The sequence below is a fragment of the Eptesicus fuscus genome, chromosome 10 (genome assembly GCF_027574615.1).
Source record: "Eptesicus fuscus isolate TK198812 chromosome 10, DD_ASM_mEF_20220401, whole genome shotgun sequence".
Taxonomy (NCBI): domain Eukaryota; kingdom Metazoa; phylum Chordata; class Mammalia; order Chiroptera; family Vespertilionidae; genus Eptesicus; species Eptesicus fuscus.
Genome location: NC_072482.1, coordinates 69,611,201 through 69,683,289, shown reverse-complemented (window position 1 = coordinate 69,683,289; position 72,089 = coordinate 69,611,201). Strand labels below are relative to the sequence as shown.

General features: G+C 40.6%; 1 protein-coding gene across 1 annotated transcript; it reads right to left on the bottom strand.

The window, feature by feature from the left end:
- Positions 1-42,163: 42,163 nt before the first annotated feature.
- HIVEP2 (HIVEP zinc finger 2) lies at positions 42,164-65,288 on the bottom strand. The gene is made up of 6 exons (XM_008161806.3): positions 59,943-65,288; positions 58,593-58,747; positions 55,010-55,185; positions 51,570-51,671; positions 49,866-50,761; positions 42,164-44,654 (listed from the first exon to the last, which is right to left on the bottom strand). Exons 1-6 carry the CDS (start codon positions 65,058-65,060, stop codon positions 43,830-43,832), a joined length of 7,272 nt encoding a protein of 2,423 aa, XP_008160028.2. The 5' UTR covers positions 65,061-65,288; the 3' UTR covers positions 42,164-43,829.
- Positions 65,289-72,089: the final 6,801 nt, after the last annotated feature.

Here is a 72,089-nt window from a genome sequence, read left to right as displayed (position 1 = left end):
GCCAAGCCATGCCCACCAGCCAATCAGGGCAAGTATGCAAATTAACCCCAATCCAAGATGGCTACAGCCACAGAGAGCAAGGTTTCCCAGGTAACAGAGGAAGCCAAGCTTTCCATAGCGGTTGCAGGCCTAAGCCTCCACTCAAGCTACAAAGTTTCAATTATAGAAGGTAAACAAATTTAAACAAATGGTGGCAGAATGGAGCTTGAGAGAGCAGGCCAGGGTTGCCGCCGGCAACAGGGGAAGCAAAGCTTTCCGCACACCCTGGCTGGGCTCACCCGCTTAAGGCTACCAAGTTTCAATTGTAGAAGGTGAATTAACTGCCCCAGAAATGGCTGCCGCCCCAGAAATGGCTGCCGCCCCAGAAATGGCTGCCGTCCCAGGCTACAAAGTTTCAATTGTAGAAGGAAAATAAATTCCAGATACCAGGGCCTCCCCTTGGGTTGCCAGGAGGCGTGGCCAGCCTGCAAACCACCACAGGCCCCTCGCTCAGGCCACCCCACACCCCAAGGGAACCCCCACCCTTATCTGTGACACCCTTCAGGGCAAACCAGCTGGCCCCCACCCATGCACCAGGCCTCTATCCTATCTAATAAAAGAGTACTATACAGATTGATCATCACTGCAACACACAATATAGCTGCCCCCATGTGGTCAAAGATCCTGCCCCCATGTGGACACAATATGGCCACCACAAGATGGCCAGCAGGAGAGGGCAATTGGGAGGCACCCGGCCTGCAAGGGAGGGCAGTTGGGAGGGCAGTTGGGAGGGACCAGGCTTGCAGAGGAGGGAAGTTGGAGGTGATCAACCCTGCAGGAGAGGGCAGTTAGGGGTGACCAGGCTGGCAGAGGAGGGAAGTTGGGGGCAAACAGGCTGGCAGGGGAGCAGTTAAGCATCAACCAGGTTGGCAGCGGAGTGGTTATGGGGTGATCAGGCTGGCAGGCAGAAGCAGTTAGGGGCAATCAGGAAGGCAGACAGGCAAACAGTTGGGAGCCAGCAGTCCTGGATTGTGAGAGGGATGTCCGACTCCCCGTTTAGGCCCGATCCCACCAGGATTGGGCCTAAACGGGCAGTCGGACATCCCTCCAGGAGTCCCAGATTGGAGAGGGTACAGGCTGGGCTGAGGGACAACCCCCCCGCCGTGCACGAATTTCGTGCACTGGGCTTCTAGTGTTATTATAAACATCTGCCTTCTTGGGAACATGTGTGGACAATCCCGCCCCAATAATGAGAGAAGGCAGTAAAGGAGAGGAAGGCAGTGGAACCTTCCAGAGCTCCTTCCCAGGCATCAGCCATTGATGGGAAATCCTGGCTTTTTTTTTTTTATTTTTTTTAAATATATTTTCATTGATTTCAGAGAGGAAGGAAGGGGAAGATAGAAACACAAATGATGAGAGAGAATCATTGATTGGCTGCCTTCTGCATGCCCCCCGCTGGGATTGAGCCCACAACCTAGGCATGTGCCCTTGACCGGAATTGAAGCCAGGACCCTTCAGTCCACAGGCTGATGCTCTATCTACTGAGCCAAACAAGCCAGGGTGGAAATCCTGGCTCTAACTTCACAGGTGGAGAGCTGACTTCCAGTGGCCTTGAGTCAGACTATGTGTGCACAGCGAGCATTTGCAGATTTAATATGTGAGCCCCTGTACCTTACAGGTTACACCAGAAGCCACTTTCCAGTGGGCGCTGTGTAGTGAGAGTCTAGAGGTGCCTCCCTGATTCCCGCCCCCTGCTTCCAGGTGAAGACTACCTGATGCTCCCACCCCTGTGCTTCTCATGAATTGCGCATGTTCTTTCCGAGTGCTCATGGATGCTCCTGTGTCTCCTATGGCTGACACTGAGGGCCCCAGTGCTTGCCTGCCATGTTGCTGTTTTATCTTTCCTTCCACAGATGCTTCTTTATCTCCCCCCTCCCTTTACCCACCTCTCTTCCAGCTTCTCTGCTTCCTTTCTCTTGTTTCCCTCAGCATCTCATTTCACTTTTCTGCTCTGTAGAGAGCTATGTGTGGTTTCTTACCTTCCCCCAGTGGCATTTAAAGTGTTTCTTAGTGCAAAACATCCTATTCATTGCCATAGAAACAGGAAGCTCAGTGTGGAAGGAAAAAAAATAAAATAAAAGAAGTCTGGGAGTCTGAAGCTTTGCAATTCTGTTATTTTGCCCAAATCCATAAATGGCAACATGCTGGGAGATATGCAAAGGCCTGCTGCCTGAGGCAACAAGAGAAGGAAGGGCCACCCATTTCTAGGAAACGTTCACAGGTTTGAAACCCTGGTTGAAAGCAGGACAGAGCAGGCTTGTGCAGAAAGGATCTCTGCTCTCCCCTTGCCTGGGAGGGAGCTCCCCGTGGAGTCTGGGGAAGTTAGACAAAACTGCATTCTATTATCTGTTCTGCCTCTAAAAGCTGCAGCACGTGGAACACTTCCTTAACTCCTCTCAGTCTCCCTCGTTATTAAAATAAACATGTGAACATCCCCATGGCCTTTTGCTTGGGGTCATGTGGAGCTCCTGTAGCTGAGGCTTCATGGCATCCCCTGGTGGACTCCCCATTTCCTTCCCACACCACTGGACAGCCCTGCTGTTGGCCCATCTGTTCCCAACTCTAAGCCCCTCCCTGACGTGCAGCTAAGAGAACTTCACATGCACGGGATCCCTGACACAAAGCCCGTCTGTCTGCCACAGTGTTCCTTGAAATGCACTAAAATGTGTTTAGTTTTTACATCTTCATGCAAAACCTAGAGAGGACTCTTTTTCAAACCACTGATCTCAAAGATGTGTTTTCAACCTACCCTCAATGCTATTCTTTTTGTCTGGGGCCTTCATCCCTAGACTGAGAATGGATCAGCTAATAGTATGGATTAGAGCATCAAACTAATGATAGGAATTTTGGAGTTCTGACCTCCACTGAGACAGTGAGTTTCTCAGAGACAATCTTTATTCCATTTCCAGAAATACACCCTCCCTTCAAACAACTTCCTGTGTTCTAGCTGTGTTTTCTTGGGTTCTGTATTTGTCTACTTGAGACCTATTAATCACCAAGCCAAACTAACAGCCAGAGTTGTTTACATCTCCCCAGTGACCTAGCTGTTGCAAGGGCACAAAAATCATATTACAAACCCTCCAACCAATTCCAAGTCCATACCCCCTATCGCCTCCTTTAACTGACTCCCACACACTAACCCAATATTTCCCCTCCCCTAAGTTACCCAGAGCTAGGTACCAGGTAACTTAGAGATCACTCCTGATGATCTCTATACTCAGACCCTTCAAACATCATACAGGCTAGCCAATCCTAAGCCATTTTCTCCACCCTGCCCTATCTTGCCAGTCCCAAGGAAAGCACAATGAAGACTCTGGGCCATGTTTCTTATGGATTCTGCATGTCTCCTGAGCAAACCTGGGCTGCCCCTTGTGGGCAGTTTGGAATATAAATCATATGCTTACCCTAATTGCATGCCTACTCTCAGAAACTAAGTAATAAAAACGTTCTTTCAATAGCGTTAGCCTCTCTGTGTCACCACTCAGTCACCTTTATAACTTAAGACCCAGGCACAAATCAATCTTGCTCACATCTATCCTGTCAGCTGCAAGGATGTGCTGGTAGGAGATGTACTGCATACACGTCACAACTAGGGAAGTGCTGTCCCAGGGGCATGCTTTGCTGGTGCTAGTTCAGCATCATCTTCATCTATAAATAGGGTGACCATATGCCCATAGAGTCCAAGTTTACCCCTGTCGACCTGTGTCATTATTAATAGTGCCCTTGTTCGTTCCCAAAGCAGTTGCAGTTTGGAATATAAATCATATGGTTACCCTAATCTAAAGGACCAGCAATTAATCACCCATTAAATAGGTAAATGTCTTTGTACAGAGGACTAATTGGAGTTTAATCATTTAGTCCCACGTTCTCACTTGAGGAAAGGGTCAAAATAAATGTGACAGACTTTCTAAAAATACAAGTGTTTGTCTTCACAAAATATTCAAAAAGTTAAGGAGGAAAAAAACAGCTGCATGAAGTATGTATACAAAGCAGAGCAATGAATCATGATCACTCCATGGTTTCTTTCATGACTATTGAGGGTGATGGTTCTATTGTCCAAAACACCAAAAAGGTGGACAAGGGGAGGAGTCACTATGGGCCAACATTTGCTTGAACATCTCCATGTGTTTTAATGTTTTAGTCTGAGATGAAATATGATCTCTCAATCATTCCACAAATATATCTTGCCCCTACTATGGGCTGAACGCTGTATTGAGTGCTGGGGATACAATTAGAATCAGCTTCAGTTTCCACTTCAAGGGGTTCATTCTATAAAGAGAGACATTTACAAACCTGAGTATTTTAAAAGGTGGAACCACAGGCTACTACAGGTCCACCGAAGAGAAGTACTTATCCTGGTCCTGGGGTTATAAAGAACTTTACAATTGAAACTTAGAGTGGGTAGTGGGAGATAGGCGATTGAATTAAAGGACCCTGGTAGAAGTCAAACCAATGACAGTGGAGCCAATGTTAAGGTTCCAGAGTCTGAGTGTATTGGATAACCAGGTTGGGGGACAGTTTGATATCAAGCATCCAAATAAACAGAATATAAAGATGCTTGAAGCTCTGGCCCCAAGTCTCAGTATTTCTTGACATGTAGAAATGAGGAATCTTAAGGACTGCCAGTAAGAAAATTACTAAAGCCAAAATATGAGAGGATTGATGATGAGGACTCCTGATTTTCAAGCCATTCCTAAACAGCCTGTGTTCTTCTCTAGGTGCCAGGACTGGTGCTGATAGTTGTCCTTGGACCCTGTAGCTTCAGTTCTGTGAAGAACAGCTGTGTCACGGGGATAGCTTTCTCACCCTTCTCCCAGGGGAGTCTATCTGAGGCTGTTTATAATCAAGCCCTAAATTGTCTATGACACGCAGCTGCACTGTGTGATGGCATGGATGTCAATGAGAAAAATGCATGATTTAGGGATGCATCTGAGCTGTGTTTTGCTTCTCCACGCCCTCGTCAGATGTAGAGTTGGTTTGGTCCTCTACAGAGTTATAAATCAACAGCTGGCTCTAAGCATTTGCTGAAGCAAACCCAAGGCTGAAGGCGCAATCCCTGTGAATCAACCTGACTTATACAACGTGTCTGGCACATGGCCTTGCTCTCCCAGGCAAAGAGAATTCCTATAAAAAATGCATATTATCAGCCTTCGCAATATTTTAAACACATGGGATGTTAGACACAAAAGGGACATTAGAAATCTTTTTGCCCTCTGCTTTCATTTTAGAGACAAAATAGAGACAGAGGTTGTAAAGCTATTCAATGGAAGTCCTCAGCTAGGATTCTTTTTTATTCAAGAAGCAAACACAATTAGATTCAACACTGTGAAAACCAGGGTGGTGTTATATTGATAAGTTATGAGCAGCAGTTTCTGTTGTATGATTGTATACTTAGACAAGGCAAAAGAGCAAAATAGACTGTGTTCTGCACCCCAAAATATTCAATGCCTCAGTACAGCTCTGAGGATCCCAGGGCTTATCATAGGACACTCTAAATTAGTGCCCTGTACATGGGCTAAGTCACTCCATTCTCTTACCCATCACCAAATTTCCCCATTGTGTTTCCTGTTATTAGAGCTCTAGCAGGTGAGAATTGGTCTGATATTCATATATAACATCTTATTGATAGTAAATTTATAAAATATTTACCTATTAATTTACACTTAAAAATAGAGGCTAACATTTTTAAATATTTTGAGCCAGACATTGCACCATTTTAAATACATAATCTTATTTAATCATGACAACTCTACATGATAGATATCATATTATTCCCATTTCTCATGGGAGGAAAGTGAGGCGTGGAGTGGTTGCTCAATGCCATATTATTAATATGTGGCAGTAAAGCTATTTGAATTCAAAGCCTATGGACTTCACCAGGTGCCTGGAATGAAGTAGCTACTCTAGGAACTGTGACTGCAACAAACAACAAAAACAATACTTGTCCATCTCCTATAATGTGTTTCCACAAAGGCACAGATTATGATCTTTCTAATTCAATCCCCATTCAGTAGCCTTCATGTTGAGAGTTTAACTAAACTACTGCACTGGCATGCATTTTGCATGGCCAAGTGGCCCGCAGGTGTCTTGATCTGGGCTCCTTTGAGCAGGCCCTAGACCCGTGGTCGGCAAACTGTGGCTTGCAAGCCACACGTGGCTCTTTGGCCCCTTGAGTGTGGCTCTTCCACAAAATACCATGGCCTGGGCGAGTCTATTTTGAAGAAGTGGCGTTAGAAGAAGTTTAAGTTTAAAAAATTTGGCCCTCAAAAGAAATTTCAATCGTTGTACTGTTGATATTTGGCTCTGTTGACTGAGTTTGCCGACCACTGCCCTAGACAATAGCCTGCAGAGTCACAAGTAAAGGCAAGTCCCTGATATGATTCCCCCAACCACCCTGTGTTAATGAGTCACCCACACCTCCCAGGGCCTTCCTCTTGTGTGCCCCTGATGAGAATCCCAGAAGCTTATCAAAACTTCACTCTTTTTTATATGAATTTACCAATCTGGATTTAGCTTGGGAGCTCCAAAGCACTTCACCCACAGACCCTAATAAAGGCACATGCTGCAGGTCTTGACTTGTTCTCCTCTCTGATTGTACCCTGCGGCCCCTGGAGGCAAGCCATGAACCTCCTTCAGGACCTGTGGTTTAAACTTCTCCATTTCAATTCCCTTGTGGTCTTTCATGGACCCTGTGGCACTCTGGAGTTCTTAACAAATGTTCACTTAAAGTATTACACCTTAGCAGCAGCTTCCTCATATCTCCATGCATTAGTTTAGCCCCAGTCATTTCAGTAAACATATAAAAATGGCCAGTAAAAGAAAATGGCCAGTAAAGACCCCCTTTGATAGTGAAACTGTCTCCATTTTTTCCAAAATGAGGATTTGCAATTTCTGCTTCATTCCACCCTGAGTTTTCAGTAATATCATCTTCATCCTTGTCATTACTGTGCTGCTTCCTCCCTTGAGACTCTGTTCCAACTCTTCTGGCTCCTGGAAGTGTTCTCTGTTACAGGAAGTGGCTGGAGAGAGCAGGGCCGTGAACTTGCCCTAAACTACACCAGAAAACCCATCACCCTTGCAGCTTCCCCTTTGCTCACTCCCAGCTCTCTCTGCCTTTAGCTTCCTCATTAGCAGCATGTGAAGGTGTGCCAGGAAATGAGCACACAACAAATCCTGGGTATCACTCAACATTTTATTTTTTGTGCAGAAAATTGTCATCTCTGGGCCCAGAAGCTCACGGTTGGCCTCTCGGGCTCTGAGGAGAAGGGTCTGTTATGTCAGCCTCCCTGAGACAGACCCCAGCCACCCTGGCACCACCACACATGGCCACCCTGCCTCCATGTGTGTTTCTGTCTCTGGAGCTTCTACAGCTTCCCGCAATTCTTTAATCCAATTAGAGCTACATTGTCCTGCTTTCTGTTAACATCATGCTCAGATTGCCAGACATAAGATATTTATTTGTATTGTCTGTCTCCATAGAGACCATCTCTCGAGGCTATCTAACCTTCCTTACCTGCCAAGATTGCCTAAGGACTTTCTCAGGTAAGACTCCACTCTCCAGATCTTTTCCAGATATTTTCTCTCACTTTCTCCAGGATCCTGGGGGCAACTTAGTATCCTTAGGAATGTCTTGAGTGCGAGGGAGAACCCACTTCCTGTCAGGTAAGAGAAGGGCATGACACAGAAGATTGCGCTCTCTGCACACAGCATTCAATGAAGGAACTACTGTCATGTTCTTTCTCACAAGACAAGCTCTCCCCTAGTGGAAAACTGATCCACCTGGGAGCGAGCTGCAGACAAGACTTAGAAGTTCCCTATACAATTTTTGTTAAAGTTATAATTCATTGTTTCTTTTAAGGTAGGCAGGGGAATAGAGATGAGACATTGCTGGCTTTGAGGCTAGAGAAAGGGGCCACCAGCTAAGGGATACAGATAGCCCCCAGCAGCTGGCAAAGTCAAGAAAACAGTTTCTGTCCCAGAGCGTCGAGACAGAATCCAGCCCTGCAGATACTGATTTTACCCCCAGTGTTGGACTTCTGTCCTTTGGAACTATAACATAACAAATCTGTGTTGTTTTAGGCCACTAAGTTTGTGGTCATATGTCATAGCAGCCATAGAAAATTAATACAGTGGAAAAAAAACAAAACACAGAGAGTTTAAAGCCCTTGTCTTCTCAGAATCCCATTAAAATAGACTTTATCAAATGACTCCCTCTGAATGAGAAACTGTTATAATTATGAAAAAGACCAGGTCACTGTGTCTGCCAATTAGACAGGAGAAAATTTGAGAAATAAATAAAAAAAAATGTAAAAGGGCAACGTTATCCAGTCTACCTGGGAATATATATTGCTATCTATGGGGAAGGACATGGACTGGTATGCATTAATTCCTGAGACGATGTTCAGGGCCAACTGTTAACCTTTAGCATGAATGTTCTTTTTTACTACAAAGCAAGAGTACATTACAGTTCTGCATTTCATTTGCTGGAGTCAGAAAGACATAAAGGAGTACCGAAGAAGCTTTGAGGTCATTTGGAGTCAGGGCATCTTGGATAATCTCAACTCACTATTGAGCCTGAAATACTTGCCCACAGACCCCCGAGCACTCAAAACATGGCATTTGGCAACTGTGCAAGGTCTAATCACCAGACCCTTCAAGGAAAGAGAGCTTGGCTCAGTGCTAGTCTAGTATGAAATGAAGCTTCACCAAATTTGGTCAAACAATTCAAATTAAGTGTCAAAGTAACTGATGCTTTTTCTTATCATTAGCATTTCATTTCATATCCCTTTTCAAATATTAAAAAGTGAATTACCTTTCTTTCCCCCTGCTACACTTGAATATAGTCTTGAAAAATAGTTTCATATTCCCTTTTATTAATTACTTTTGTTTATAAAATTGTGAAAAATGAGTTAATAAAAATTCCTACCATTTACTAAGCAACTTCTATGTGCCAGGCACCTCTATTCACTTTCTCATTGAATCCCTTAATTAAGGATTATTATTTATGTTTATTAGAGGATAAAACCAAGGTTCAGAAAGTTCAAATAATTTGCCCAAACTCACAAAAGGTGAGGTGTGGCAAAAGCCAGAGCACCTGCCCTCCTTAGTCAGGGGTCCTTTGGTTTTGCTCACTATTCTCTGCATTTCTTGAGTATGAAATGTGTTCAAAAACAACAGCAAGAATCAACTGGACCAGTAACTGGTGGTTCCAGTGTTAGATCCTGAGTACATTTGCCCATCCCAGGTCTCAATTTCCCCTAGCAGAATACTAAGAGGGCCCCTGGCCTCCCTCTGTGGGACGGACAAATAGGGAACTAATGAACCTCTCCCTCCTGTTTTAGGATGGCTTCCATCCATCAATCATTAAATTCCTTTTCTGATGTGGCCTCTGAGAGCCCAGGAAAGGTACCTACATGTCCTGAAGGCACATGTCACAATAGAAGGTTACAATTAACTCACCATTTCTGTCAGGTAAGAAAACAATGTTGTTGGGTAACTAAGCCAGCATCCTCTACTTTTTACTCTGTTGTTTTAAATTTATTGCTGTCCCCCTTACCCCAAACCTTTTCTTCAAACAAATATTTAGTATCCTGGTGCCATGTGAATTGGTCTATTTGCTCTATCAAGGTAGTTAGCCTTCAAGTATTCCCTCTCCTACAATTCACTATTCACTCTCCACTCTTTCCATCCAGTCATTTCATGGATGTTTTCTACAGCAATGACTGCTGGAGAATGATGCCCAAACTGCTCTCCTTTCTTTGCTTTCCTTTAGCTGCCCTACTTCTGCTCCTTCTTGAGATTTCAAAGACCAATTTCCCCAACTAGCTGTGTGGTGTCCATGATGCTCTGATATCCTGTGAATCACATTACAATGCTTGGAGCTTCTTTCAGGTGGGTGGAGTACTCAAAGCAAAGAATTAGTAATAGAATGCCCAATAATAAAGTGAATTAGTTTCTTTATGTTTTCATTCACCAAAGAGCCAACTTTCATTTGTTTGTCTAGTGATAAATTCCTAGAACATTTTCCCAATTATACAAGTATATAAATAATATAATACTAATTTTCTTCATATGCTGTGGTAGTAGATAAAAGTAACATGAGAGGTGACGGGGAAATAGGGGGTGTTTTAGGAGGTCATATTTATAGGCTCAAAAGAATCACAGAGATGGTGGGCAATGTACCCATAGATGGGTCAAAATAAGTGTAACCGCTTGTGAGAAAGTAGGTCACTTCTTGTGGAGGTTGTCCTAACGCTAGGAATAAAAGAGAAAGCAAGCCACTTGGGATCGGGCCTTTCGGTTTTCTGATTTAGAGTTCAGGCCTAAAGTAAGAAAACCTGCATTCTATTCCTGTACTCGGTCTTTACTCTCCCAGCGTTCCTCTGGGATCCAACTAATGAAACAGACAAGGGATTGTAAGCAAGAAGAAACAAACTTCTTTCTAAAATATTGGACAAAGTTGGGCTGATCTATAGACTAACACAGAGGGAAGTTCAAGGAAAAAATGATACCAGCAAACAAAATAAAGCAAAGAAGTGTGATGCCAATAAAACATCAGGAATATAGCTACCTATGATTTGCCTTAATAATGACTGAAATGAAATGTAGGAATTACAATAAGAGTCATGAAAGGGAAATTACAGAATTTGCAGGTGCTGGTTTAAGTGCAATCAGACCTCAAACACATCCAGATTCATATTAAATGTCTCAATGCAAAGTATTTCCCCAAGGGAAGGTGAGAAAAGCTTAGTATATTAAAATAAGAATAAGAGTAGAACAAACATTACATATTATAAGGACAACTGATACTTGCACTAATAACATATAGAATGTTATTTGGGTTATTATTTTCCCCAAATCTCAATGTTTCTAATGCTTATCTCAAGGTAAAAGTTTTCTCTCATTTCTAAAATTTATCAAATACGTTACAAATTTACTTGAATGGACTATAGCATGGGAAGTTTAAGGCAAGATGCTAATATTTTCTTCAGCTAAACACATGTTGAGAGCTATTTTAAAAATCACATGTTAGACTTTTGCTTCTAGTTGAAATGAAATAGCTTGCACCAGAGCAATTATTCTGACAGGAACAAATGAAAAGTCAGCGACAACACAAAGAGAAGAAACAATAACAGCCCTCTGATTGAAGGCATTGGAAAACGACGGAGGCAACCAGGATTGAGGGGCCAAAATCCAGGGGTGAAGATAAATGGGAACGACAGGGAGCTGAGCTGATATTCTGTAAGCATTTTTTTTCCCTTCAGGGCAATTACTAGTTTTGGGCTTGGAATCCAAGGCTAAAACTCCACCTAGAAATCTTGGCTGGTAAGCAGAGGAACAAATAGAATGTATAGACATTTAACAAGGCTGCAGATATATATATATGGAGAGAAGGGGAGGGAGGTTGGCCAAAGCATCCAAGATTTGAAGGAGCAGAATCCTGGAGAGAAGGAAAGCACAGAGAAGTAAGTTAGATAACTCATTTTCTCCCACAGGCATATGCCAAATTCTTAAGCCACACAGGGCAAGGTGCTAAGCAGGATTTCACCAAAAATCAAATCAGAGTTTTGGCCTCCCAAAGATGAAGAGACAGAAGTAGGAGCTCAGAGCCTGACAAGATGGAGAAGCCCCAGTCACCACTCCAGGCTTTCAGTTGGACTCCTGGGAGCTACACCACCTATGAGGAGCAAATCAGAAGTAGATGTGACTTTTAAAACTTCAACCCAGCCTATAGTCAGTTTAGTGGCTAATTGAATCAAAGTGATCTGCCCCCATTCTGACTACATACTATGAATGAGCATGGAGTCAATCCAAGTTTGATGTCTGCCCTGTTGAACACTTCCCTGTATCTTTTTCATCACCCCTCATCCACACCACCCACCTGACTCACACCAACCCATTCAATACTCCATTGTTTCTGATGGAAGTCTCTTGCTATCAATATCCCAGTAGGAAGTCATTAATTAACCTCCTACCTTTATAACTATCCAGACAGAGTGTATCAAAATAATGGTGCCCTCCCTGCCACTGCCAGGCAGCAGCACCACTCAACTGTCAGGGTGCAGACACTTGAGGCCCTGGGCATAGCACACAAAGAAGGCATTGCTGTGGGAAGGTCAGAACCTTTCAGATTAATATGCCAATGACCACCTCGTTGCTTCCTGGTGGGCTAGCCTTTTCCTGACTCGGACTCAGTCATTCAGGTCCTAGCAAGCCTCCAAGACTATTGTTGTTGGCTTGAAGCCTGTTGGTTTGTTTCATTGTTGTTTTTATGGGTGTCAGGCACTGTGTTGGACACCGATGACTAATATCTCACTTATTTAAATGATACCAATTATCAGTGGTTTCATTAGGTGAATAGCACAGATCATCTACAGACTATAAAGCATGATTAATATGAAAGTTCTGAAGAAACCAGTCTTGAGGTGCTTGATTTTAAGAGCATAGCATGAATGTCAAACCTTCTCCTATCTTTGATAAAAGAAGGGAGATTAGAGCACTTCACTTGAGGTTAAGAGGACCCCAGAAATATCAGACTAATGTCTAAGATCCAGAAAATATTTTTTCTTAGTTAAGATGCCTGATTTAAGGGTGTGTGTATATGGGTGTGTGCATGTGTGTATTGAAGTTCAGATATTTAGTTCAACCCCTTTGTTTTACAAATGAGTAAATAAAGAAGAAATGAAGGTTGTCTCATAGTCCTATAGCTATTTCACTTGAGCTGGAACTAGAACTGACATTGAGTCTACAACTGTGTGTGTTCTGTGCACCATGCAGCAGGGAGAAAGAAAAAGAACAATACTGTGTGCTTGTTGCATGTGCTAATAATTAGGATATGTCTTGATGATAATCTAGGGTTTAATGGCAAGCAAAAGTGTGGGAGTGGAATGTCCCATTCTATAATGTGTTCCAAGAAATCTCAGGAAAATCAAACACTAAGCAAAGGGTTGAAATCTTGGGCTACGGAAAATCTTTCTAGGTATGTTTGGTGACTCATGGCCTACATTTTCACAGCATAAAGGGGCACCATGAATCAGAAATAGCCCTTATAAAGTTTTCCATCAGAAACATCATGGTGGAAATGTACCTCACAGACTAGCAGAATTCAGCATCTCTTTCATATTTGTTATTTGTTCGGAGTGCTCCTACAGTTGTGGAAAGGCTTATCAACAGAAGAACAACTGCCTTTTATCAAGAAAACTGGTGATGAAAGCTGCTGAAAACAATTGGAATGGTCTTTTGGACCAGAGTCTCTTATATATGTATGTACATGTGGCCCTGCAGAATCAGAATGTGTAGGCTTCTCTTGACTTAAATCTGCATTTTGTGTACAATCATGAATGTCATATTAGAATCACCTGAGGAGCCTTAAGCATACTGATGTGCAGGCTCAACCCCAGAAGAATTAAGTAAGAATGTCTAGGGTAAGTCTTGTACATGTTTGGAATGATTTCACTATTCCACCAAGGTCAAGAACCACTGAGTCAGAGGGTTCAAAAGAACTCAAAGGTGGAAGAATTGTTAGGGGCAGAACTAGAATATTGGGGACTAGCTATTAGTTATATAAGAAATATTAATAAGGAATATTAATCAAGCTCTGTTAATCATGACTGTTTTGTTCTAATTTAAAAAAAGCATGTTCTAACCTGGCTGGGAATTGTAAGACCTGAGAGCTCACCTGGAAATGTGGCCCATCTTCCTAATCTGGGAGCTGCCTATTATAATGGAAAGATTAACAACCTTGTTGAGGAAAAGAAGCAATGGAGCCCCTTCCCTTTGCAAACTCCCAGCCCACATTGCCCGTAATCTGTAACCATTATACTCATTCTTATTCCTTTTGCCCACTTCCCTATGCAATCTTTGTCCTTGTGCCCCATATAAGCAGCTGACGGTGGCGGTGGTGGGGGTGCAGAACAGATTTTCGTGGATGACCTACTGCTCTCTCATACTGCCAGCATTATTGGAATAAACACTCATGTATGACTCAACTCTTGTCTCTGCTTAATGGCTCAAGTAGTGACAGGTAGCCCGGACCCATTGGTGTCCGGTTTCAGCATGAGAAAGTTCCAACCAGCCAAAGTGCCTCACTGTCTAAGCAAACTCCTTAGTTCTGAGTGACCTTTATCATGTTCAGAACCCCAAGGAGTATATGACTGCCTTGTCACCACCCTGGACGTCTCCCTCTCAGTGCATCTCTCTCAGGATGAACTTCCCTCTGGAACTCTGCCTAAAGTATAACCACCCAATTCTCAATAATGACTCCTGCCTCCACTTCTAGAAGTGCTGCCTTTATCTCCCATCTACCAGGAACAATCAAGCTTCTCACTGAGTTTATGTGTCTATTTCCCCACCATCAGGGAATAAGAGAAAATTCTGAGATATTGCTGTAATTTTTATGAGGCCCTAACTAAATCCTTCCAGCTTCTTCTCATAGCCACTGTGCACCTATACAGGGAAAGGAGACCCTTCTGGTAATGGATTGTCCTTCTTAACTGAATCCATTTTTAGTCCTTGCATTTTTCAAAGCTATGGCTGCTTAGAGCAGCTGCAATAGCCAAAGAATCTCCAACCATCTTTGCTTTCTCTGGTCCATGTTCAGATGCTGCTGCCCCTTCTCTGCTAGAGGTCCCTACTCAGATCTGCTCACAACCTCCAAATCGTCCACCCTTTCATCAAGCAGGGCAACAGTCCCCTTGCTGCTTAAACTCTGTGCAGAGCCCAGCACTGTAAAAACAATACTGGAACAGAATATTTTTTGTTCTGGCAGCTTGGTTCAGGTTGGGACTGCTCGGGCTTCTGATAGACCTCCCAGAGCCCACTTCCCAAAAGAGGTAACCTGACAGCCGATGATTCTGTTCCTGTGAGGGAAGCTGGAGTTCTGAGAGAGAAGAACAAGAAATGGATCCAACCTCCTATGAATATTATTGCATCCTTCATACTTACATTTTCATTTAGGAAGAACTTACTGAAGGCTTACTCTGTGCTCTGTGCTGTGCATGTGTGCGTGCATGTGTGTGTGTGTGCATGTGAGGGTATGTGTGTTTGAGTGTGTGTGTGAGTGAGGGTGGTGTGTGTGTGTGTGTGTGTGTGTGTGTGTGTGTGTGTGTGTGTGAGGGTGTGTGGAAAATTGAAGCCCTCCTGAGGCGAGTGGGGCAATGAAATGATAACGATTCCAGGAGTCAGGAATTATGAAGTCTGGTCCCAGCTTCATCACTAGCATACATGGGACTAAGGGCAAGGATCCATTTCCACATTTCTAAAGCAAAATGAGCCCTAGGAAAAGCACATTTGGAATTGGGGGGGGGGGTGCGAGTTGACATTTTTGCAGCTAGACGTCTGAATACAAAAGCAACTGGAGCATAAAGAAAATTATTTGAGAAATGTCCCAGGGCAACATATACAAAATTTAGAAGTACTATCTTCAATGCTTAATGAATAAAGGAATAAATTATATGACAGGAGTGGTATATGAAACAAGAATTAAGGGCACCAAAGAAACACATTCTGAATATTTGGATCACTCATTGCACATGTAAGAATCAACTGTCCTCATTTCCTCAACATGCAGAGCCTTTGTTCTCCCTATGCTGTATCCGCGCTCCATGCCACCGCCTCTCATCGGAAGTATTCAGAAAGCCTAAATCTCGGAGAACTGGGATGATTTCGCATCTAACAACTTGGTTTGCAATGTGGATCCCCTGGGAAATAAATTTCTAAAGGGAGATTTCATCCAAATGAAGACCCCACAGTAAAAGCTTATAGGATGCCAATGCCAGCTCTCGCCTTTCAGATCTCCCCCCACCGTGCCGAGAATGGCAGGCAACCATTAAGAGGAGACAAAGAGCCAACCGTGTTTCACAGATACATCCACGCTGTGAATGTGCCAGTGAATGTCTGAAGATGTCCCTGACAGCTCGGCTGCTCCATCGTGGACCCAAGGAAGCCCCATCACTTAAGAGATCAAAAACTGGCCAGAGAGTAGGCTGACACTCAGCCCGAGTGCTCCACTCTGTTCTGACAGGGAAACCCAATGTGTCCTCATGCAGAAGGTCTTTTCCTCTCCGGAGACCTGGGGAACTGCAGGCTGGGCGCTTCCCAGGATGAACAGAAGGACGGGTTTGTGCATGTTCACACATCTCATCCCATTCATTCACACTTCCAAAGGCTCCAGATTCTGTTAAAATTTTAGCTCGCTCTTATTCTCAAATCCATTTTTGAAGCTGGCAGCAGTATGCCTGAATTCCAGGTATAATATATAGCTCCTCACTGCCTCCCACTTCCAAGCCTTGCTACCTCGGATGCCACTACATTTTCCTCTTTTCGACACAAACATGAGGCTTTCCTTTTTTTGTTTTTCTCTCTTCTTCTTCTTCTTTTTTTTTTTTTTTTTTTGGCAAATGATGCATGGTAGCTGGGCTAAATAAGGAGACAGAGGTTGCAAACACATTTTGTTCCCATTAAATGTTATACTTATTGTGTTATTGCCTTCTCTACTTCACATTAACTCCCTTCCTTCTTTGTCACTAAAAAGTAGGTGCCTATTGTTACAGCCCTGGAGGTCAAGACCTAGACTCCATATTCTGGATCTATCTTTAGGTCTAAGGAGTGCCTCTATTAATCTGTAATTTCCCATTAGGATGGAGTAACTCACCTGCCATTTATGTGGTCTAAGATAAACTGCTCCTTGAAATTTGGGATACCTGTTGTTTTATAGTCAATTGATGAGATGAAGGGTGAATTGTGAAAATGGCACTTCTGGAAAAGCAATGTTTAAATTCTCCTCTAACTTTTAATAAGCTAAATGTGGGATCTTGTGGAAACCCATGAATACTGACAAAAAGTTGAACATCAGGCTTTTGAGATGAAAACAACCAGCTAGTCTCCTGTTCCTGCCTCTCTGGTCCTTGTGACATAGGGTCAGAAGGACATATACTTGGAGAGCCTCAGTTTCCCAATCAAGGTTCCCATATTACATTTCAGTGTCATGTAATCTCCTTTATTAGAGAACTCCAATATTTATTATGCTCATGCTTTCCTTTACCTCTTGCAATTTTAATGTCTTTGTGTGCCAATTCTAGCATGTCAGTCATTTTGGGGTAAAATTTTATTGATTGAATTTTTTCATAGACATGGGTTACATTGTGTTACTTATTTGTATGACTAGTCATTTTTATTGGATTCTGGCCATTGTGATTTTTAGGTTGTCGTTGTTGCATTTTGTCATATTCCTTTAACTATTATTGGAGCTTGTTCTGGTATGCAGTTGAGATACTTGGAATCAGTTTTATTCATTATGCTATTTGGAATAAGATTTTTTGGGGGTGGATCAAGAGCAGCTTTTAGTCTAGGGCAAATTTATCCCCACTGCAAAGATGATATCCTTCTGAGAACTCTATCCAATGCCCTATGTGTTATGAGGTCTTTACCCCCAGCTGATGGAAACAAACTATTCTCAGCTTTGTGAGAGTTCTAGGAATTCTTCAGCCTCCTGCTTTCCAGTAGTTCTTTCTTTGGCCTTGAATATTTTCTTCTCAGGCATGCACAAAACAGCACTCTGCTAAAGCCTTGTGATGACCCTCTGCAAATTCCTGGCACTCTCTCTGTGCAGCTCCATCCTCTTCAATAGTCTGACATGACAATTCTGGTAGCTTTGAATTCTAATCTTTTTATCCTCAATTCAATGAGCTCTGTTGAGTTTCTTCTTTGTATACTTCAGTCTGGAAATTGGCTCTAAGCAGTGAGCTGGGTCAACTGGAGGGCTATTTGTTTCCTTTTATCAGAAATTATAATCCTGTGATAGCTATTATTCATGTCTAAACACCATTATATATATATATATATATGGTATTTATATATATATATATATTATATACTATATACTATATACTATATATATATATATGTTTTCTAGTTATTTAAGACAGGAAGGTAAGTTAGGTACCTGTTACTCTATGACTGATGAAAATAAAAGTCCTCATTGTCTTTTTGTTCCGTTCTTATCAGTATTAAATTATCTTTTTGCTAACACAACCAGATATTTTAGGGTCTCTTGGGTTTTCTAGTCCCATACTCAGAATCAGCCATTCCTGCAAAGGGATTTAAGTCCTTTAGTGGGCAATAGTATTTAGAAAACAAGATATGGGAGCTAGATTTGCTCATTTCTTGCTGTGGTATCATTTGATCTGTAACTTTTTGAATTATTACCTCATACTGATATCGTGAACTCAAATTCAACAACATTCTCTTAGTCTTCCCTTATGTCATATATCTATCTCTTTTTTACTATTTTGAGAACCCGAGTTCCCAAAACATCACTATGTTTACAGATTTGCTCAATATGCACAAACACTAATTTCATAATTATTCCATTAATGTCACTACCATAACAAACCTAATAAGTAAAGTTTAGGATTTCTTGTATTTACTCTTGTCTTTAAAAAATTCCCCACATAAGATGTACAGCTAGAGTATTGTTCAAAACTATTTGAATTAAATTTTTGTATGTTATTTTATTATACATTTGATATATAGTTAAGTTTATTTTTTGTTTTATTAAATTTTAGGGTTTGCTCTTATTTTACCAATTTTAATTTAATTTTATTTTTTGATAACGTATAAGATTCACATCATAAATCAATGCTAGCAGAGAGATCTCATTCCTACCTCAATTACCTCTACTTCATTTTCATCAATTCTTAGAGTTAACTATTTTAATTACTGGTTTATTTTTCATATGTTTCTTTTTATATGCATAATACAAGAGAATGCATATACACATATATATTCTAATTTCACTTACTCTTTCCTTTTTTATATAAAAATTAAAAACCACTATATATGCTCTTTTTTTGTGCACTTAACAGTGGTGATGCTGTATGTAAGTTGTCTCCTAGGCATCCAGTTGCAGACATCAAATAGATAAGTTGGACATACAGAGTTCAGAGAAGAGATTAGAACCTTAAGATTTCTTTCTATGTTTCTCTACCAATTATCAAGTAATACTTACTCTGCCAATTATCAAGTAATACTTCATTCTGGTTTTGTTAAAATCAAGTCCTTTTGAAATTTCCTGTGCACACTTTAAAACAATTACCCATGCTCTGTAAAGCATAATTTTAAAAGACAGAAAGAAGTCTCTTCATCCTGACAAATTGTAGTGACGTTATTTTCTTACCATTGACCCCATTTTTCAAAACACAATTCTCTCTAAGTATAATCTTTGAGAACTTTTCAAGTTAACCATAGCTTGCTTAATGTGAGAAAGCCAGTGAATAAAATTGTTTCAATTCATATTCAACTTCCTTGTTTCCTTCTAAACATCTCTAAAGGCCAGGGACATTTTAAATTCTGCATTTGCTCTACAAGCAAATTTCCATAGGTGCCAACCTAAAATTGAGGACAAGGAAGAGTCTCTGTCATTTGATCAATTAAAGTAATCTTAGTGCAAAACAAACAAAAGAACAAAAACTTTATTTGCTGAAGAGCTAACATTGAAAAAATATTGTTGGCATGGCAGAGTAAGAGTAGCTTAAATAAATGTAATAGATCGTCTTCGAGCACTTAGTGCCATGACCTTTTTATTCTGTCAATAGTGGAAGGTCTAGGCTAGGGTCTGAGCCGTTGCACAACAGAATAAATCAGAGCTTTTGCACTCAAAGAGCTTGCTGACAGTTAAGAAATCAAGTCCATTCACAGCTATTATTAAAGTAGCATGTTCCTTATATTATCATGAGAAGAGGTGTTAGTAAAAGGTAATGAATCAAGTCTATTCACAGCTATTATTAAAGTAGCATGTTCCTTATATTATCATGAGAAGAGGCGTTAGTAAAAGGTAATGAGGGTTCAGTGATAGGGACATTAATTCTAATGGTGGAATTTAATAACTTCTTAGAGGACATATGATTGAATCCCAATTTTTGAAGGCTAAGACTTTGACAGCAATGAGTGGCAATTGGTTTTGCCTTCAGCTAAAGAGGCCTATTGGAGGCTGTTATAAGACACAAGACAGAAGACAGCTTTAATTAAGGCAATTTCAATGGGAGTGGGGAGGACAGAGATTTCAAAGGTCAAATGTTCAAAAATCAGGAAGATTTAGCAAAATGTCATTGGTGACCCCACAGTGCACATTTAGAAAGAACCTAAAATGAAGTTTAATACCATGGAGATGCTGAGAAAATAGTGAGTTTCATGATGGTTTATATTTTTACTTTCTACATAGAGTTGTCATGAATATTAACAAAAGTGAATGTGAAAAATATTTTGCTTGTCTTGTGGTTTCCTTATTATTTCTATTACCAACAAGAGCAATAATAATATGTCTATTTAAAAGTTGTTTTTGTGGTGTGTGTGTGTGTGTGTGTGTGTGTGTGTGTGTGTGTGTGTGTGGAAGTGAAGAGAAACTAAAGGCTGAAATGGGTTTTGCTGTAGAAAGTTATTCTACCACTGGGTTCAAAGTACATTGTTTGTAGCTTCTGGGATTGAACATATTTGGCTTCTGAAATGGCAGAAAAAGCCCTAACCGGTTTGGCTCAGTGGATAGAGCATCGGCCTGCAGACTGAAAGGTCCCAGATTCGATTTCAGTCAAGGGCATGTACCTTGGTTGCGGGCACATCCCCAGTAGGAGGTGTGCAGGAGGCAGCTGATCCACGTTTCTCTCTCATCGATGTTTCTAACTCTCTATCCCTCTCCCTTCCTCTCTGTAAAAAAAATCAATAAAATATATTTTTTTAAAAATAAAAATAAATAAAATGGCAGAAAAAGGACCTCCAAACTCATGCTTAGCAGAAAGACTAGTTATTTTTTGTTTTTTCTTAATGAGAAGGGAATCTGTTGGAGATCCAAACAGTTCTGTTTTTCCGAGGAGTGCAGGTTGGGTTGTTGTAACCCAGAGTTTTCATGAGTCTTTTTTTATTCATAGGGAGACCAATGAAGACTAGTTGTGTCACAAAGAGTCCAATTCCATGACCACCTCTGACCTCTTCTGTATTGTACAGGGCATGTGGCCTCAGAGGGACAAACTCAGACTTGAATTTCCAAAACAATGTATTGTCATCACCATCATCGTAGCTCTAGACTAAATGTTTGCATCCACCATCATATGTTGAAACCTAACCCTCAACATGATGGTATAAGGAGGCGGGGACTTTGGGAGGTGGCTAGGTCATTAGGGTGGAGCCTTCATGAATGGGATTAGTACAATTACAGAGGGCACCCCAGAGAGCTCCCTTGTCCTTTCTGCTACATGACAATGTGATAAGTGGTACAGATAACCACAGGCATAGATCCTAAAAATATGGCTCACTGGCTATAGAGCAATGTATGTTTCTTATAAACAGAAAGTAATAATACCTAACATTTGTTGAATGCATATGACACACTCAGGCACTTTATAACAGACTCTTATGTTTTGTCTCACTCATTTTTACCATCAGATCACCCTTTGAGGTAAGTCTTAATCTTAACTTCATTCTACTAATGAGAAAACGGAGCCAGTGAGTGATTAAATAACTTTCCAAAATTTCACAGCTAATATGTGAAGGAGCCAGGATTTAAACTCAGGAAGGCTGGCTTCAGAGTTCACATTTTTAACCACTAAAGTTTATTGCCTCCAACAGTGTATATTAAGGGTACAGAATAGGAAGGATTTATAACCAACTGGAGTCTAAGAACAGAAACAAGAAGTTCATGTGCAGACATGGGGGAAAGAAATAATGGCAGCTTCCTTGGTGAGAGATGAGAAAAGATTACAAATAAGAGACTGGTCTGGGTTTGAATTAGAGCCCTGCCACTTACTAACATTGTGACTAGGGAGCTACTTAGCCTATGGGTGCCTCAGTTTCAATATCCTTTGAACCACTACAGCAAAGACTTATAGTTAACTTTAAAGAGCTCATACATATGAAGAGCCTACAAATAGTGGTGGGCACATGGAACACATTATAATTATTATTGTTATTAATAACCATCTACACTAATAAAAGAGAAATATGCAAATTGACCGTACCTTCGTGATGACCACCAGCCAATCAAGAGTGAGTATGCAAATTAACCCAACAAAGGTGGCAGGTTAATTTGCATACACAGGCGCCCAGTGGCCTGGGGCGGGATGCTTGTGTCATCGCCATGGCAATGACACAGGCATTTTGCACTACCCCAGCTGCTCCAGGCCTCTGGGCAGCGTAAGAAGGCAGAAAGGCAGCTCCAGGCCAGAGCAAAGGCTGTGCCGGCAGCCAGGGTAAGGAAGGTCCATTCTGCATGAATCTTTGTGCATCGGGCATCTAGTTACAAATAAGAAGTCAGCTACTAGGCAGCGCCTCTGAAGGATAGATCTTTATATCCTTGTAATAGATTAGTTGTTCACAGATGCCCTCCAATTTCCTCCTCAGGTAGGGGAAGACTTGAATAGAAGAGGAATTAGGGGAAAGGGTTTGCCACCAGGGGCTCCTCAGGCATGACCTTGAAGTGCACCTCTGAAATGGCATCCTTCTTTCTCCCAGGACCCAGCCTGGCTTCTTCTCAGTCACTTCTGGTGGCAGCCACAGAGCAGCGCTGCTCTCACAGCCTCCTGAGTGCCTCTCACAGGAACACGCACACACAGGCCCTGTTCTGTAGAGAAGCTCAACCTCTTAGAAAATGGAAAGAAAGTAAGAGTACTAGGCCACAAGTGAGAGAGTTTATAACTTAGAACAGAAATGTTCTTAACTGATCTAGTTCTGATTTCTCATGTGACAGATAAGGCAATTAAAAACTAGAGAACTGATTTGCTAAAGATCACTAGCCAGGGTGAGCAGATTTGGAAAGGCCAGAGTTTTGGTCCCATGGTCAATTTTTTCAAATTGAGCTTCTCTGATGTTCTTCAGAGACCTGCAGGGGAGAAGAAAGCAGGGAGGTTCCTAGACATTTCCCCAGTGAGTGTACCCCAAGATGATATGGTTTATATACGGGGCTTCTGGCTAAGCCTGGCTTTGAAGTACAGGCTCCAGGGCTGAAGGAATGTTTAGGAACCACTTTCTTAGGCCTTGCTGTTTCCATCACTGAACAGTTTCTAGGAAGCAAACTGGAAAGTTCCCCCAATTATGAAGTTATTTGTTAAATATCACAGGGCCATTGAGGCCATATAATTATACTACAGATAAATGTTCAAATAGATCTGAAGATCAAAGGGGACAGAAACTTCAGTATGTTTTGTGTGACTTACAAATATTTATGAACTTTATTGTTTTTCAAATTAATGGTAAAAAATTTGTCTGAATATGACAGGTATTGATAGAGTAATAAAAATAATCTCCTTAGCAAGTATTAAGTGCCTGCTATGTCTCAAGCTTGGCCTATTGACTGAATAAATTTGTCACACAAATGTGCTACTATTTTTCAAATGTACATTGATTTTTACCACTGATAAAATCCAAATATATCTTAAAATGTTTGAATCTATCTTTCAGTTATTGTAATGTTTTCTCAGTCAACATTTCCCTCATTATAAAATTGATGTTTTTTTTAAAAATGTGAGAAATATAATTCCATGTGTGAAAATTTCAGAAACTCTGGTTGGACTGCGAGACTAAAATGAACCTTGAGTAATCAACTCTGCTGTGCCATTTACATTAGCCAAAGGAAAGATTTCTGAGCATTTCTGGGTTACTTCAGGTCCTCCCACATTTTTGTGAGACTGGCCACTACCACTTTTTTATGTATTGTCACTTGAATTTGACAATGTCGTCCAAACAGAAAGACATAAGCAAGCTTACATTATCTAGATGTTAGTGAAAATAAAAATATTTTAAAAAGAGATGTAATATAACTTCTTTATTGCTCCCCAATATAAGACTCTGTAACTGAATAGGGGTGATGCATAAGGTAAAGTCCTATTCAGAAAGGTTAGCATTTGCTTAAGATAGAAGTTAATCATCAAAGATGAACAAGCACAACAGAACAGAAAACCTATCACTCTTCATAGTATTAGTGTGGGAGAGTGATAAGACTAGATGGCAGTGAAGGTACCCAGTCAATGTTTATGTGGTAACTGAGGAAAACCAGAGCTGGATCCAGTTGTAATGAAAATCTAAAGCAACTAGGGTATCGCCATACAACCACCTTTAGAATATTGGGAACTGGAGAAGTGGTTATCTTTTTGTGGTAGTTTTTGCTGTTCTTAATCTCCAACCACAGTCTGGGTGGTGACCATGAGACCAGTCGAGCTTGGAGGGGCATCCTCTCAGGAGCAAAGAGGCAGCCCTGGAGTGAGAGGCAACATTGTAGCCAAGAAGGCAGAGCCCATCCCCAAGTGTGAGTATCTGAGAACACATAGTCACTGGACTAGAGATAGTTGAGCAGAAGTGAGAGCCAGAAGCCTCAGATGACTAAGATAAGACTCTCTTTCTCCTGGTTCTCCTCACCTGAAAATTGGGCTCCCCAAGGCACCTCCTGGGCTGAGCTGCCCCCAGTGTTTGAGTCACAAACACAGCTGGGGCAGCAGAAACTATCTTGTGCCCTTGGGCTTTGAATGACTACCCTGAATATCAGGAAACACCCAACACCTTCTCAGCCAAGAGCAACAACACATGCTATTGATCTTAAACTTCTTGAAACCATAACTGCTTAGGGTGGTTACTTTCGGAGATGACACATATTCTCTTGTCAAGTTATTTTATCCAACTCACAACAAGGTTCCTTCCAGGATTTACACTAATGTACAGTGTCACTGGTAGAAGGTTTGTGTTTCCTCAAAGTCTTTGCATTGAAGCACTAATCCCTCAATTTAAGGGCATTTATAGGTGGGGCCTTTGGGAGATAATTTGGTTTATTGAGGTCATGGGGGTGAGGCACTCATGATGGGATTAGTGGCTTTATGAAAAGAGGAAGTGGCTCTCTCTCTCTCTCTCTCTCTCTCTCTCTCTCTCTCTCCACCCCTCCCCAACGCCTTCCCGCTCCCCCCACCATGTAAAGACACAATGAGAAGGCAGCCTTCTGAAAGCCTGGAACAGGGCTCTCACCAGGAACAGACAGAATGAACCAGCAACTTGATCTTGGACTTCCCAGCCTCCAGAAATGCAAGAATTTAAACTACCCAGTCTATGATATTTTGTTATTGTAACCCAAGCAGACTAATACATACAGTTACGGGAGCAGGTCAGGTAACTCTTGTCAATAATAAGTTGATATCTAATACATACTTTTTATATTCACAGACCCACTGAAAATTCTTTTTGAGAATAGATAGAACTCTGTGAAGAGCTCTCACAAGATTCCCCAAACCCTTGGAAATCAACATTCTAAGCACTATGGGGATTTGAGTGTGTGAACTCATGCTAGCTCATTTTTCTAGTTCAGAGAGTAGTATATAAAGGATCTTTAAGAACTAAACAGAAAAGATTTGTACCAAGCTGGATTAACTAGGGTTCCTCAAGTGAGGGCAAGCCCAGAACACCTGCCAACAGTGAAAGATTGTGACCTACAGTCATTGTAACAAATCGCACAAGACTGATTTGGCAGGATTCCAGGTAACACCTCTCTGAGAACTGCTACCAGGAAATTGCTAGTGAAATGCCAAGAAAAAGTGGCTATTGCTTCTAAGTGGGAGCCCCCTTTCTGCAGTGCCAGAATTTTATTTTGATTTCCAAATGTGTGTGAACCTTTGAATTCAGAGGTTCAAACTTTGATTTGCTTACCAGCATCCCTTTAGACTAAAGGTTAAAATCTCTTGCCTCATAAAGTTTTAAACATATCATCTCCTGGGGAGGGGCAATACGGGGGGTATGCAGGAAACAAAGCTGTAATGGGAAAGTAAGTATGAAATCACATTCCCAGAGGCTTTGCAGTTTAAACACAATTGGGTTTAAATTCTGTGCCGTTTCCCTTGCCTCAACTTCCTCCTCATTTCAGTAAACCCCTATCAGATTACTCAAGCGATCAAAGGTCAACATACCTACCCCACACCTAAAGAATCTTGCTTTACATTTTCTTGGTGAGCACATCATAGGTCTTAATGCTTCTCCCTAAACAGCCAGGCAGACTGTCTGGGGCTTTGGCGATGCATGAGGTATAGCATGCAACAGCTTATGTAAATCATATTTTCTGTGTTTCCTATTCCTGTAACGCAGGAAGTGCTGGTTCCACAGGCCCTTGTGCTTTCAGAGATAAGAAAGGTTCTGCACCATTCAAAGTTTTTAGATAGCCTGTTGGAATTTTGTAGGAGATATGGGGTTTGCAGTCCTGTACCCAATAGACAGGAAACTGTTCTTAAGGTGTCATCACCCACTGGAACTGTATTAGGTGCTGGGAAATGTGGATAGCTGCCATTCCTGGCTGGGCTTGCTACAGGCTATTGTGTATACGTACAGATAAATGTGTATCTAAGTGCCTGGCCAGCCATTGCTATGGAATTTGGTTTCATTCATGGTAACAATGTCCAGAATAAAAGAAGCAGATCAACTGTGTTTGGTAGGTTTGTATAAGAAAGCAGGTTTAGATTTGACAGCCCAGAGTCTGGCTAGAGGATCAAATGAATCAGTCAATAAATTATTAATCGTTTTTTTATGGAACTTGAAACACATTCCTGCCCTGAAGCAAAGTAGGATAGAAGCCATGAGGTAAAGCATGATAATGAAAGCTCTGATGTCTGCATTCTGGGAGCTTTATTTATTTAGAGGGTTATGGGGGGGCAGGGGGAGAATAGGGGTACAATAGTGAATATGTTATGAGGACATGACATGAATAATCTCAAACAGGGGATTGTCAGAAACATTAAAATGCTTCTCTTATAATCTTCAATGAAATAAGATCAGTAAACAAAAGTGAAATATGTCATAGAGCATGCAATGGTGACTTCAGTACTTCAGTGCAGCAATTTTATCTATTAACATAGCTGACGGAAAACATAAAGAAATGAAAGCATTTATATTCTTGATGGCCAGTGGGTCAGTCTTTTGTTCCCCAACGATTGTCTTACATATGGCACACAACTGCTGTAACAGTGGACAATGTAATTGCTGGTTCTATATTGTTTTTGCATTTTTTTGGTATGTACATTGAATGTGTTCTGATGTTAGTGAATTATTTAGAGAGCTGCTATATAATGTTGTTCCTATAGGCAACAATACCATATTGTATACTTAAATTTATTGAGAGGATAGATCTCATGTTAAGTTTTACTACAATAATATATATACATACTAGTAGCCCGTTTGCACGAAGATTCGTGCAATAGACCTTCATTCACCTGGCTGCCTGCACCAGTTTTCTGCCGGCACCGGGGACCCAGGCCTTGGCTGTGGCCACCGCCTTCTGCCTTCTTTCAGGGTCGGGGCTTGGCCCCGGGCGGTGGCCTTGGGCTCGGCCTCACCCAACATCCCTGCTAAGGATCGCAGGAGCCGACCCGCAGTGGTTTCCTGTGATCCGTGCAGGCTCCCTGCTGGTGCCCAAGGCCGGGAAAGCCTCAGTTGGCTTTCGGCAGCACCCAGCGTCCCTGCAATGGTTTCCTGGTGGGCGTGGTTGGTGGGCATGGCTTGGTTGGTGGGCGTGGCTTGGGCGTAGTGAAGGTGCGGTCTGGCTTCGTCTGGAAGGTCGTCCGGAAGGTCATTCGGCTGTTCAGTCTAATTAGCATATTAGCTCTTTATTATATAGGACATATTTAAGTATTTTTTATTGATTTCAGAGAGGAAGGGAGAGAGGGAAAGAAACATCAATGATGAGAGAGAATCATTGATCAGCTGCCTCCTGCACACCCCCTGTTGGGGACTGAGCCCACAACCCAGGCATGTGCTCTGACCAGGAATCGAACTGTGACCTCTTAGTTCATAGGTTGTCGCTCAAACACTGAGTCACACTGGCAGGGCTATCTCTCTCTCTATTTTTAAAAATTAAGATAAAATTAAAGAATACTTATAAAGCAGGCTGGTTTTCTTACTTTGCTCCCAGAACTTGTTCATATTGGAAATAATGACATATTTCCCTTGACCATAGAGCCTCCCCTCTAGGATTTCTGTATCCCAAATACTTCCCTAAAGTTAAGGAAGTATTTAAATGTTGGACTTTTAAAATATTTTTCTAATGATAGAGTCTGGGTCTGTGGGGACTTCATTGGCTATTTCAAACATGCGCTCTCTTCCACATCCTATAGGGATCGACTGCAGAACACCATTTTTCTGGTCATTAATAGTATCTAATCAATTACACTAAAAATTTTGCCAATTGAATCATACTCATTACTAAGATTAAAACCCCAGGAGTAATATATGAGGTCTCTCCTTTTCTCCCACAGCATATCCTGCCCTTACAGTATTATCTATACCTTACAAATACAAGTATGACCATTCCTCATGACTTCCACCATTATCCCCCAGTCCCAGTCGCCATCATTTCTTCCTTCAACTGTTACAATGGTTCCAAGTTGGTCTCCCTGCTGCCACAGTTGCCCACCTAGAGTACATTGTCTGTAGAATAGCAAGAAAGATCATTCAGTATCCCATCACTACTCTGTTAAAGGCAAGAGAAAACTTTGAGAGAATGGATTGGAATGAGGGGTATTGATATGGATTTATAATTTCTAAAATGTGTTCTTGAGTATATATAAGTAGCCATATGTATGTATACGTACAAATACATACACACATACATTTCTTAGGTCTATCTGTTGAGTAAACCTCGGAGCAATTGATACTCCCAGTAACAAAATGATCTAGCATTTAGATCTTGACTTCTGCACCATCTCCACTAAAAGGGATTCTCAGAGAAATGATTGTTTTCCAGGCTGGGTTACAGTAAGTGCAACATGGTAATGAAAAATTTCTTTAAGTGACAGATTCAGAAACAGACTTATAGATACAGAGAACAAACTGATGGTTGCCAGATGGGAGGGGGTATGGAGACTTGAGTGAAAAAGATGAAGGGATTGTCCTAACGGGTTTGGCTCAGTGGATAGAGTGTCGGTCTGCGGACTCAAGGGTCCCAGGTTCGATTCCGGTCAAGGGCATGTATCTTGGTTGTGGGCACATACCCAGTAGGGAGTGTGCAGGAGGCAGCTGATCGATGTTTCTCTCTCGTTGATGTTTCTAACTCTCTATCCCTCTCCCTTCCTCTCTGTAAAAAAAATCAATAAAATATATATATTTTTTAAAAGATGAAGGGATTAAAAAGTACAAATTGGTAGTTACAAAATAGTCATGGGATGTAAAGTACAGCAGAGGGAATATAATCAGTTATATTGTAATAACTATGTATGGTGCCAGAAGGGTATTTGAAATATCGGGGGGATCACTTCATAAATTATATAAATGTCTATCCACTATGCTGTACATCTGAAACTAATATAAAATAATATTTAATGCCAACTGTAATTAATTTTTTAAATTAAAAATAATAAAAGGGAAAAAAGATTAAGGATATGTGCCCCAAACACATATGATGGGGACTTGTCACAAGGACAAAATGAACAGCTTGAAGGAGCTCCCACTGGAAAAATTTGCGAAATAAAGTAATTAAGAGCAGTAATTAATCACAACCATTTTTTAAAAGCCATACGTGCATACTAATAATAAGTAATGAAATAAAAAATGGGGTGAACATTGAATTTGGAAAAGCGTCATTTTGCCAACATCACAGTAAAGAGGAATTCAGGCAAAGATCAGAAAGAAATGTTAAATTTGGGGAGTAATTTTGGTAAGGATGGGCAATCTGCCCGATTGCTTATTAGTACTAAGGAGAAACTGAATAACACCTTGACTGGGTGATTAAAATTACTATAATGAACAGATGGACCTTGTGTGCCTCCTGATGGGATATTCTAAGGACAAACATCACTTCTATGTTGTTCTTGCCAAGAATGCATAACCTGACCATGAAGAAATGTTAGACAAACTCAAAATGGTGATTGAACTATAAAAAAGAGGTGGTAGGAGCAGGAATAGTGAGAGGGAAACAGCATGCTTCAAAACTGTCCATAGTCATAAAAGAAAAAATAAGGCCGAGGAACTGCTCCAGCTTAAAGGAATGAAAAAGACATAAAAACTAAATTCAATATGTCATCCTACACTGAATCTTGTACTAAAAGAGGAAAAAATTGCTATAAAGGACATTATTGATTCAACTGACACAATTGGAATATTGGAATACAGATGGTAGTTTGGATAGAAGAACTATATTAATGATAAATTCCACTTAAGTTGATAAATATTCTGTAGTTGTGTAAGGAGTATTAGTCAGTGTTCTTCAGAGAAACAGAACCAGTAGGAGTAGATGAGAGATGATAGATGATAGATAGATAGATAGATAGATAGATAGATAGATAGATAGATAATAGATAGATAGAATAAGAAATTAGAACACACAGTTGTGGAAGTTGGCAAGTCCCAAGATCTTCAGGATAAGTCATCAAGCTAAGACCTAGGAGATCTGATGATGTAGTTGTAGGCTAAAGGCCAGCAAGGTTAATAAGACCCAGGAAGAGCCAGTGTTTCAGTTTGAATCTGAAAGTAGGAAAAAATAAATGTTCCAGTTCTAAGGCCATCAAGCAAATAATTTTCTCTTATTCGGGCAGGAGAAAATCAGCCTTTTTGTTTTATACCTGCCTTCAGCTGATTGGATGAGGCCCACCCACATTACAGAGGGCAATCTGCTTTACTCAGTATATTAATTTAAATGTTAATCTCATCTAAAACAACCTCATGGCAACGCTCAGAGTAATGTTTGACCAAATATCTGGGCACCCCAAGGATCCAGTCAAATTAACACACACAATTAACCTTTATACAAATGAATAACGTTTTAATCAGGAAATACACATTGGAGTGTTTAGAGTTTAAGAACCATGATGTATACAATTTACTCTCAAATGGCTCAGATACAAAAGTTTTTGAGAAACCCAAAGATAGTAAATGAAGAAGGAAATTGAACCAAACGTTACTAAGTGAATCTGAGTAAAGGGTATAGAAATATATGTTGTACTCTTTAACCTAGATTTTCTGTAAATTTGAAATTATTTCCAAAGTTTTCTTAAAAGCCTCCCAACGTTCTGCTAAAAGTACTCCCGTAGTTTCCCATGCACGGAAAGTGAATCCCACTGTCCTCAGTTGGCCTTCTGGGCAGCAAAAGGCCGAGGGTCTGCCCACTTCTCACCTCAGCTAGTCCTACTCACCTCCCTAGAAACCCCCAGTCACTCTGCGTGCTTTCCGCTCATGGAATAGGCCAAGTTCATTCTCTCCATAGAACTTTGGCACTTGTGTTCTCTCCCCTGAAAGCTCTTTCCCAGGCTTCACATGGCCACTCCTTCTCATTGCTCAGGCGTTTTGTCAGCTGTCACTTCCTCAGAGGGGCCTCTGCCTGAAGGAGCCATCTTCAGTGGTACTGCCTTATCTCACTTTACTCTCTGAACTTCTCATCTTTACTTCCCCCTTCACTTGTCTATTATGCTCACAGCAGTATGAATTTCAGAAGGGCAGTCTCCTCATCCATCCTGTCTGCTCCTATATCTTCAATACCTGAAACATTACTTGACATATGGTAACTTCTAAGGAAATATTTTTGAATCAATAAATAAATATTTAAGTGCCTATAGTGCTGAAAACCTTTGCAATTAAAATACTTAAATCTATTAGCTATTTGTCTTTCATTTATATATAGGCTTTTCTAGTTTATGACAAGAATTTAATGATTAAAATTATAATGTTGCAGGTGAGTATCAGATATAAAGTGTTATTATAGAGAGTGTACAGATAAGTACAAGTGGATGAATAGAAACATTTTAAAAGTAATTCTGATTATCTAAAAATTGAAGTTGGTGGACATAATGTAAAAAATCTCACAGACATGATAGTAATAAGAAAATCTTTGGTAGCAGATTTGAATTCCAAATATCTAGCACAATACCCAGAAAATAATAGAGGATTCATAAATGTTTAACAAATGCAAGAAATAGCCTATCAATAGTTCATAAGCAGGTCGATCCAAGGAAAGTAAAAAGAGACAGATGGCTAGTTTGCACCTTTAACAAATATTAAAACAAATATAGTTTTTAGCTAAAAAAATAGTTTATGATAATAAGATGTAAGGTTTCCCCAATGAAATAGAAACAACATTAGAAATAACAGTCACAGCATCTGCCTCAGGGTGGTTAGCACCTTCCTCACATTTTTGTTTTGTTTTGTTATTTTGGCACATCTGGTTCAATTGATGACTCATACTTCCCAAGAAGCCATATGTTTCTGCACAAAGTATTCACTCTCTGCATTCAGTAGGGATGAGAGCCAAGCAAATATCATAAATCCCCTTTTTATCCATCAAAACTAAGAATGAAATTTCATCTGCAGCAAGATTTAATTAGCAGACCATAAGTCTTTTTAGTATTGAAAGCATGAACTCTGTAGTGATGGTATGTTTTACACCTCCACACTCCATCCCAACGTCACCATGTAAATGTGCTCTCATTGTTTTAAAAAAAATCTAGGATTTTCCAAATTCTATGCATTTAGGTAAAACTACAGTCTCTCAGCGGGTCCTCTTTAGATGCTGTGCCTTGCACTTTCACCTCCCCTGTTCCCCACTTTCCAACATTCGGTACACTGCCTCTGAGGCAAGGACATTTACTTAAGAACAACTGAGCTGTTTTGTAATTAGTTTTAAAAGTTGATAGAGTTTTAGATTGTGGTCTTGAAAATGTACAAATGTATTACTCTGACCTCTTCAGTAATGGAAAACCAATGTCATTATTAACATTTCCTAATCTTAAGAGAAAACAGAATTATCGACCCAATATTTTTCCCCCTGAAATTGAAGTGCAAGTTGCATAGGGTAAAAAACACCTTTTTAATGTACTATTATTGGTGTGATGTCTTCCGTGTCCCCACCTGTCACTGGTAGAAGTGGGCTTTTTGGGGTGCTGTGGGAACAAGAATTTCCTGGGGCACCCACAGGAGGATGAGGTATTGTGGAAAGCTTTATTGATGATGTCACATTAAGGGAGTTCCCCTCCAAGGTCCCATCTCCCTCCGTCTGGCCATGGAAGAGGTCCCATTTTGTCTTCAGCAGAGCTAGGATTAAAGCTACTGCCCAGACTCTTCGCTCCATGTTAAAGCACTACCCAGCCCCAGCGTCTGTCTAGCTCAGCTTGTGTTCCCAGTTGCAGTCCATTGCATGTGGAGTCTGCATAGCCATGAGCCATGCAGCTTATAGGGCCACATGATACGGGCGAGTGTGGTCACACAGAGCCAGGGAGAAACTGAGCGCAAGAGCAAGCAAGTGAGCGAGAGAATCCTTTGCCTGGGGGATTTTACCATTTCCAGATTGCACATCCTTGCAGTGGCTGCCCCCTCCCAGCCAATCCATGTCCTCCTGGCTGGACTGACAGACAAGTACCTTCCCTCTGTCACCCTGACCTCACAGGGCATGTGCCCATCTTCCCTTTGGTTTAATCCCCTTTCCCCAGTGATTTGCAGGGAATAGACCCCTGGTTCCCTGGGGAATGTAAATTGGCAGCTTCCTAGTGAAGTTGCCCAGATGGCCATGCTTACAATGTCTAGTCTCCCTTTGCTTTCTTCCTATTTTTAATATTAATAACTAGCTAGTTATGATGCTACCAGTACAACTCCATGAGTTTTGACAAATGCATGCAGTTATGTAACCACCCCTACAATCAAGATTTAGAACACTTCTATCACTTTCCAAAATTCCCTCATGACCCTTGGTAGTTAAACCTCTCCACTACCAACTCTTAGCAACCACTGATAAATACAATCGTTGTATATGAACATGTTCATCATACCTTACTATTTTACCCTAATAATAGAAAGGCTTTAGTAGAAATTAGGGATTAAAATGAAATTTCATCTGCAGGGAAAAGGCAATTTAATAATGATACCCTTACATTTGCCTCTATCATATCTTATTTTTAACAGTGTCCTCTTCATTATGTTACCAATATGTAGAACTCTTAGTTAATAAAAAAGGATGATGTTATATATCATGGTAGGTAAGTAAAATAACCTTTTTTGGTGAACAGGGTGAGCAAATGTCATTTCCATAGCACAATGTAAATTATTAATTAGCTTACATTGACCTTCTGAAATACAGATAATTATTAACACACCATTCTTCTAATCAGAGATATGACAATAGTCTCAGTTTGAATCCTGACTAATTGCTAGTAGCTGCCAAGAGTTCTGGGTGACAAAGAATTATGAGACTTAATAGGAATAATTATATATAACATTTAAGTCTTAGAAATTATTAAACATTACATGTGCATTTTCCTATTTAATCATAACAAAATGCCTAGGAGAATATTCCTATTGATATCCCTATGCTATGAGAGGGGAAACTGAATCTTAGGTAAAAAATCTCATTCAAGGTCAAACAGGGGAGAAGTGATGAAGCTGACCCATGTAGTCTGGTTGTCAAGCTCTGCTCACTGACAATGCATGGTGCTGACTTTGAGAAAGAGGACAAGTTTGATTATTGACATTTGCTGAGGGGTGGGAAGAGGCTGAGGAGGCTCATGCGTTTACCATCCTAAATCTTGAGTTAGAAGAAGATGCACAAAGGCAAGCAGTAATAATTCTACTTTAAATAAACAGGTCTTGAAAACCCACTGGATACCCAATTTTGATCAAGGGGAACTCATTTAATAATTTCAAGAATAATGGCCTTCAAAGAGTAGAAGTAATATTTTTGCATTTTATAATTACCCGCAAGTGCCATTTCTTCCAGCTCCAATTCTACCTGGCACCTTCTCAGAGTCTGGAAGCATAATGGCCTTCTGCTGGAAGGAGTGGAGTGGCGAAATGTGTAAGGGCTGGATCTGGGATCATTCCATACTTCCCAAAATCTACATCCCTTAGAGATGTGTGACACCTTATTTAAAATGACTAAGGAAACAAACAATGTATTTGTTTCTGGAACTTTACGGAAAGTACAAATGAAAGGAGGGAAATCTCCTGACCATGTCCACATCTCAAATGCTGGATGATATATAGAGTACCTAAAGAACAAGCAGTTCTTAAATTTGGAAAGAAATAAATTGGCCTTAAAAAAAAAATACCTCTCCTGCTCATTCTTGCCATCTTTCCCCATCAGGCAGGATTTGTTTAGACTGGTGTTTTTAGTTACGGGTTGGCCTCAAAATAGATATTTTAATTCTGAGATCTCACTCATGGATAAAGAATGTGAAAAGAAGGTTTCTGTGGTGATGTTTGAATTTTTAAATTAAGGGTGCAGTTAATTAATCTCCACCACCCATCTCAGGAAAAAGAGGATGATTAATATGAAAACAAAGGTTGTTAGAGGAGAAAACAGTTCATAACTACTCATTTTGGAATTTTCCTTAGACTCTGTTCTTGTTTTAGTTCATGAAGGTAGAAGAGAGCAGTTATTTTTATTTATCCTGAACCCAAGGTTACAAAGACAAACAAATGAGGATCTATATTTATATACTTTTCCCTATTTGTGAATAATCCATTATTAGTTGTGGTGGTTTGGTTCCATCATGCTAAATTCTAGAAGTTCAATACATAGTGTACGTTCTCTTACCCAATGCAACAAGAACTAGTAGTTGACTGGTTAATTTTAAGAAGCCAAATATCATAAAAACTTAATACATTCATCTTTAATTATTTTCTTATAACATAAAAGTTTAAAATGCCCATAAATTTATCATCATTTTGTGTAGTGTAGCACACAATCTTTTTTTTTAAGCATGAGTTTGTGATTAGAGATTTAGTCAAGTAGCTTAAATAAAGCCAACTAAATTCCAATTTCACTTTATTAAAGAGGAGTGAGAATTTAAAGACATTCAAAAATCAATTAGAGGGCAGAGTCATTTATTTTATTTTTGAATCTTCTACAGTTGTATCACCCACACATAATTCAATGGCCAATTTTAATGACTCATTTATTAAGTCTTTCTAAAGCATTTAACTTAGTAGTCATAGATATAAACACTCTCTCTTTTAGCACTCATACTTCATAGATTTACAGGATATTTAAATTATGTAGCTTAGACACAAAATTTGGCATTAAAGTCAACTGCATATAATTCAACTGGTGACAGCAAAAATGCACAGATGTATGGAGAGTGGCTTTGAGCATTCAGCTCGGTTTGTAAAGAGAGGAAGAAATGCAGTTACTCTTATGAATCTATTAGTAGAGGTCGATTTGAAGATCTTTGAATGTGTATGTAAAATGATGTTTGCATGTTCATAGGTTTTACAAATCTTCTGTTATTGTAATTTAATAAAGATGGTAATGATGAGACTAAATGAACTATAACAGTGTAATACAAACAGTAATGATCTTGGTGTCTGACTTACTTGGATTTGAACTTGATCATCTTAGTAGTAATGGCAACACAGTAGCAAAAAAGCAGTTATTGCCATCACTATTTTTAAATTCACTTAAAATAGCAGTAGTCTTCTTAACACACTATGGGTTTACTTATGTTTCAACTACTCTATTCAGAATAAACCTCCAGAAATTGTCAAAGGCTTTAAAATATTTTCTCAGACATAAAACCCAAAATGTTTGATTTTATAATATTAAGGACTAGAGGCCCAGTGCACAAAATTCATGCACGGGGTGTGTGTGTCCCTCAGCCCAGCCTGTATCCTCTCCAATCTGGGACTCCTCAAGGGATGTCCGACTGCCCGTTTAGGCCAGATCCCGGTAGGATCTGGCCTAAATGGGCAGTCGGACATCCTTCTCACAATCCAGGACTGCTGGCTCCCAACTGCTCACCTGCCTGCCTTCCTGATTGCCCCTAACCGCTTCTGCCTGCCAGCCAGATCACACCCTAATCACTCCCCTGACAGCCTGATTGATGCCTAACTGCTCCCCTGACAGCCTGTTTGCCCCTAACTCCCCTCCCCTGCAGGCTTGATCACCCCCAATTGCCCTCCCTTGCAGTCCTGGTCCCTCTCAACTGCCCAACCCTGCTGGCCATCTTGTGGTGGCCATCTTGTGTCCACATGGGGGCAGCCATCTTTGACCACATGGGGGCAGCCATCTTGTGTGTTGGAGTGATGGCAATTTGCATATTACTCTTTTATTAGATAGTATGAGCTTTTTAAGGTAAATACTTTTTTGTCTGATGAATTTCTATTTATCTTTATCTACTTCCCCCAGCTTCAAACAGACCAGTGGTTCTCATCTGGGGCAGTATATTTCCAGGGCATTTTAGAAATTTATAAAGGTTCTGTGATTGATGCTATGATTGTAGGATGCCATTGACATTTATTGATGGGGTTCTGGGGATGGGGTTCTGGTACTGGAGTCCCAGAAATGTGTAGGACAGTTTAGTCCAACTTTCTAATGACCCTTCAAACAAGACACCCATGAAAGTGAAAAATCTATTTAGATTTAAATGAACCTAGAACTGAACTCTGTTTTATTATAAAGATAAATTTTTGATGGGGGAAGGAGGTATAGAATTTTACTAAGTAATTTCTGCTATAAGAAGACATGTGCTTTCCTAAAAATCTCTGTACTATCAAAATCATGCAAGAAAAACTACAGGGCTTATGAGAAAAACAGGGTTGGGACATAATACTGAGAAATTTCATGGTGACACATAAAGATAGGACCCTAGTAACAGTAGTAGCACAGTGTTGAATGGTTAAGAAATACACAAGTACCACAACAAATAGAGCAATCAATGTGAAAAAGACCTAAAGTTTGCTAGTGGAAGTGGGTGACAGAGAGCAGCAATTAATGAATAATTGGGAAGCAGTGGCAGGAGGGTTCTCTGAAATGGGCCAGAAAGTCAGGGCACCATGCACTATGTGTGTGAATGTGGCTCATGATGCAGGTAGAGAAATGAGGTTGCTGGTAGGTGTTAGTGTGTGCACCTGTATATTCCTACACACGTGTTCAGCTAAGTGCAGTTTTCTCAGTTCAAAAAAATGTTTCTCACTTTAAAAGTCATCCAATAGAAATGTGGTGTGAGCCACATATGCAACAGTCAATTTTCTGTACCGATATTTAGAAAAGAAAACATGGGAAATCAATTGTAATAACATTTTATGTAACCTACTACCAGTATATCCAAAATGTAATCATTTCAACATGTTTTCAGTATGAAAATTGCTAATGAGATAGTTGGCATTCTCCTTGTGCTATGTCTTCAAAATCTGGCATATCCTTTGCATTTCTAGCACATATAAACTTGAAATAGCATTTAAAGTATAATTTGAAAGAATTTTTTGCTGACCTGTGATACTAAATGTATAATATCTGGTAAACCAGATGTGACAATGTGGCTGGGCTTGAGTTGAGCTGGGAAGTATACTATGGTGCATCACTTCACCAGTAGGATTCCATAAGAATATGACTAGTCAGCCATAATGCCCTAAGACTGTGGTCGGCAAACTGCGGCTCGCGAGCCACATGCGGCTCTTTGGACCCTTGAGTGTGGCTCTTCCACAAAATACCATGGCCTGGGCGAGTCTATTTTGAAGAAGTGGCGTTAGAAGAAGTTTAAGTTTAAAAAAATTGGCTCTCAAAAGAAATTTCAATCGTACTGTTGATATTTGGCTCTGTTGACTAATGAGTTTGCCGACCACTGTTAGGGCCTAAGACATCCACTGTGAGGATGGTACTAGTTATGTACTCTCCTTAGGAGATTTGAGAAAATAGTTGAATCGTCTTCTGATGAGCTTAATTCTTTCCAGAAATGGCTGCAATGTCCAATTATTTACCTAAGTTGCAGTTATTTTATTTCTTTGTCCAGTTTGTTTCAGTTTAATAATACTTGATTTATAATCTCTCTGATTTCAAGAGGATAACAGGGAGTCACAGAAGGTATTTTAGGGGGAGCAGTGGGTTCGTGGTGACGGTAGGCTTTCTCCAAAAGGTGGAAGATTCCCAGTATGGTTGTCCTTGAGTGGCTAGTAAACCGATGGGAAATGTTTGAAAGAGAAGCCTTTTCCTCCAGGTTCCTCACCTAAGAGGAAGGAGCACTCTCCATTTCTTCCCAATCCCCACCCCTTTTGTTATTGCGGGAGAGCTGTCCTATGAGTTCAAGACAAACCCCCCAGCTGACTCCTTTCTTCTGCTTCCCTCCGGTTTACTAAGTGTGCTATTCAGAAATGCAAGGCGGGACTTCCAGGAGCGGAGGGCAGACAGCTCTCTCCCACAGACCTCTGCTTCCTGGGCAGGAGCTGTAGGCTGTCAGGCCCTTCCTGGAGCCCAGTCCTCCCTCTCTCTTCACAGACCTGCTGGAGCGTGTGCATTTACACCAAGGCAGGAAGTGGGGACCTGCATCCGTCCTGAGAATATGATGTAGCCTTCACCCTAGCTTGTATGAGAGACTTCCAGCAGGGGAGGAGGAGTTGCATCAGGGGCTTGTTTACCTCTTCATTAAATCATGCTTTGGTTGTTGTTATTCCTTGGGTGAGTTCCAAAGTCTGAAACTCAACAGAAAGAGGAGCAATCAGTAGGACTGCATTACCAAAATCCTTAACTGGATGTTTAATGGTAAGCACTGAACACAAGTTTTATCATGGCAGATGTTTTGTTTTGTTTTTTGTTGTTCATTCCTACTAGCATATACCTAGTACCAAGAAGGGAGCCTGACACATGATAGGAGTTCAATATTTGTCAAATGACTGAATGCATATGGAGCTATGTGGTACAGCCTGTCAAAAGTAAGTGTACAACCTGTCAAGCTGTGCAGTCCAATTTAGAAACCAGTGGCTACATATGGCTACTAAATTACGTATGATTAAATAAAATTCAAAAATCCTGTCTCTCAATTACACTTGAACATCTCAGGTGCTCAGTAGCCACAGGTAGCTAGAGAGGATTGCATCGGAAAAGGCAGATACAGGACATTTCTATCATTGCAGGACATTCTATTGGATAGTGTGCTCTAGAACTCAACTGCCTGCTCTCTTCTACGTACTAGCTGTGTAAACACAAGCAATTAATTCTTTCAGTTTTGTGACCATTGAATGAGCAAATAGGCTAAAGCACTGAAAACAGGGCTAGCGTATAGTTCTTAATTGTTAGCTAAAAATGCTTTCATATTGGAATGCTGTCCCAATTCAAGGAACTGGGTCCTTGGACAAAATACAGTGTGTGTGTGTGTGTGTGTGTGTGTGTGTGTGTGTGTGTATAGTTTTTCCTATGGGGTATAATAATAAGATGAGACTGACAAGAATAACAATTTTGAGTCTGCAAAGTCTAAAGCCACCATCCCCCCTTAAATCATGACAAGGGGTATTCATACAATTGAGGGTTGTCTTATAATCAGACCTGCACCTCGAGACAAATTATTCCTAAGGATAGAGTTGCTCAAGACTAAAGGATTCACATGGTCTTTGCCCTCCTTCGCACTGGGAACCTGGCTGTAAAGCGCAATGCCTGTGAGGATGTAGATGTCCAGGGGCTTCGATAGGCAGGCCATGTGCTCAGAGTGAAGCACCCCAGCCCCCTGCTGCTGCCACACTTTTTGTTTGATCTCCTTCAACAGCCACCACAGTGACTGAGGTAATCCCACACCTTGCTCCCCTTGGAGAAGTACTGCTACACTTTTTAATTTTTCTCTTTTCATTATCCACAGAACTGCTTGAACTTTTCACTTTGCTTGGGGGTATGGCTTGATCACTGATATCATATAAGACTCCTTAGGAATTTTTTAATAGAAAAGTTATTATTTTATAATATTTTATTCATTAACATAATGTTCAATGAATTATTAAAATGTATTAAGCATTATAGTTTTTTGGCTAAAAATAAATTTTGTTCACATCAAACCATAATTGTTAAATGTATACTTTAAGAAGATAACAAAGCTTGGCATCTACTTGAAGTCTAAAACATGCCAGTGATCTGTAGCCGGATTTGAAATACATTTTAGGTTTTTAGCAAACAGAGAGAGGACATCTGATGGTTTGGCTCATTTTGATGACCAACATATATTTCTGAATGCGATCCCAGTTGTTGCTAAGCAATGGATATGCACATATAAAATGATCCATAGAGTGTTCTGGAATATTGAAGATCGATACATTGTGTTATTCCTTGGCACTTTTAAATGCCAAATAAAGTATTTCCTGACATTTTCCCTGTTCTTCAGTACATCTACTGCATGGCCAAATGTGGCTTATTGCTGCATCTGGAGTATGGGTACGCAGAGGTTTCTCTACACTCAAGAATCAAAGGGAACGTTTTCAAGCTCTGATGTCAAACAGCTTGGCTGGGGCAGGTGGTGGGGGCAGTATACTGTGACAAAGTAGATGCAAACATACTTTGTAACATATTCTGAATGAATAATAACCTTGGTGGGCTTTCTATTAATTTGAGATCATTCAACCCTAGAATTTTTACTGTAAATTGTCATTATTGTAATATGGTCTAAATCTAAATGAGAACAGCATACATAATCAGAAACTGTTCTTTAAGCAAATCTGGACAGGGAGGTCTTGGTTTAGAGTAAGACACACATTACTCTAAGAATTGAATGTTTCAAGGATTCTTCTCCATGACAGACAGATATTAGGCTGGCTGGCTTTGTTGACCTTTAATTCACCTTTGTAAAACATAGTTTAAAAGACAGTCTAGCTCATAAAAGAAAACAGTTGAGTTGTAAATCCACCAATCTGAGATTTTTATAATGGCAATACTGATAGATTTTGACCTTTAATAAACTTCTACTTTCATTATTTAAAAGGTTCTACTCTTGTAATAAAAGAACTGTTATATGTGGCTATTTTATGATATACTTATTTCAGTTAGTTTTTTGCCTTCAGTCTCTGACAAAATTTTAAAAAAGAGGTTTCCCCAGAGAAATTTCAGACATGTAAGCATACTGAGAGGAGGCATAAGGGGAAATGATAATTTGCTTTACCCATGACTCTTTTCAGATACAACGTATTCTGCCAATGCCCATGCTTACATTCCAATGAGTCCATTTCTAGAGCCCACACTGTGGTGACCACTATCTGTCTTAAATGGAAAACATATGGAAGCCAATGGCTGTCTTCTCACTTGTTAAAAGCATTCATATTAGCATACTGCAAGATGGGCTGAGCCTGGCAATTAAAGGCACAGATGGTATGTTGGTAGCATCAAAATTTCTTTAGAAACCAAAATGGGCAAACTTAAAATGTAAAACAACACATAAAAACTAGACACCTCAAGCATGTAATTGTATATTTATTTCTCTTTTTAAAGAACACTCCTTAATGTAATTCAATATACAAACTTGGTTTCACAGAATTATAATCCACTATATAGCACAAAGATAACCCAGATTGTGTGTGTGTGTGTGTGTGTGTGTGTGTGTGTGTGCGTGTGCGCGCGCACACACAGGGGTGTGTGTGCACATGTGGTACCCTCCCTTTCTGCCATTCCTCTGGACCTACAAAGGCTCTGCCCACCTATGACACTAACCAAAGCCCACTTTGAATGTCATATACAAAAAGCATCCTGCTCCCACAAGTTCTTTCCCCTGGAAAGCTTCTTCCTCCCATTCCCCCTGAGATAGCCAGAAGTGTGACACTCTTCCCCTCTTCCGAAGGGCAAAGTGGCTTCTCCTAAAGCTGATGCCAACCCTGTCACCGTGTGGACTGGCTGTCAGGAAGGGCCGTGAGCAGGTAGGTCTCCATGCCTCTTCCCCGCTTCCACACCCACTCCTCAGAGTCCAAGAGCAATCCCTCCATAGTAGCCTTAGTTCAGTCACCGTCACGTGCAAGCAAGAACCAAGGAGATTTCTAAGCCCAGGTCTTCTCCACGGGCAGCGCCCAGCACTGCCTGCCAAGCCACCGGGCCGGCCGATAACCAAGCTCTACACAGTCCCATGTGCTTTGTCACTTTAGTTTTTAAAGACACCCTAGCATAGGTCTGTGGCAACCTAGTGTCCAACTGAGTTACATAAAATTGTACCAGTGATGCACTTGTACATATTTACATGGGGCGGAATGTTTTCCCATATTTTTAGATGAGTATATAGATCAACATGTTCACATAGGACCAAATACTTTTAATATTATTTATAACTGATTTATAAAGCTTTGAAAAAACTCACAATAGCACATTGTTTACTTTAATGCTTTAAGGTACTATCAGTTTAAAATCACAATCAGCACTTAAGTTATAGTCAATCCAGCAAACAAGAGACAAAAAAATTTACAAGAGTTAAGAACTGACTGATACATCCTTTATCTTTTTTGTAACTAATGCATAAGTGCAGAATAAGATACTCTAGTTTAAATATCTTGTTTACAATATACATTTTTGTTCTAGTTATGCAACAGTAAATCCCATGCTTCACATAGAAAAGCAATCCACAACATTAAGAAAAAATGTACAATTTATGAAACAAAGTAAATAAATATTAGTATTACAGAATCAGAGCTGTACATAAAAGCTGTTCAGTTTTAATCATATAAAAATATGTTTTAGTGCAACCTCACATATATATTGATGCTGTTTTGCTTTACATCATTTAGATCCAAGTGTCCAAAAAAGGAAAGAAATTACATTTATTACAAAGCAGATACACAAATTCTAAAATATGTACAAATTACTGCTAAAAAATGCTTATAAGAATATAAGCAAAGTAAAGAAAAGGCACAAACATCTGTACAGTTTTAAAAGTACCAGACCCAATAGGTTAATTTCAAATTTTGTTTTGGTCAGGCTCATGATGACTTGTTAATTTGCCTATTCTTTTGCTATAACAAAAGTATATATAATAGCCAACTACTGTAACTCAGGACAGGCATGCTATAAACTTGATTACCTCTATCCCTAGAAAAACAAAACAAAATAAGAAAATGTGGAAATGAAAGTCTCCATGCATCTGAGATCAATGTAGCTGACTCTTTTCCGACGAAGGTTCTTTGCCTTCCTCTGTGCTTGAAGGTAAATCTTTGCTGCCGTGAAAGCCCGACTGTTTGTCATCCATGCAACTCTTGTTGTAAAACGTGGAGTGAGCTAATGCAGTCTGTGATGTACCAAAGTTGTCCTTTTCACCATCATGCAAGTCCGTGTGGGTAGCTGAGGAACAGGGCTGGCCTGGCTCAGGTCCACTAAAGTGTCTAATGCCAACATGTGCACTTTCCAAGGGTTTCTGGTGGGGATCCTGCGCCCGTGCTAGCTGGTCTGCCCCAAGCAGAGCGGCCTCTTCTGTGGCAATCCGGAGAGAGGCAATGGCTTTTGTGCAAGTCTGTATGTTCTCCTCCTGTTCCCTCTCTGTTGCATTTAAGCTGTCTTCCGAAGTGCTCTGTTTCATCAATAGCCGAGGAGAGGAGGGCATGCTGGGTGGACCAGATGACTGCAAAAGGTGAGGAGATGGCTTCTCGTGCTGCTTGGAAATAACGTAGGGGTCCTTAGCGAAGGATTCCCCGGAAGCTCCTTTCTTCTCCTCAGAGCCCTCCATTGGCAGAGGCAATGTGGGTGGAGGATGTAAACCAGAGAGGGCCGGCGGCAGGGAGTGAACCATTTGGATCCCACCAACGGGCACCATGGGGATAGGAGCTCGTACTTGCTGCTGAGAGTGGAGTGGAAGATGACTGAAGACATAGTCATTAGGTCCCTCAGGGAAGAGGCTGGAGCCCGGATGTTCGTAAGCACCTTCTTGGTCTCCATAGAGACTGAAGTAAGGAACCTGAGGTAATCCTCTTCTTAGATTCTGCATTGGAAACAGAGAGCACAACAGTTAGGACCCACTGTTCTTCATGCTTACGGCAAGCTTTTTCATTCATTCACACTTTCACTGGTTCATTCAAAACACTTTAAAACTACCTGATCCTTTGATTAATTTTTCATTTTCAATACAAAAGAGATATCTCAGTTGTCTTTTAAAATCTTTGAATGAAGCTGTCCTTCTTTGAAAAGTTACTTTACTGTATAAACAGCAATGTAATAAAACATGCCTGTGTTTTATACTAGGTACAGAGACATTTTAACTCTGCTTTTTTCATAAGAAAGAATGAAAAGGAAATAATGGAAAATTACTAGAAAAAGTTTTCCAAGCAAAAAGACACTAATAATAGATTTTTAAATTCAAAAGAAATTAAAAATATTACCATCCATTTATATACTAGGTAGAATTTTAATATTTTTCTGAAGTGTTAATAAGTGTAATCAAAGTAACAAGCCTGAAAATTTGTATTAAAAAAATGTTTACCGAGTAGATGGCAAAATGGTGGTGATACACAAACTAGTTGCTCCGAAGTGCAAGTTATTAGTCTAATAAAACAAATTCCTGCTCAAGAGACACCCCAGGTAGATGACCAGAGTCTTCACCAAATCAAGGGCGGGTTTTATAAGGAAACTATCAATCCATCAGATAAGCTGTTAACACTAAATACTTTGGGTAGTTACAGCTCTTACTCTACTACACAGGTGGGAACCAAAGATGACTGTGTCTTAAATCCTCTGTTTATATTATTACTTCCACTTACATATCTTTTCATAAATTAATGAATTAAAGATAACTTAAAATTTTTGGCCAGAATTCCAGATTTCATGGTTTCCAGCCCAGAAAATGGAAAACTTATTTTCTATAAATGTTTCTGTAGCAAAACACAATTTAGACTATGAGATTATTATGTTTTAATGAGATTATGTGGTTTTAATGACTGAGATTCATTCTTTTAATGGATTATCATCAGTTTATTGTTATTTTTTGAGAACTTAAAATCAAATGGAGATAAACATGTCAAGTGTGGTAGTAATCCAGGAGACAGACAAAAAAAATGTTCTCATTCATTTTATGAATGTTTCAGTTCTAAAACTCAAGGTATGCTTTATACCATTAATGACTCATCCAGTTCTATTTAGATTGTGAGACCGGCTCAGGAACGATAAATTATGCATCATCTCTGCTACTCTGTGCCATACTTGGCCTTAACCCTGCTCCGGGCTCCAACTTATTCAAGCTAGAAACAAATGATTTGTCCTGGAATTGCAGGAGAAATCATCAACCCTGTAATCACAAGGGCCTAATAAGTTAGATAAGGAGAGAATTTTATGGTATGAAAGAGTCATTACATACTACCAAAAAAATCCTACTTGTATTTGCTTTGGTTCCAAAAAAGACACATTTCCTTTATCAAACACCAATTAAGGCTGAAGAACTGTAATGCCTACAATAATCCTTGAAAATAATCAAATGAATCTTCTTTAAGTCACAGTTGTTACAGATTCAAAGTTTAAGATGAAATGTGGTTTGCTTATTTTTCCATTTTGCTTTGGTTTGCTATTCCGTGATGGCCATTGCATACCCCTAACCAGAATGGGGTCTGGGAGGGAGCCTGAGAGAGAGAACTCGCATTGCATGAGGCCTCTCATTCAAGGCTCTCGAAGGGAATGAAGAAATTGTAAAACTAAAATTTATTCATTATGTTCAAATTCCAAAAAAACTGTATTTGTGTTAAGAATAAAAGTGTCACATTTAGACCTTTACTGATCAGAAAATCAATGATTACAACCACAGAAGTTAGTACACAAGCAGAATTCCTATCTGGTAACCACACATCCTCTCTCCGTCTATTCACCCCTTCTTCATCCTCCTAATAAATTCTCAATAAGGTGTTTCTACTTCAGTTTTTACTCCATTTGCAACCCTATTGTGTTCTGTAATTTATGCTTTGTTGTGATATGTGAACAAACTCACAACTTATTTAAATCTCAGTAAGAAAAATCTTGATGTGGAAATGCAAATAATGAATTCATATGTGGGTTGTGTTATATATCTCTCCCATGTACAAGATATATTATTCCCACTCATCTTTTCAACAGTGTCAGAAGGCCCTCTGGAAGCAAATGCTAAGAAGGAAGGATTGCAAGAGGTTTCACTGGTTGGTGTGTGTGGAGGTGGGGGCAGGAGCAGAGGAGCTAATGCCTGGGAAGGTAACGGGAAAGGAAGCAAGTGCTCAGCTTAGCTGTGACCCATCTGGGCTCACGCATTGGCTGGGGGTTGCAAAACAAAGCATGGTCTTGGCTTAAAAACTGATGGATGACTAGATAAGTAGATAGATAGATAGATAGATAGATAGATAGATAGATAGATAGATAGACAGATACATACATATATAGAATAAGAAGGTGAGTCTTTTTTTTCAGTTAGTAAATATTTCTTAAAAGTCTACTATATGAGGCTCAAGGATAAGAGTGAAATTTTTGAGGTTTCTGTCCTCACCCTTATCCTTGAGCCTCATGTAGTACACTTTTAAGAAATATTTACTAACTGAAAAAAGAAGACTTACCTTCTTATTCTATATATCTATGTATCTGTCTATCTATCTATCTATTTATCTAGTCATCCATTCATTCTAAAATTGAAACTAACCAGGGGGCATTAGGGCAGAAACAGCAGGGTAATAGGGTCCCAGTGATTGCATATCTTCTCCTCCAAACCTGCTCCCTGGGGCCTACCACTCAGACTAATAATGAGTGTAACATGCTGGGCTACAAGGTCCTTTCACACCACAGTCACTGTCGTGTGAGCCCTCGGTCAAGGTTAAGCAACCAGACAAGGTATTGCTACTAGCATTTCCATAAAAACAAAAACTATTTCAGGGGTAATCCAATTTAATATTCTCAAACAATATTCAGAAGGGTGAAGTACTCATCACCTACAGCAATCAGGAGAAACACTTCTCATAGCATTGCCCATTTTATTTTGTCTGGCAACAAGAAGCTCATCTATACATCACAGAAAGATGCAAATCCTCCTTTGGCCCTCAGAAACTGTGTGATAAAGCATAAGAGTGTTTAGGATCAAATGCTTCTGCTTCAGGGAGGGTTCCCAGGTCTGTTCCATCATATCATGTGACCAAAGAAGCGGGCTATGAATTCTCTCAAGATAATTACACTGGGTAAGAGACCAAAGGCTCAGCACTTGGGCTTCATAAATGGCAAAGTTTAAAAATTCTATTAAATATCCAGGTGAATTGGGCATATATGCAAAAGTTAGATGAACTCCGTTAGCCTACTTCTCCAATTCCTTTGCCCGAGTTGATTGTGAGTGCTATTATTTTTTAATAACAATACTGTGTTGGCACTAATGGTTTATTTTTTGTTGCTGTTGTTAATCCTCATTTGAGGATATTTTTATATTGACATTTTAGAGAGAGTGGAAGGGAGGGGGAGAGACACACAGAGAGAGAAACATCGATGTGAGAGAGACACATCTATCGGTTGTGCCTCAACCAGGGCTGGGGATCGAGCCTACAATTGAGGTACGCGCCCTTGACCGGAATGGAACCTGAGACCCTTCAGTCCGAGGGCTTTATCCATTGAGCTAAACCGGCATGAGCAAGGCTTATTTTGTGTGTGACTACAATTGACTGAATATACTCCAACATCTTACTAATACCACAGTCTCAGTCCACCTGACCAATTCAGAACAGGAGAGTCACATCTCACACATACCACCAGCATCACTGGGTCTAAACAAGAGAAAGCATTTTACACCCAGATGCAGTGTCCTGGCACCCGAGGGCTTTATCACTCTTTATTTATGCTGCAATAGCATTAACTTCAGATTCCTCCTTTCTACTTGACACCACCAAGACACAAACACCAGTGGAAATGTACCTCTCTTTTTTCTTAGCTAGCCAGTTTGTTAGCTTGGCAAATAAATCCCATCCTGTTTGCTATACATGTTTCTGCAATAGTTACAGCTTGAAAACTAAGTTGATGGCAGGCTTGTGAAAAGAGGATGCTGGTGGCAGGGGACTATAAAGCAACACCAGGGAGCTTCCCTAAAGTTGAAAAATTCAACAACCTAAGCTTATGATTCTGGTTGGTGAAAGGTAGTAAGAGGGAGGCAGCTGGCCACCAGGGCTGTGAGAAGACAGGGCTGAGGGCTAGCAGGGCTTCCTTTGGCTGTGAAGGGCAGGGTTGAGCCACATGACAGAAACTCAGAGCAAAGAGAGAACAGCAAAGAATAGAGACCACAAAACAACAACAAAACACATTTAAAGCAAATAAATTCAAGAGGTAGCATTCCTCTGTTTGTGCTAAGTAGCTGCTTCATTCATTTTTAAAATCCTACACAAACTGAAAGCAACATCAAGGTCTTCCCAGCCATGGAATGAGGCAGGGTGAGTGCCTTTCAATGCATTTGCATTAAACCTCCTGCCTAAATTTAATTCATGATTGTACTATTGTTCTCTTAATTTACACCTAGGGCATATCATAGAAATTTCCTTTGTTACTTTCTCTTATCGCTCTCCCAAATTCCCACTCTCTTCGGGCCCCATCTCCCTAAGCAAGTGCCCTTGGTTAGCAGGAGATGCAAGTAATGGTAAAACACACACATATATGTTGATGCCTTTGATTTATAAACATATGGTGGGGATCATTCTCTCTTCTCCCAGTCCCTCGATAGTGTCACATGTTCACTCATTGTGAGCAAGGTCATGCTCAAGGTAATGAGTTTATTTTTCAAAAAGTTATTGAAAGTCAAGACTAATACCTGAATCAGAATCCTTACCTAGCAAAGAGTTATATAACTATGACAACTAAATACCCCCAAGAGTGTCTGTCTAAGCATTCATGACAGTCCAAAAACTTTATCTTTTCTATTCATGTCGAAGTTTCAGCTCATGTTTATAATTAGTTAAGCTTAGAAAGCATTCAGGAAGGCCTCACCTGTTACCAGCTGGAATGCACCACTGCTCTGATGCAATACTACTGTACTTGGGGTAGTGCCACAGCCATGTTACTGACAATAGCTTGTGATAAAAATGTCTTCCTGCTATTTTCAGTAACCGAGTTCACTCCTCCCCAGGAGAGAGACTCATGTTATAAATTCCACACTAGTGTGTTATCAAGAGATTCTCATGTGCCATGACTTACATATTAAAAAGAGAAAGCTACTCATACTCACAGGAGGCCCCAATACGATTGGCTCTGCTTGCAAATACTGCCCCATGGACAATGGTGGGTTGTGGTATAAAGCCCTTCTGGGAGATGGTGCTCTGATGGAGGTCATGTATCTTCTCTCTCTTCTGGGAGAGAGGTCTCTTCTTGCCGCGATATCTTTCCCAGGTGACAATGGCCTCCTTGGGGACAGATGCCTTCTTGGTGAAACATCTCTTTGTGACATCTCTCTTCTCAATGCAGCTTCCTTTCTTGGTGAAAGATGTCTCATGGGTGATAGATCTCTCCTAGGTGATAAGTGTCTTCTGGGTGATAAATCTCCTTTGGGTATCAGATACCTCTTTGGTGAATTATCTCGACAGGGTGAAGAATCATATCCCGGTGAGGAATGGTGGCTTGAGGGAGAGAAGTCCCTCGGAGAGGAACTGGGCTCTGAAGATAGCATGCACTCTTCATCCATACAACTGGGTATGTCTAACCTGTCTTTGTCTGGTTCCGAGTCTGTACTTTTGCTCTGGAATAACCTCTGGTATTCTGTCATCTGGGTATCTTCACATGAGTCACTTGGTGTCATAAGCTGAGTAACCTGAATACTTGGCAAAGTAACCAAATAGCTGATCAATGAAGAATGTCCCAGGGAACTATCCGAGGGAACCCCATGGGGTACAGCGCCAACATTCACAGGCAAGGAGGAGAATCTAGGAGGCTGAGGACTGGTGCTTCTTGATCTGGTTTTTGGTGTCAAATCTCCCTGGTCATCAAAGTCATCATCATCTTCATCATCATCATCATTATCATCTGCATCCTCACCATCCGATTCTTCGGCATCTGAGAACTGATGATCAGTTGAAATGCTGGACATGCTATGCTTTTCAGCCGCTTTGTGCAAATCTTCCATCGTTTCTGAAACAATTGAACAGAAGATAGTGGAGTTCCAGATCCAAACATCAAGATTAGGAGCTAATTTAGGCACCATCTCTTTCCAAAAGCTTTCCTCAACCCTCCAGCCCCTGCAGATAGTTCCATCTCTGAACTCCTGACACTCACTGGACACATCCCTCTGTAAGCCTGCATTGGTTCTTATCTTTTATGTACCTGTCCTATTTCAACCCACCTTACAATAAAAACTCCAGAGTAGGACCTTATATCTCAGATATCACACCACCCATAGAAAACCCTCAACAAATATGTATGTAATGTTGTAAATGATAATGTTAGAAAAAATAAATAAAAGCAACAACCTGTCTCTACAGGTATAAGCTTATGTGTAAGGGGAGTATCTCAGGAGGTTTGGCTGAGCCTCAGGTTTTCTATTGAGGTTAATGATGTGTTTTTTTTTTTTCCTATTATATTTCCTCTTAATAGGACAAATAAGACATTAAGATGCTTTTCAAATTTCCCAGAAAGTTTTATAAAATGTACATCCCTAACACAACAAAAGTGCAGCTCGATTTCCTTTATGGTTCTAGATAGAAAAATTTTCTTGGTAAGGCCCTTCTCCCTTCCTACTTATAAACTGAAATGCATTTGCTTCTTCTCAGTAGGTTTCAAGCAATTCAATATGACAGACTTCTTTTCTATATTTAGTATTTAATAAAATAAAATGTGATCTTTTTTTTTTTTTTAAAGAAAACATCTAAACTTATTTTACCACTGGCCACAAAGCTGAAGCATACGTAGTGAAACAGTCCACCAGCTAAATGATAAATACCTGCTTCCTCGGTTTCTGTATCATCCACTGAAGTCATCGAGACGCCCAACTCCAGGCATTTTTTCATGTGCGCTTTAGATTTCATATGCTTCGTCAGGTTTCCTAGAAAGCGCACACAACAAAATAATTAATCTGTTACCAAAATGTGATGATTGTTCCAAAAGTCACTTGAGATGACAGGGATTTGTTTCTACCCACGATCCTTTGCTTCAAACGGAAGAGGGACAATCTGGTTTGTGAAGATATCAAGCCCCGAGGGCTGTGGCCCAATCTCAGGTTTTCTTCATTCTAGAGGACGTGTGGACACCTAGGGTCACATCTTATAAGGGTAGGCCCTAAGCAGGACTGGGAATCCTAAGCTTTCCTGGTTGAAAATATATCTAATATCTTGGCCCAAATGTGTCAAGCCTCCTAAAACTCCATAAAAAGCCAAACTGGGTCACACATCTCAGAGAAACGTTACAATGAAATATTACCAACACAGCCACCTTCTAGCACTGATCTGATATAGATTAGACTCACAGGATCTTAACTAGTCAGAAGAAAAAAAATCCAAACTAATGTTAGGGGCAACCCTGTAATGAATTCAAAGAACAATACGAATATTTAGCAAATCCCTTATAGAGAATTGTATTCTCAGTATTGAGCATCTATTTGTCTGACATATGTTGGCATACTTTATGACAGCAGTTTCTTCTGGGGCAGCAATATTGCCTTTTTACTTATCTTGAAAATTCCATTATTCTAAGAAAAAGAAAGAATTTTATGTCACATATGTATGATAATGACATAGAGATATACAATTATGTATATACATACAAATGTGTATGTAAGTTTCTGTAGATTTATATAATTGCTATATGTAATGTGAGAAATTATGAAAACACTGATCTAATCACTTTTGACTTAGGATCTATAAATATATATATATAAATATATATATATATATATATATATATATATATATATATATATATATATACTGTTCCATGTCATGTACACTGAGATTATTATGATCTCTGAAGCGCAGTGCATGAATTTGTGCATGGGTGGGGTCTAGCCAGCCTGGCCAGGGGGAGGGGACATGGGCGGTTGGCTGGCCTGCCTGCTGGTCGAACTCCTGGTTGAGGAGACAATTTGCATATTAGCCTTTTATTATATAGGATATACACTGAGTGGCCAGATTATTATGCATTCAGAGATCATAATAATCTGGCCACTCAGTGTATAGCTTATCAAAAGAGATCCAGAAGTTAATTGTTGTAAAGGCCATAATATTGTCTAAGTCCTTTGATGCTGCTTAAACAGTATACCAGCAAGTACCTTAACTTGAAGAATAGGCTCATTGAATCTAGGCGGAAACCCTCAGCCTGCTGAGATAGTTTGTTCCTCTTGTAATGGTGTTTAGTTTGCTATTAATGTAATATATGAGTCACAATTCTAAACTAGGACACTGTTGTTTATTATTTTACTTATATTATTACAATTTCTTTAAAAAGCTCAAACATTTTTGTAGACAAATCATAGAGAACTCTAAAATCTGAAAGTTAATTAAATATAAGTATAAATTAATAGAAACCATCTACTTCTGCAAGGGAGCTAGGAATCGTGTATGTGGATGGGTGTGGATGTTAAATGAGTCAAGATAATTTATTTTGATCTTAATATGTGTTTCTTCTTCTTTATTTTTCTTTCCACCCATTTCAAGCAGGTGGTGAAGCTTTGAGCTTTTGTCTTTAGGGAAGGTGTGTTGTTAGAAATCTGGCTCTGAAACAACCCCACCCTGGCTTTGGTTTATTGGATTCTTGAACTTCTGAAGGGCTTAGAGCAAGAAGAGGGGAGTTGAGTGGCAGGGGGAGGGCACTGAAGGAGTGGCCCGGGCCTGAAGGAAGTAGTGGTCCTATGAGTGTGCTCCTGATGTGAGCTCATGTGTCTGGGGTTTGGATAACAGGATCTCAGCCGGAGGTGAAAACTGGAGGGGCTTCCCAGAATGTTTTGCTCATTTTAAGATTCTGAGACATTTTCACATTTCCAAAGGGTGCATAGTAAACTAAAATAATGACGAAGAATAAGTTATTTCCTTCTAAACTCCAAGACAATGGTTCAAAGCCAAATTTAATTTGATTTCAAAAATATCTTTAAAATGTTTCTTCCCCCAATGTTTCACACAGCTCTACCTGCAGACAAATCATATGTCCAGTGAAGATATATCCGCTGCAATGACTGGCAGATTTGCAGTATATTTTAAAACTAAAGTTTATATTTTCTTATCTCCCAGTAAGTCTCTTAGTGAAATTCTATATGAAAGTCTTGATGGTGCAAAGGTGAATTATATTTAAAGGACCTTATGTGTATTTCTTTTGAAAAGCAAATGAACATTCTCTTCCCCCTCTTCTGGCTTGTTAATAAAGAAGAAATAGGTATATTGAGAGGCTACACATTTACACTTCTGACAAACCATTGAAACAATTCAGGATTTTGACTATAAAAGAAAATAAGTACACATTTCTCTAGCAAAGACTATATTTTCTCTGATATTTACTTTTCTTGATGTGGAGTGGAGTGGATCAATTGGAATGCAAATTTAAAGTTAAAACTTTGGAAAATAATGTGAGGCTTCTGAAGGGTGAAGGGTGTCTAGAGAATCCATTAGTACTTCTAGAAAAAAACAGTAAAATGTGCTTCTACAAAAGTCAAACCACCTCTAATTCACTATTGTTTGTATTCTGAGAACACTGGGCTTATGAACACTTTCTTGATTCTATAAAATAATAGAAACATAATCGAAGTAACCTTCTCCTGTAAAATACTTTCATATGAAACTACCTGTTAAAAACAGATTTAGAAAACACACAGAATATCATTTCAAGGCAAGTCCTAGTTATGGCCTGAGAGTAAGAAATTGTCTCTGATGATAAATACACAGATCCCAAGCTATCAAATTTCTATGCATAATTAATGCTACTGTGGATGGAGGGGCCCACCTGGGAATCTGTGGATTTCTACATTATTTATAATCTTGAAACTGACCATGGGCACATGTTTTTCCCCCCAGCTGCTGCTTTGCTTTCCTAATGCTACTGCATGGATTGTCTCCCTGCAGTATTTCAATACTGGTGCAAAGATTATCTAGACCACATAACATTTCCAACATGAAGTAATAGCTATCCCAGGCAATTCTGCGCCACTTCCTTCAGAGACAACTGGCCTGGGCCCAACTCTATATAGCTCTTAAGTCGTAAAAGGAGCCTCACTGTCTCATATACATCCTTTGATCACTTATGTGAGGGAGGAAACACATTTCATGGGGTCATATTTTCACAAAAAAATCCCCTATCTTATTGTCGATGAAATTTAGTTATAAAATGGGATTCGGAATCCAAGGTAGCCATAAAATAGTGATTTTCCTCTAAAAAAAAAAAAAAAAATCAGACCCATACCTTTCGTCTTGAAGGCGAAGTTACATAACTTGCACACATAAGGCCGGACATCAGTATGAGTGCGGATATGCTTTTTGAGCATGCTTGGCTTCTTGCAGCGAATCCCACATTCTTCACAAATGTACTTCCCACGTCCACGTCCTCTGACATATACATAATCTTCATTTGACTTATACCTGTTTAAAAAAGGGGAATCCAGTGTGTTTTGAAATACTTTAGCGTGTGATATATATAATCAAACCCAAAGCTAATCATTTGCATGGCAAATTTTTGTAAGGGGCTTTTATAATTATTCAACCTTATTGCTATGAAACCTATGAAATTTATGCAGTAAATGCCTGAAAGAGCTAGATAATAGATTTGGTATTGTAAACAAAATGGACTTTCTTCTACATTTAGTTCAACATGGAATTTGCTCTTTTCTATTAAGTATAATATATGGACTTGCTACAGACTATCAAATGGGCTTATAGAAGCCCCAAAGAGTTGCAGAGCTGTGCCTTACTACTTTTGGATTCTAGTAAAACTTCCAAACAGGAATCATCCAAAAAGTTCTCCCAACATATTCAAATCATCATATATCATTTAGTAATATTACATCATCTAAGATGTGCATGCACAACACACATACCCCTCCAAATTTGCTAAAATTAATGTAACTGATAATAGAATTCTTCTTTGCAAGTTTCTACTCTATTTTTACAATCCTGGCACGAGAGTGCCTTGGAAATTTCTAGCTTACACAGGCTGAGCTGAGCTCACCAACTGTTGTCTACAGATTTTATCTGCTCTTCCCAAGGACTGAGAATCTGTATACAAATGGAGTCTAAATTTCAAGTGGCTTTTGGGAGATACTGTTACATAATGAAAACTAGAGATTCAATTTTTCAATCAAATTTGCATTGGTGTCCAGAAGGATTTAGTTGAGAGGTTTGAAAGGGTGTCTAATGAAATTAGTTAGATGAATAAAGTCTTAGGTATTCACTGTGATAATCAACAGAAGAAACCTACCCAGTGCTCAAACATCATGCAAAGAAACATAATCTGCCATCGAGTAGGGTGACATTCTATTGAATAAATCAGTGAATATTATTATCTCCTTATTCTCTCATAAATCACAGCAAGGCTAGAATTATGAGTCTAAATGTCATTCTTGGAAAAATATTCCTTCTGAAGTGTATTATTTATAACTTCAAAAGGTAAATTGACATACAAAATTCCCTTATTCATTGGGGATTGACTTAAAGGCACCAGATTTCTAATTTTCTACATTCTCAGAGCACTGTAAACTTCTCTATTTGTCCCAGCTAATCCATCATCAGGAATAAAAGCAAATTCAACTTCATTCATCCAATGCACTGAAGAATTTTTAAGAGAGACAAATACACACACGTATTTAAATAGCAGATCTGCTATAGATACTATTTAATCTTAACATGATCTACTTTTTGGTTAGTGCCAATCCAGGTGAGATTTAAAAAATGAATAGTTAATTTTGCATGCTTTCTGCTCCTTTAAATCTGTCCTCTTTTACAAAAAAATTCCAATATCAACTTGTTCAAAACTGTTTTAGGCTTTATCTTTTATCTCACATTGTGTTTTGTCATAAAGTAGAAAAGAACCTACAGATGCAAAATATCTTTCACCTATTAATTTCACTATTCTCTCACACTAACTAGATTAAATTATCTAAGGAATACAGAATAAAAGAATTTCATAGAAAGCTAATTTTCTTTGGAGAAGGATACTTTAAACTTATTGTAGCCCATCATCATAGTTTATTAGAATACATTTTTCCTTCAAATAATATAATTTTATTTTTAATGTCTTAACTGGTTAAATTGATTCCAGAATAGAAATATAGTAAAGTTCTATATAAACTATAATTCTATATCAGAAAAATCTATACAAATAGAATATTTACCAACTTACCATTCTGCACACCCATGAATCTACTTGGTGTGAGAATTAATAGATTTTTGAAAAAATAATTAAAGGATATGGTTAATTAAATTCTAAATCTATAAATTAGATTTAAAAAATCATACCCTTAAACAACTGATCAGTAATACTTTTTTAAAAAAGTTATCAGTTTGTAATCACCAAAATAAGAGTTGGTACTACACTGCTTAGAATGAACCTGGTCACCACCAGGCAGAAATTGGACCACAGATTAAGGAATGATTGGGACATAGCCTATAAAATGGGGCAATGAAAGGAGGAAGAAATGAAATACGGGCACAATCCTTTTGGGTCATCAAAACACAGCAATAAAATGTTCACATACGCTTTTTCATTCGTGTCCTTCGTTAGTGGAGATGGGCTCCCCAAAGCACACAGTAACTGTGAAGGTCTCTCTAATCTAGTACAAGTGCACTGCTATGAAGACTGCTGAATGTAAGAGGGTTGATTCAGTCACAGGGACCTCTCAGTCTCTGAGGAAAGATAAAATCTATATTTCTCTCGTTTGTATCAAAAGATGAGGGATGTCAAAAAATAGCGAGACAAGCTTCATGACTATATATGCAACTACGGTTTTAGTCAAAATACTCGACATCCATCAAAAGAAGGCCAAACCTAAGAGGGAATCAATTTTAATCATCCATCTCCAAACTGGTAATCTATGTGAGAAATCAATATTTCATTTCACTAAACATTCAACATTTTATAGTCAAACAGATAACATTATTTTGTCCTATAAATATTATTGGAATAAATTGATGCACATGGAAATATGTAAGTTATAGATCTGTTGTACAGATAAGGCTGGTTACATCATAATCTCCTAAATGTGGTTAATGTGCTTTTAGTATTTTTAAAATTTTAAAAGCAAAAATCTGGGCTTTTCTCCCATTGACTGGATCAAAGATACATTTCCATCAAAATCTAAAACTAGACATTACACATATGTGTAATTTTTCTTAACTATACAGATAACAGAGTCATTGGGCCTTATAACTCATGTTTCTACTACTCAGAATTTAACATTTAAAAATAAATTCCGAAAGACAGAGAACTGTCACAGGCCAGAGGAGTTTGGGGAAGCATGACAGCTAAATGCAGTGTGGTCCCCTGGCTTGGATCCTGGAGCAGAAAGAGGACATTGTGGAACTGGTGAAATCCCAATGAAGTTTAGAGTGTAGGCAATAAAAGCAATAAAACAAACAAGTAAGTTAACTGGTGCCTAGGATTATATGTGAGTGTGCACGATTGCATTTCTGTAAGCATAGAATAAAAATATGTTCTCTAATAGCACAACAAATGCCCATAAAAAATAATATAGACGAATAAAACTTTGAAGATTCCACCAACTTAGTCGATTTCATACTAAATTAGAGGCATAAAGATTTAAAGCAGAGGTTCAAATCATATACAACAGGGACATGTTCATCAAAAGCAAGTCATGAAAGCAAGGACATGAACTCAGTATCTACTACCAGCCAGGCTTCAGAAATGTCAATAGAAAAGGAATTCACTTTACCCTTCCAACCCGAGTAGATACCACTTTTCCCATGCAGGCACTCAGGACCGTTTCCTCTGACTTAAACCTGAATCTTTTCCTTTTGCACTTATGTTTCCTTACCCTCCTTCAAAGATTTTAATTCGGATTGGCTCAGCTTGTTTGGATCCGATATCTTTATCTCCGTGAATATCTCCTTTCCCTCTTTCCTTTAAGATATTTCCCACTAGTTTCCTTTCTAGTTTGCTGCCAAATAAAAAGGACGAATCAGGCTTCATCTGTAGGACAAGAAGAGAGAATCATTTCATATGCTTTCTCTAAGACAAAGGGGAAGCCCACATTCTCTGCTCTTCTTTAGTCTCTAAAAATTAGCCTCAATTCTACACTAACAGGCCACGGGCTGGTTACATAAAATAAGAGATAAAATCAGAAAAGAATGACACTGTCTACTGAATAAATTCAACATTTTATTTTTGAAAAATACTCCACGCCTGCTCAGTGTGGCTCAATGGTTGAACATTGACCTATGAACCAGGAGGTCATAGTTCAATTCCTGGTTAGAGCTCATGCCTAGATTGTGGCTCGATCCCTAGTACGGAGTGTGTAGGAGGCACTGGATCAATGATTCTGTCTCATCATTGATGTTTCTATCTCTCTCTTCTTCCTCTCTGTAATTAATACAAATATATTTTTAAAAAACACTCCTTTATACTTATACTGTGGAATACTAAGAAAAACTTTAAAAATAAGTTTTATATTCTGAAGTAGCAATTAAAGCTATCTTTATTAATTAAGGAAATATTTTCAAAACTTAATGAAGGGAAATGGTAACTGAAATAAGTAAAATATTTTAAACTCCTCATGTACTTCTTTAATAACTTAGCATTAAATTCCCAAATGTCTCTTGTTAACATTTTTTTTATAATTTCACATGTAAGGCATTCATTGTTCATTTTTTGAACAAACCAGCTAGTCACTTGGGAAAATGAGATTTGAGAGAAATACATAGAAAAGAAATTTTAGTAAAAAATATTGTCAGTGGGAACTAGCGCTCTGAAATTTGCAAAATTCAGTTCTGACACCCTGTCCATCTGCTGCTTGATCCTTCCTTCCACTCCCTGCTCTATGTCCCCATTTCACAATTTCCTGAATTCCTCGCATGAAAAGAAAAGTCAACCTGCTAGGTCATTAACACAGGTCAGGAGGGAGAAGAACCCAAAGGAATCAGTCTCGGAGGTAGAATTTCCTGGCACTTGGGTGGAGGGGGTCCTTGTGGTTTGGACTTTTCCTGGGACGCTTATAACTGAGCTCACATCAATGGCTTCTCTTACCCAGGGGCAAGCCTAATGCTGCACAGGACTCCCCCAACGCAAACCTTCATTTTATTTGCAATTTTTAGAATGCCCTTCACTATGTATTCTGCTCAGCAATCAAATCCACAATGCAGAATGCTTTCAGAACAACATCCATTACCTGAGCGAACTGCTTCCAAGCACTCGATGACGTAAGCTTGCCGGTTCCGGGCCTGTGCATAGCAGCCAGAGTATAAATTTCTGCGGTGATTTTTTGCTTGGACCTCAGCAGAGCCAGCGTGGTCTTGGTGTTCAATCCTGATGGGTTTGGGTTACAGGAACTAATGCACCATGAAGCATAAACCGAGGATTTGAAGGTGGCCTGTTGCACATAATTGGGTTTTGTATAATTCAAGAAGCACCAACTCACAGTAGTTGTTGTCCGCAGACTGGGGAACTGAAGAATCTGCTGGAAATCTGCCACATCGGTGAAAAGAAGTGTCGAGTTTGCTACTTTCCTGCTTGGGCCGGAGGCCATGTGGACCAGCATGCCAACGGGCAGCTTCTGGCCCCTTCCCTGCTCTTCGAGCTGACTGTCTCCCGGCGGCAATGAGGAGCTCTGTGGGCTCAAGCTCATATCGGAGGCTGTCTCATCAATATCTAATTCATCTGAGGACTCTTTGCTCTCGGAAGGCCCACTGGACTTCTGCGAGAGAGAGGGTGCCCTGGAGCTGGGAGGGAATGGCTCCCTCAGGGGCGCGCTGGCAGAGGGATGGTCTTGAGATGAGGAGGGGGACAGGGAGGAGAAGGAAGATGACCCCGACTGCAAGCCGTCCTTTGGCTCAGAAGCACAGCCTTGCCGAACCAGCTGGGGTTTCTGCGGGCGGGAGAGATCCTTTTTGATATCGGAGTTGGTTAGCTCCACAGCGCTGAGCTCCTCCACAATCTGTCCGTACATCTTTTCTTCCTTGACCCTTTTCTGCTGCTTCGTTTCCATGAAGAGTTCTAAGCTGCTGGCTGGAGAGAGCATCCGCTTGCTACCTCCCAGGGAGGCGGCACTGTCCGAGGTGGAAGGTAAGCATAAGGGAATTGAGGATTCTAAGCCGAGGGGTAGGGTTTGAGGTACTTTCCAGAGGGGGTATTTTTCCAAGCCTGCATGCTGCCCCAGCACCTGGGCAATGTTAAACCCTATCCCTTGCATGGCCGCATTGGTTACCAGTGTTCTTTGGGTCATATTCTCGTCGACTTTGCATATGACAATCGCCGGACTGTTCTGCCCAAGTATCTGAGAGATGCTTGTGTACATGACACTCCCGTAGGACGGGACGTGGGTCTGGATCCTAACAGGAACCACTGTTCCCGGTAAGGACTGCAAAGGCCCAGCGGTTGCCGAGGTGAAATCTTCTGGAAGAACCTGCTCGGAGGGAGTATCCATTGACTTGGTGCTCTGGTCCGAAGGAAACTTTGGAAGGAGGTTCTTTGAGTGTAGGCCTGATGTTCCTGAATAACACGGGTAGGTTGGCTCTTTTGTGTGCGCATAATCAGCGGCTTTCTTTCCAGTGTGCTCGGCAGCGTACTCCAGGGGATAGCTGGGATGGATTTCTGCCTGGAAGGGAGGCTTGCCGTAGCTCTTCTGAGGGTGTGGCGCAAGGGGAGGTGGGAAATGGGCCTGCCACCAAGGAGGCTGCGGAGCGGGTAAGTGGACCATGCAGACGGTTGGATACTGGAACTGAAACAAGGCATTCTGGAGGGGAGAAAAGGGAATCGTCTCTTGGTGTGGAAACAGGTGCGGCTGTTCAGACAAGTGCTTGCTTGTCAGATAGGAGGTTGGTTGTAGCAAGGGATTCCTCAGAGCTTCTGGGCTGTCCATGTGCATGATCTGTGGTTGGGCCAGGTGCAGAGGCCCTGAGCTCAGCTGGGCACAAGGACCCACCAGCTGCTTCCCTGGGTCCTCCGCCTGGAGAGGGGGCAGCACCGAGGACGGGCCGTGGTGCCACGTGGACCTCAGGCCGCCGGCGTGCAGGTGCTCCATCTGCTCCTGCTTGACGCCCAGGTCCGTCCCGGCCTCGCCCTGGGCGATCTCAGGAGAGCCGCTGAAGGAAGCCTGCCGCACCAGGAAGCACTTCTTCCTCTCCCGGGACGGGGAGACGGTGGAGGCCGGCGCCCCGGCCACGGGAGCGTGGGACAGATTCCCATAATCAAACGATTTGCTCCGAATTTCCGGGACTTCCGTTGGGTGCGGGCAAGGCATCTGCTCGGAGGAGCAGCGCCGCATCTCTTTCTGGTGGTGGTGGCCGGGGACAGACAGCGAGTAGGAACCGGCGGGGACCGTCAAGAACTCCGAATGCCTCCCCAACTCCTCTTGCTTCCCGGGGGCGGCAAGCTTCACGGTTTCTTCTCTCTCGAAGGACATGGAGAAGCTGGAGCTGTGGGACAGGTTGCTCTCCTGGCTGGGGCTGCGGGAGAGGCCGGTGCCTGTGGACTCGAAGCTGGATTCCCCGGAGGAGTGCTCCAGGTCCGCCAGGCGCAGCCGCTTCTTCTTGGGCGGCAGCTTCTCGGCGGGGAGCTGGGACAGGGTCTCGCTGCGCTGGGGCCACTGGAACTCCTCCACGGGCTTCTCCGGCTCTTTGCTCTGGGCTTCCTTCTCCTTGTCCGGCTTGTCCGGCTCCTCCGTCACGCGGATCTCGGGGACCTGGATGTTGTGCTGGCGGACCAGCCTGGGCTGGGCGTGGTACGCCTGCTGCGGGGCCTGCTGGCCGGGGGACGGCTTCCCCCCGCTCTCCGCACCGTCCCCCGCAGGGGCCCACTCTGGGCTCACCGGGGCCTCGGAGACCTCGCTGTCGCCCGTCTCCGAAGGCGAAGAGGCCTTCTCCTGGGCGCTCGCCGCCGCCAGCTCGGAGGACTCGGACCTTTCGAAGGAATTGGGTCGGCTCAGGGAGTTGGTGTGCTGAATCACAGAGATCACATTCCCTGGAGGTTTCCTGCCCCCGAGGTCTGGCATCTTTTCTGAATCAGCGGCTGACGGTGACTCCTCGGACCCCAGAGATGGGCTTCCCGCGGGCAGGTGCGGTCGACCCGGGTCGAAGCGCTCCGCGTGGCCGTGGGAAGCGCTGTCCTGCCCGGCCGCGGCGAACCCGCTTCTCGCGCCTTCCTGCATCGGCAGCTTGGGGTCGTACTCCGGGGGCAGGACGGTGCCCACGGGAGCGCCGACCACGCCGCTGCAGATCATGGGGGTGTCCTCCTCGTCCCCGACACTCTTCTCTTTCCGGCGCTTCCTGGTTTCACACGTGGTTCCAAAGAGGGTGGGCACCCCCTGCGGGGGCGCCGAGGGGTCCACAGAATACTCTCCGCCGTGCTTGAAAGAGCTCAAGCAGGACACGTCCCTGTAGCTGGGCTTGGGCGTGTCAGAGTGAAGCAATTTCTTTTCCTTCGAGGATGCACCTGAGATGCTCTTCAACAGCCTGCCGTGGTGCTCCGCCTCCACGTGCCCCTCCTGCACGGAAGGCAGCTCGAACGCAGCTTGTCTCCGGAGCATGCGCTGCGGGGGGATGCCCACGGTCCCCGGGTAGAACACGTCATCGGAACCCGTCATCCTCTCATCAAAGGAGTGGCTCCCTCGCAAAGAAGGAGGGACACTTAGGTTCGTGGCTGAAGACGTGGGCATCGAGTTGCTTCGAATAAGGGGCGAAGAGTCCACAGGAGCCTCCAAGAGAACCGGGCTGCTGCCTTGGAAATGGGCAGGATAAAGTTTTCCTTCACTCCTGATGGACGGTGGGATGGACTGGGACGGTCTGGACTCATGGTTGAATTTCGTGGATTTCAGCATGCTTGTCTGACTGGGATCCAGCTCTCCTTTGCTTGGGATCAGCTGCGAAGCAGGATCTTCAAACATCTTGACGTCTAACCTGGTGTTGACGTGAGGTAATGGCTCCATCGTCCCCTTCCTCCCCATGGTGGCACGCTCCTGACTTGTGGTTGTGACACTGAGTGTGTTTCTGGGACTAAGCCGGCAGTATTTTCCAAAGATGATTTCTTCATAAGACTTTGCGTTTGTGTTTGGGGGGCTGATCTGCTGCTCTGCACTTTCTGAGCGAGAAAAATACCCGGAGTCAGTGCTTCCTTTACTGTGCGGGCTCAGGAGGTTCAGAGAGGGCTCAGAATCTTGTCCTTTCTTCTCGGACAGCCTTAGAGCAAGTTTCTGTTTCACCGTGTGAGAGTCATCAGCCTTAGTATTTAAAGACAGATTGGGTAGCATATCAGAGCCAATGTACTGAGAGCTTTCATTAGGCAAGGGAAGCCCGCTTTTAGGAATAATCAGAATCGGCACCTTCATGGGACCTCCCAGCGATTCTTCCAATGACCCGTGGTAGCCCCCTCTGCTGGCAATGTCCAAAGGGAGGGGTGGGCCAGGACTCATTTTGTCAGAAGCCTCAACGAATAAAGAACTCTCCTCATCTGTGTCTGTACTCTGTTCACCATCTGAATGTATTTCTGCTTCTACATCAATAAAACCAGCCTCGAGGTCCAATTTAGAGACAGCTGACTCTGTGAAAGGGACCAAGCCTGCCTTAATTGCATGGGCATGCGACTTCCTGTGCTTGTACAAATTGCTCTTTGTCTTGAAAGAGAAACCACACGGTATACACGGATATGGCCGCTCCCCGGTATGGGACCTGATGTGCTTTTTCAGCACGCTTGGTTTGGCACATGCCCTGCTGCAGTAAGGGCAAATGTACTTGCCCGGCTTCTTAGGTTTGTGCTCTTTCTTGTGAGCATCTTCTGACTGTTCGATACTTTTCTGGGAGTATTGGCTAAAAGCAGGGTTCAGACTTGAAATCTTTTTTCTCGGATAACCACCACCGTGGCCATGGATCGGAAAAGGAAATAAGTCCTCAGAGGCAACAGATGGCAAAGGGCCAGGGAAAAGCCACGGAGGGCCTTCGAGGCTCTGGTGTGGCTTGTTGCTGTGCATGACACCCTGTGGCACTGAGTGCTGAGGGAAGGAGAGTGAATGTTGGCATGAGTAAGGACTCGGACGGTGCAGTGGGTATTGCTTCTCTGTGACGTGCTGGGCCACCTCACTAGGGGAGGCCAGTTTCCCAGACCCGAAGAGTTGTGCTGATGCTGTGTTTCCGATTTGCTCCGGATCTATTTGCGGTTGCCGCTGTCCGTCTTGACTGCCAAAAGTGCTCATCTTAATAACAGCTGATTGTTCCTGTCTCCATCTACCTGACGCTTTATCAGTTTCTCCAGACCTTGAGGTAGCTTTTTGTCCTAGAGCTGTGTCCCCAGTGTCCATTTTTGTTACACAAGATCTTAAGTGCTAATTCGCGTGAAAGCCCTGCAGACTCATGGAGTGTCTCCAAAGCTGTGCGTTTCAAAGCTTGCTTGCTTCCATGTTCCAGGGTGTCTGCAAACGTGCCAAATGCTCCTTCTCTTTGGAGACTTTCACACTCACCCCGCAGTCTATGGGCAATAAATGGTAATGTCCTTGGACCAGGGCTATAACACAGTTCTCTCCATTGTAGCAAAGTCCATCCAAAAGCTAATGTAAATCTCTAAAAATTTCTTATGGCATTTGAATATTTTCAACTAGGATGAAATTGGGATGGTGAATAGTCTAGGAGAAATTTTGCCCATCAACTAGAGCAAAGTTCAATTGTCAGTTTCACTGAGATAAAATGATCTGTGGGAATGAGAAATACAAAGAGATTGTCAAAACAGTTATCAAGTAAAAAAACCAAAACCATTCCTAAATAACCAGGCTGAAATTGGATAAATTGAAAATGACTTTCACTCTTATAAATTATTTTTATGGCTGCTATATAATTTCCACAATTAAAGGATATTAATAGCAAGCTTAGCATTAAGTCATAAGCATAAATCTCTTCAATGCTTGAATTGTAGTCATTCTTTTAAATAGACCTTAATTTTGGTTAGAAAAGAATTTAAAGAAAATTTTTGATAAATATTATTTATGAAATCATAAAAATGTTTAAAGCCTTCATTGATATAAATTTAGAGCTATTTCTAACCAAATTCTATGACTTGTATGCTGGTGTACATATTTCTCTATGTAGATGTATTTTATAGATTAGTATAAAATGTATATTTATAAATATTTAATATAACACTATACATATATAAATATATAACATAATATATAGTATATACTATAGATATAGTTATAGTTTAAAAACAGTGAATTAGTAGAGCTAGATGAAGTCTATAAGAATCAAAGATTGTCACAGAACTTTAGAAAAAGCAGGTAAGTCAAGACAAATAAATAATTATAAAATGTTCATAATGTGGGAGACAAAACATATTTTTGGAACTGTTTACAAAGGTAATGATTACCTGAATGGTTTGGAGTTCTCATGGGCATGATTGTCTTGATGCTTCCTGGGTAGAAAAGAAATGCAGTTAGGAAATATTGTCCCATTAAACCACAACACTGCTGCATACAAATGTCAATTTAAAGTTCATTATCTATAGAACTCACACTGCTATGTGCCTAAAGAATAAAAGCAAGTAACTTCTTAGAATACAGTGCATTCAAGCAGTAAACCTTATATTGACACGGTGCCCAAAAATATTTCCAGAAGAAGTTATAAAAACTTCAGAGTAACCTTTTCTAAGATATAAGATTATATGAAAAAAAAATTTTAGTTTTTTGACACAATTAGCCTGGTTCCAATCCCTTAGATAGTAAAAAGCTGAGAGTAGTAGGGGTTTTTATGAACCTAGAGGTTTGAACATTTAAAAGAATACATTTCCTTTTTAGGAATTGCATCACAAGCAAGTAAAGGAGTCCTCCAGATGACTGTGAGAACTGGACAACTTAGAAACCATTAGATTTTAAGTGATATTTAACTTTCATAAGCAAATGGTCAATGTAGTACCCAGAGGTTTCTGAGAACCTCAATGCTCAATTGTATCAGTTAGGATGAAAGCTGAGAGATTTTTGGGGTGGGCAATGTGGCAGTGCTTATCAAAGTAAGAAAACATGCTGTTGTTTACTGTGTATCCAATAGAATTTATTATCCAGAACATTTTTTTTTAATTCAAAACTTTGATCCCAGTAAAAACCACATTGACTCAATTATGCAAATAGCTTCTATCAGAAAAATCTCTTCCTTTTAAATTTCTAAGATTCCTACCAAGTATGTCCTTCCATTTTATCATAAAGTCAGATGATCCCCCAGCCATGCTCCCTTCTCCTGGGCGTTCAGGAAAAGCTCTGTGTGTGTCTGAGCTGGAGGTCCCAGCAGCTCTGGGGGTCCCTCTGGTCTACATTAATCTGAGCTGCAGTATCTAAATTTGCACTTCAGTATAAAGCTTAAGAATATCACTCAGGAGATGGAAATTATTCCTATTTCACAGGAACCTTTTACATTAGATTTTAAACATATTTGAGGATATTCTCTCCAAAACCAACAAACTGTTATCCATAAAATCAGTTTCCTTCTTGGAGTTGCTGAGACATATAGAAAAAGGTTAAGTAGGAGAGAAAATGAGTGATGACTCCTTTGTGGAATTTACTGATCATATTCATTCACCATGAAAAACGGGAATGGTTTTCATTAATCTCTTGTCTACCATTGCTTTCTCTTGGAAACTGAAAAAAAAAAAAATAACCTTCTGCCATGTACGTTGTGTTCACAAATGTATTACAGGGCATGGCATGACTGTCTCTTCACCAAGCAGGAGCTGGGAGTGTTCAAAAGTCTCTTTACTGCTTTCCTCCACTTATATTTAGGAAAGAAAATTCAACCTCAAAACCATAAGGCTTTCAAAGTTTAATCCAAGATTTGATAATGACATTTGTCATTTTTTTTGTGAGGTGAAACTTTTACTTAGTAATCCTACCTCTACCAACAATGGTATAAATCCCCAAGCTTGTATTTTATTACTTAAATGTATGAAGATGCTTTTAGACTGGGAAACTGTTTCTTTGGACCTTATTAATATTATCACAAACCATCAAGTGTACCATTGTATACACCTGCAGTTTTAGTTTAATTTCTCAACATGGGTCTCCCTAGTGCTGTAAAGATCTACAGTAATGTGGTTAGCTATAGCTACATAGATTCATTTCACTTTTCATCTCTAATTGCATGTTAAAAGTAAATTTCCAGTTTCCCCACTCATCTGATATGTTTAAAAGAAAAGCAGTATGAGAGCAATCCTCACATGAAAACAGCCAGCTATCATTTCATTCTCTGCGATTTCTTTTTATGGTAACCAAACCCATGCGAAGTCATTTTTGGCACTCATTGCCAACAAAGAAGAGGTATTCCAAACATGGTTTCACATTCCCATTTAAAATTTTCCCTAATGACTTTGAGTGCTACGGGAGGAGTAAGATGTTTTGCCGGAGGATACGACTTTTGGGTTTTCTGTGGAAGGTGCTCCAGCCCATAGGAGTCCACCAGACAGGTGGTATCTAGCAGGCTCAGCACATTTTTCAGAGAGGGGTAGTGATGAAAAAGATACTACCCTCTGTATGGCTACTTCAGTGGTAATGGAACATAAGGGACTGAGCAAAAGAAAAGAAAATGAGTCCAGCTGGCATGGCCCAGTGGTTGAGCATTGACCTATGAACCAGGAGGTCATGGTTCAATTCCTGGTCAGGGCACATGCTTGTTGCAGGCTTGATCCCCAAAGGGGGTTATGCAGGAGGCAGCCAATTAATGATTCTCTCTCATCATTGATGTTTCTATCTCTCTTTCTCCCTCTCCCTTCTTCTTTGAAATCAATAAAAGTATATTTTTTAAAAGAAAAGAAAATGATATACTTCATGGAAGGGTTGCCATGTTCCTAAAAGTGTGCCCTGTCCTTTGGCCCCTCTTCACAGTCCCACTCAAACAAATTTGGCAAGCAGTTAAATAATTTCCTCAGACAGGCCTGAAAGGAAAGGCACAGAACAGCCTCCCGCATAGACCCTGACAGAGGTCTCTTCAGGATAGCGGCTGGGTGGGATTGGCAGGAAGGCAGGCTCGCTCTGCAGATGAATAAAGGCCCACAGTGTGCAGGCTTGTCAATCTGGGATCTTTTGCTTAGAAAAACACTATCTTAGAAAAAAACTTCACCTCAGGAAATTAATCATTACTTGAGTGGTGGCAAAAGTCAAGTGAGCATTAAATAATAACATCCTAAATAATAATGGGTTAAAATGACTGGCCACAGACACCACTTCTCTACTTACAATATTTTAATACTGAAACATTTAAAAAAAATAAAATGGTTATTTGGTCTTTTTTTTTTTTTTTGATAATTTAGAGTTACCATTTCACTTGTGTAAACAAACATAGGTCTTATGATAATTAGTGAACAAAATTTTAGAGGCCATTGCTGTACATTTGCTTTTCAAATACCAGAGATCAATCACAAAATATTTTAAGAAATAGATGAGTATCTCAGAGCACCATGCCACATATGAGAGGAAAAAGGATCTACTAAAAACTGTGACCAGTGCCAGAGTCCAGCTGAATACAGACTTATTTCCACAGAAGGATTAAAAAAGGCACCTTCCTGAGAGCCAAAGTCATTACAAATGCTTCTTTTATTAGCAAAAAAATTCTCATAACAACCCCAGTTTTCCCTAAAATGAGCAAGTCACCAATATGAGGAAGATACTGTATATTTTATAAAAGCCTGCCAAGCAATTCAAATAACTTTTGGAGAAAAGAAAAAATATTATGATTTGACTGTGGCGCGCGAATTTTCATATTTTGTCATACATTTTTTTGCAATATTTTCATATCTGCGATTTTGTTTTTCTAGTGGAATGTTTTCCCATTATAAAGCAAAAGTAATTAGGAGTTACTACTAAGTTGAATTTGACATGAAAATAAACTTTGCCAGAAAGGAATTCTCCTACATGAGGCTATCTCATTCAAAAACTATAATTAAACTAGTCTCTCATGAAAAGCAAAATAAAGTCAAACCAAATCTTCATAACACTTTTCTCTCTAAATAGCATATACATTGCTCCCCCAGATTTGATGACAAAGTAGGTTTATATATGGGTGCATCATAGCCAAAGTGCTTTTCAAGTTAAATGTAAAAACAATAGAATAAAAGAATAAATTTTAGTTATTAACCTGTTATCCTCATATCACCAAACTGCACCACAACTGTCTGCCTTCCACAGTGCCAACTCTCCCACAGCAACTCATGCACCACTTCTGGGAATCTAAAAGATGAACAAGAAGGTTTAAACAACGATGACACTTGTAGTGAACTTAATAGGCATGCTTATTCTTTACTCACAGAAACTGCATTCCCTGAAGAAGGGGGCGGGGGAGGGAATTGAACTGGTTCTCTTAAGAAGACTTATCTTTTTTCCTTAAGGAAAAAAAAAATCCCTGTCTTTTAATATAGTTTAAATCTTTGGAATTAGTACTTATATTAAAAGAAAAGTTGCAGTAACAGCAAAAGTGGAGGCCGTTAAGAAAATAAGGCTAGAGTTAAAAGTTAACATAGAAATTATGCCACCAGAGTCCAGGATACAATTCTGCACTATAGCTGAGATTCTCACAAAACTAAACTCCACAGGATGAAGTCTCAGGTCCTCGTAGCAAATTCTTTTCTATAGTTTACATCAGCAATGTTATGTTCTGTGCTAAAATTAATTTCTAAAATAGAAAGCCAAAACCAACCAAAGTAAAATCCTGATACTTAACAAACCCTGGTAAGTAGCAAAGAAAGGTACTTTCTCATACTTAGAATTAATATTTATCCAAGTCTGATCCAAAGAGAGGCATGGAAGGTCACTCATACTCTTTAATCCAAACAGATTAATCAGTTAAGCCTCTTAAGATGATTTACCACCAAGTATAAAAGGTCCATATGAAATGTTTTAAACTCCCCTAGATGGTTATTGTATATTTGCTCATTTAAAAAATATATTTTTATTGATTTCAGAGAGGAAGGGAGAGGGAGAGAGAGATAGAAACATCAATGATGAGAGAGAATCATTGATGTCTGCCTCCTGCACGCCCACACTGGGGATCGAGCCGGCAACCTGGGCATATGCCCCAACCAGGAATGTTTGAACGGTGACCTCCTGGTTCATAGGTCAATGCTCAACCACTGAGCCATGCTGGCTGGGCTTTTCTCATATTTTTAAAACATTGCTCTTTCGACCAGAAAAGCAATTGTCTCATAGGAAGGACTAAAGCATCAATACATGACAACTAAAATGAGCCTTAATCTAGTACCAGTACATGAGAACATTCAAAGTGCTTAAAGGAAGAAGCTTGCTTAATTTTCCCCCTCCGCTCTGCTCATCACTGCAGTAGCACTTTGGGACACCCTGTGCACATTGCGACATGAATCATTATAAGCAAGCAGGCCCACTCAGTTCCTCAAAAGACACAAAAGGGGCAAAAATAGGTTCTGCAATTGAAGCAAGAACCACATCAGCAACCAGATGAATGTGGGTGGTCAGATAAGATTGTGTTGCTGCAAAGGGCAAATTATTAAGCGAATGCTAGATTTATTTTCTTTCTTACACTTTGTTCTTCTTGCCTCAAATCAACCATTTGCTGGCACTTAATATGACACTTGACAAGCTCTACTATTTTCAAAACTGAAAGCTTCATCGAACCAAAGAGCATGTTTGATTAAACATCAAGGGAATAGTGGCAGTGTCCTAAAAAAGAAAGAAAGGACATATAATGTTCTATAAAATAATAAATAATTAACTATAGGTATATTTTTAACAAACCAAGTAGCATCTCTTTTTTGAAAAAAAAAAAATCAAGTTTTAAAACTTAAAAAACACACACCGCAATTACACCTTGGCATTATGACTCTAAGCTAAAGTAAAGCATGGCATCCTTCAGAAAACAAATAAATCACCGAGCTACTTTACATTCTGAGCAAAATTCACCAAGACAAAAATGGGCCAAGATTCTATAAATATTGCTCTTTATAGGGAACCATAACTTGCACTATTGAGTCACTACCTATGATTGGCAATCCTATAGTCACTGAACTAAGAGGTAAGAAGGGAAAAGGAGAACATAATTCACAGGATGCTAGCCCACAACTTCTAACTGTGGAGCAACTATAGACAGGCTCCCAACCATTCCCTAACCCAGAAATCATCACTCCTACTAACAACCTCCACAGGCAAAGCAGAGCAGGTGAGAGCCCCCCCACCCCCAGACAAGTGGTGACAGCGCGATGTTTTCAGTTTTGACTGCTTTTCTACCCCTACTTTCCAGGGCTTTGGTTACTGGCAACAGAAAACACTTGTATCCCGACATGCATATGTATCTGGAATTTTATTTTATTTATTTTTTATCCTCACCAGAGG

What these genes read in the sequence shown, in the direction of transcription:
- HIVEP2 (XM_008161806.3), bottom strand. Translation starts at nt 65,060, where the DNA reads ATGGACACTGGGGACACAGCTCTAGGACAAAAAGCTACCTCAAGGTCT. An exon ending in CTTGGAAGCAGTTCGCTCAG is followed by an intron (nt 58,748 to 59,942) that starts GTAATGGATGTT and finishes CTTGTCCTACAG; the next exon opens with ATGAAGCCTGATTCGTCCTT. An exon ending in CAATCGTATTGGGGCCTCCT is followed by an intron (nt 44,655 to 49,865) that starts GTGAGTATGAGT and finishes TTTCCAATGCAG; the next exon opens with AATCTAAGAAGAGGATTACC.